We start from the raw sequence: 72,089 nt of genomic DNA on the forward strand, positions 1-72,089 counted from the left end.
ATCAGACTTAAGAGTTAATACCTGCCTCGACATTAATGTCTCCAGCTGTGACACAACACTTTGATGAAAATCCCATCAAGTACACTAGTAATACTGTTAAGAATTTAGAAGCCATATGAACATATTTATGTCTCAAAACTATGATTGAGTGCTTGTTTGTTCTTGATTAGGCCAGAGCGATGGATGTAATCAAAAGGTAAAAGGACTGCATTTATATAGGGATGTTTATACTACAGCACTTTACAATGTGCCTCTCAGTCACCCAAGCACACGTTGTTGGCGTATTTAAAAAAATGCAAATATAGTAACTTTGGAGTATCCCAAAATGAATCAGTTTGAGACTTTGAGACTTGAATATTTGGCCAACAAAACCAAAACCAAGTAGTGCCCCTTTGGCTAATAGACAAGCTTAGCAGACCTCTGGGAACACCGCAGTTACCCCCATAATCCGGCTGGTGTGCTGCAGTGGGCTTCCGGGGTTGGATGGCCTGGAAGTCGGGGGTTTTACTGGTGGAGGTGTTGAGGATGAAGTTGTTGTATGGTAAAACTGCAAACAACAGATTTGTGGCTTGTTGCCAGGCTTTTGCAAGGTAACAACTACCAGGACTGAGGCTCTTCTACTCCATTTGTGCAGCTGCAGGATAAGCAACGCAGTGCCATCTTTGAGGTGTTTTTATTTTATGTTTGTTCGACTTGTGCAAGTAAGAAAGAGAGAAATGAAGGAAGAATCACTGCATCGAAGTCCTATAATAATCAAGAAAACGTCTGCTGTTTATTCTGGCATCATGTAGGCCAAAATGTTGTTGACATGCATGTTAACACCACGGGCAATATTGAGGTCAGCAAAATGATTGAGGCCACGTGCATCTATCACACAATAAGTCTGTAATATTGTTGTGAAAGGTCCAGTGATTGCCACGAGCTGAAAATCAGTGGAAAAATGTGAAACCATGTGCATTCTTGTGCACAAGAGACTACCAAAATGTGGATCTATTTATGAACACACTGCTCCACAGTGCCTCCAGAGGTGGAAAACTTCACAGGGTGCCTTCAGTAACCAATAACATCATAACATCATATTATTTACCAGCTCCACTCTTGGACAGTTGGTCAGCTCACACAATTTCAAAGTTATTTTACAGTAGCTATATGCTTTCCTGGCACTCGACAACTTCTTTACAGTTTGTAACATTCTCGTAGCATCTATATATCTCTTCCCATCACTGTGTAACACTTTCATTGCCTCTGTCAACCTCATTCTCGCAGCTTCCTCTCGCCCACACCTCTGCTCCTCTCTCGCTCTTTGTCATCACCTTTCTATATCTTTATTCTCTCCGTCTATTTGAGCACATCCCCCTGTGACTCCCCCCTCCGGCTTTACGTTAAGGCACCTTTATCTGTGCGATAGAAATTGACGGTGGGAGTTTGCAACCTCTGTAGTTCAGCCTCCATTATTAAACACCCATGACTTCAGGTTACTGCCCTGATGCAAATAGTAATACCTAAAGAGCCTTTTAGTTTTGACCTTGTTGAAAAGAAGCATGGTCAAATTGAAGCCCTTGTTCTGTCTCATGCTGGTCTGTATATGCTTTGAGTGGACCGACTTTAATGGCTTGTTTGACCATCTGAAAGCTTGCAGGGGATTTACAGACAATGACAATGAGATTGTTACGGTTTTCCAGCAAAGAGCCTTTAAAAAGTAGCTTTCAGTTAAAAGTCTGTACATCAGGGTTACTTACGACTCAAACAGAAATAAAAAAAGCAATTACGATGATATTTTTGATGGCCTGCAATGTCAGTCAAGAACATGGTCTGTAGCAGTAACAGTATCCAGATCTTTAGTAATGACTTTGTGTTCCCATCAGCCCTGGACTTTGATAAGCTAGAGAGAGCCAAACACAACAGATGTACTTTAAAGTGCCTTACAGTGCAAACAAGTTCAAAAGAAAATTAAAATGAATAATAAGCATCAGTACTACAGTATTTTCTCAATGCCCCCCACTCTTTTTTTAATACTTAAGTTAAAACACGGTGCTTCCCATTGCTAAATATTATGCCGCTCTCTATGATATTTTGTTGTAGCACCAGGTGGCTGCTTTGTAGAATCATTATTATGGAGCCTTTCTGTGCATGTTTGTATCCCAAAATAGTGCTACAATGCAAAATGTGGCCTTGGGATTGTGGCAGATGTGCTTCTGATCAGTGTATGAGGGACAAAGCACTGAGAGTTTCCTGTTTCCAACCCCACTGCCTTTACTTAAAGGACCTCTTTTTTATATTTGGCTACGCAGCTTGTCAGTTGGCAGTTAGAAGGCAGAGACCACTCTGTTTTGGATGCAGATGGGACAGCTGGTTTGGTAAGGCTGATGAATTTTGGTTGTTACAAATTTTTACAGAAAAGGAGCAGGCTGGTTTGAAAGAAAGCTGAGCAATATTCTCATATATCGATATTGTGATGAAAGACTTATCATTTTGGGTATTTTAATATTGTAAGTGTTTTCTTGGTTTTAAAGGCTGCGTTTCAGTAAAGTGTTGAATTTTTATAAACTTATCAGGCTGTTGTAGCTATTTTATTACTTGCCTTCACCTACTAATGCCTACAAGACTTGGGCGGTATCGATTCTATCATACCTTCATACCTTTGTGGACCTGAACATTCATCACTGTAAAACCACAGTCACCATTGGTTACACTGCAGATGGTAATTCTGCAATGTGGATCTTTAAAAATAATCAAAATAAATATAGAAAATGTACATTCTAAAATGATGAGCCCTGAAGATGCAGCAGACATAGTAGATGCTTTCCGTGTTTTTATGCTTGACTAACAAAAAATCTGCCGTCACTCTTCAGTGCAGGTAGAATTAAGGGAAGCTGGTCGTGGCTTTCTGTGTGTCTAGTGTGTTATCAGTGGTGGAATGTAACTAAGTACATACTTACTCAAGTACTGTACTTCTTGTGTGACTTTAAGTCACTTGTTCTTTACCAAAGTATTTAATTTTCATGCTACTCTATCCTTTTATTCCACTACATTTCAGATGGGAATATTGTGCTTTTTACTTCACCACATTTATCTGTGATGATGTTTGTTACGTTGTCGATGTTAAATTACCACCATTGATAATTACTTTGTTATCAGTCAGTGGATTTACAGAAAATGAATGATTTTGGCCCAGTTTTTTTTTTGTGATTTTTACAGTTTTTTAAATAATTTTAATTTTGTTGGGGGGATTTGTTTTTTCTTTTTTATTATTTTGTGTTTGTTTGTTGAGTTTTTTGTTTTTCTACCTTTTTATATTTGAGGTTTTGCATGTTTTTTAAAATAATTTGGGGGGCAGGTGTTTTTTCTGTTTAAAAAAAATCTTACTTACTTTTGCTGAAGTATCATTTTTAATGCAGGATTACTTACTTGTAACAGAGTATTTTCACAGGGTGGTATTAGTACTTTTACGTAGGTAAATGATCTGAATATTTTTTCCACCAGTGTGTGTTACACATGGTCACCATTCAATAATCACAATAAACCATTAAAGGCAGTCCTCTGGGATGTCTCAGCTGAGCTCCAACGGCAGGATGTGACATGTGGCTACCAAACAGCCTCACTTCCTCCCATTTCCTGCCCGGTTAAATACCTCACTTTGTAATTTTAAGCAGATGGGAATGCCTTCTGTCTGCAGTGTAGTGACTGCATCTGTGAATCGTCCTCCTTTAATAAGTGGGCACGGCTTGCCAGTACACTCCCTGTTCTACCCTCACCAGACTTCTAATAACAGTCTCAGTGACTTCTGGGGATTTCCAGTCTATAAGCCCTCTGCTGAGGAACGGTCTGCATCTGTGATTTGTGATTACACTGCCAATGTCTGTGCCAACTGCTTCTCTGAGTAATATCTGCTGTACAAAGTTGTGAGTCTTGGATTCGTGTACAATGCTGTTTCTACCCAGCTGTAAGAGTCCAAACGGTCCACGTTGAAATACAGACTGTGATCACTCTGCAACATCAGCTGTACTTGATATGCAGACCATATGGACATATTGTTCAGTGGAAACAGAATTGTGCTCCATTCCAAGTTCAGGGCTTTAATATTCTTGGTTTGAACCAGCACCCACTTCGTTGTTGATTTTATTCTAATAATATTAGCAATAGCAATGTAATGACGTATCTTAAAATAACTCACAGTTTACTTGTTTTCACACAGGACACAAACACCGGTCTTTTGGGGGAATGTTCTGTGTTTTTTGACCCATCCACCACCTATCCTGCCTCCTCTGCTGTTTAAATGACTTCCTTCTTTACTCCCATCAGCGCATTGGTCACGCTATTGCACCTTTTCCAATTACGTGGATTATATACAGATTACTGCATCTTTATTTCATTGGTTATGTACAAATTTTGGTGCATTACTTCCTGTAGGTGTGGTGCACCAACATTGCATGAGAACAGCCTGTGTATTGACATTACCAATTTTATAAAAAGTAAATGCTTTGAACCTTTGCTGGTGTATTATGATGGATTATATCTGCTTCCAATCATAAAACTTAGCCACAGAAATACACATTTGAATTTATAACTTGTAAGTTGTTTGATGTATGCAGCAATGTTGACACTAGCTATGTTCTCATGATTATGTAGACCTATTTCTGCAAAGCGTGCCAGATTTACTTTTTTTTAACCAATTTCAGTGAACTGGTCTCTGAGGCTAACCTAAAGATCTTGTGAAAATATTTTTGCTTGATCACAGAATTGCACTTTAATTAGAAGACCTGATGTAAGGGAAATAACATAGGCTGGCATCCTGACTTTCACCAGGTGCATCAAGTGCGCGGTAATTGGATAAAGACAGTGATTCAATGTTCTTGCAGCGGCTCGACTCTGCTTAGCATCTAAGTAGCAGATGGAAATCATAAGTGGATTACACTTTAAATGATTGAAAATCTTTTAAGAATATTTTTGCCAGACTCCAGTCATAGATGTAAGATTTATTGTCATTCAGAAATTAGTTCAAGGAAACTAGCTGAATAGCATGCTTTTTCATTTATTTTTTGGTGTGCACTTAACATGCTTTCTTCACTTTCTACAAGGGTATTTTTTAAAATATTCGACAGAATGTGAGGCTTACAAGGAACTGAAAAGGCTGAATAAAGAGGATGCAACTCAGATAAGAGACAGTGTGAGTTACCAGATCCCCTTATAAAGGATTTAGAGTATTGTGCTGCTGACCTCGTAGACTTCAGACTAGAAGATGATGTTGGTGCTAACGAGCACTCTCACTAATGGAGCCATTTCCTTTTCCCAAGTCTTCCCCTAGTCTCCCTCTGAGTATTTAAGGGTACAAGTGCAGGAGTTTACTTTTTAACCCTTAAGTGAAATACAGGTTTCATGTTTCTCCACCACTAAACTCATCGATCGATATTCCTACTGAGGGAGTCCAGACACAGCAGGCTGCTGGAGTGGTAAATAGAGAGAGATGGACTCATACAGTGAAGAGCTCTTTACTCTCATTCTATTCATATTAATCCAATAAACAGTAAATATATTATATACATATATATAATCACATTTTAAGTCTTGGAATGCTTATGTCATGCTTTTAATTTTACAACATTTTTGTTCAGTGGTGGGTAACATGCATACAAATCTGTAAATTTGTCTTATTTTATACTTCGTTTAAAACCAGATATGTTCTGGTACTAATTCAGATTCTTGAACTTGTGTATTGGCCAATACAGAGCATCAATCTGATACCACTGCATTTAAAAATAAATAAAAATTAAAGTACTAATCCTGCATGGATATGAAATGATTGCTGTCATTGTTTTATGGCATGGCTCAGGTGAAATCTTTGTAAAACACAAACAAATACATGTACAGAATTAGTGCCATGGAACTCTGTTTAAACCAGTGTGAAATATTGCCAAATTGCTGAAATTTTGCTGACAGCCAATGTGACACTATGTACCAGAAATAGATTATTCTCTCTCTTCAGCTCTTGAACAGTAATTGCCGGTGGTGGCACAGCGTAACTTGCTGTGTAGGTCTGCTGTTTTAGTGCAGTGCAGAAGAATTATCCAGGAAAACTTCCATGTTATCCAGGTTTGAAACTACTTTAAAGTTTGTTGTTAAGTTGCATGGTGTTGGATCTGTGCATAGACTCACGTACTCTCCAATACCCATTCAAGAATTTTAGGCAATATCAGTGGCATTTCTGATATTGTCACCAGTATTGGAACAACTCTAACAGCTAGCATTTTAAACATCAGGATTCATAATTATTCTAGAAAGTAAGAAACTGTTTTTTGTAGTAGCCTATACATTTACATTTTTCAGTAACAAAAAACTGTAGCTTTTACTAATAGTATGTCATATTTCCACTTTTTCTACTCAATAGGCTTGGGCGGTGTCTATTTTTCATTCCTTCATGTCTTCCAAGTATTTCACCAGGGCATATGGTAAATGAAGGTATTTCTGTGCTGCTCCTCTGTTATTGTCCTGTGACATCATCCCCACAACTCACAGTCAGCTAGGCTGCCCGTTTGACCCAACGTACCTCTGGTGGCACACGATGTGCCCTTCATGGTCATTACAGCCTCTGCAGTAAGAGGTTGATAGAAAGATGAGAATCTGTAACTTTAAAGGTATTCAAAATCATACTATCAGGACTTCTAAATACTCTGGTATACCATAATACAAGAAAAAAAACATAGAACAAGAAAAAGAAAACATTTTAATCAACAAGTAGTCCATAAAAATTAAAGTAAGAGGATTAACTTGGCCTTGTTGCAGGAAAATACAGGATATATTTTTCGAAACATGCTTTTCCCCCGCATATTGTTTTGAAGTTGCACTAAGATAAGATAGAACTTTATCTATCCCAAGAAAAATGATTGTCTTGGATTAGTCCTCGTCATTCACTCTCTGTGAAATTTCTTTGACAAACAGTATAAAGCCCTTAAACGTTGTTTTCTCTGTGTCCAGGACTTCAGGCAGGGGACCCATGATGGATGAAGAGAAACGACCAGTTGAATGTTGCCACTATGTGTGGTCATGTGACTGAGCTGGGCTCCTCCACATCACATGGGATCTCTGTTCATCCTACTGGCTTGCCGTTGTCGCTCTGTTGCTCTGTTTTCACCATGAGAGGATCTGTCAGGTGCGTGACCTCAGTGCCCTCATACTGGCATCGTTGTTGTGCCGCGTGAGCGCCCCCTCTCCTCCGGCAGTTACTGCACGGAATGGCCTCTCTGGACCTGCCATACCGCTGTCCTCGCTGCGGGGAGCACAAGCGCTTCCGAAGCCTGTCGTCCTTACGTGCCCACCTGGAGTACAACCACACGTACGAAACCCTCTACGTCCTCTCCAAATCCAACAGTGTTTGTGACGCTGCTGCTCTGCTGCCACTAGTCGCTGAGGGAGCTCTCCTCGCACCTGCCAACAACAACGACCCTTTTGAGCCGCTGCGGCCTTCAGCTTTAAAGGAGCGCCGCTTCCCTTGTCGCGAGCTTCCTTGTGCGGACGACCTTAGTTTGACGCCGGCTAACTCCAACACAGCAGCCCGGTATATTCCCAATGTGGAGTTTCCTCTGGGGGAGATTTTCATGAAGAAAGCCATGACATCTGCAGACCCTGGTCCACATGGAAACCCCAGCACAGCTGTAGCAGTTGCAGCTAATGTAGCGGCCAGTGCGGTGGAGGCGGCCTATGAGGAGGGCCTGGCCAGGCTGAAGGCTCGGGCGTTTGAACGGCTGGAGCTGGATGAAAGGCTGGAGAAGCTGTCTGAAGAGGTCGGTGCAATTATTATGATTATCAGAGTTACTCTTTTAGCAAAGTGTTTTGACACATTCAAGTCACTCATGTTCTCAGTAGCCTCAAAATACTTAGAGAACAGACTTACATGATACAGATTATACGTGCCACTAAAATGAAGCTGACAAGCTAATCAAACATAAGCAAACGTAAACACATAGCTATTATAGACAGGCAAGACCTGGACACAGATTATATAGTCACTGCTCAGATTGTTACTTGGTTTACTAATAATTTTAGTGGAGAAAGTTTGATCTTGTTGAGTGGAATTAAAACATTTTTTACTTTAGCGCCTCTTGTAGTTTTATCAAGCAATACATGTCAAGTCATGATCCAAAGATGCAGCCAGGAGACATTAAGAATAAACAGGATAAACACTCATATTTTCATCTTTAGATTAATATGAAAGATGCCGTAATCACATAAAAAATCTACACATTTGCTTTAAAGGTCCAGTGTGGTGGTCTAGTGGTGCAGAACTGACACTTCTCTTGTGTGTCAAGCGTGTAGGAGATTTACTGTAGTTGATGCAGAAACGTGGATCTAGATCTAAAATGAGCATGTTGGTTAGATAGCACTTTGAATGTAACATTATGTATCTTGCTGTCCAGAGGTGGGTTAGTGCACAGTCCAGAGGCCCTGGAGGAAAATACTCAGACGCTACTCTCATCTCAGTCTGTTCTCAGTCTGTGTTGAGAACTTAAAGCTCAGCACCAGAGAGGAAATTATTGATATGATGGGAATAACATGTTGCCTTTAAGGAGCTGCATAATTGTATTCTGGAAGTTCTTTACTGACCAGAATTAGTATTTAATGAATAACATTTATCAAAGAATAAATATGCTAAGACTTAAATAACAGTGTCCATGTTTTTTAGCCAAAAGAAAACCTTAATCTTTATAGTTTTTCTGGGTGAGAAGAGGCATGCATCACTGATTCATCTTCTTTACACTCAAACATGAATCAGAGGATTTTCATACACAGGAGTCACTGAGTCACATTTTGGACAAAATAACAACAACAAAAAGCTATTTTATAATTTAAGCACTTTACTACAGGTCAAGGCCAGTATAACAGTTTCTAATTTGGCTGAATCCATTTTTTAAAACTGTTTTCATTCAATAGGTTTCCATCATGATCTTTGTCCTCATGTGGATGTTGGCAATAGACAATAGAGGACTTTTCATTACAATAATTTCATTATGAATCTAAGCAGACCTCTATCTAATTTTGTATCTAATTTAGGAAAAAGTAATTTCCTTCAAACAAATTTAAGATGTATATGGACATGTGAATATGTTTACGAACAGAAATCTTTGTTGATGAACCTGTTAATTTCTCAATTAATGACCGTATTTGCATCGCCAGTTATGTTAAATACAATGTGGTGGTTATGGTGGGACTTAAGCTTAAGCGGCTCTTGTCTTGTAGGTGGAGCAGAAAATAGCGGCCCGTGTAGGTCGTCTTCAGGCAGAGCTGGAGAGGAAGAGCTCGGAGCTGGAGCGGGCCAAACAGGAGAGCGATCGGCTGAGCCAGGAGAAACAGGACCTGGAGGACAAGGCCTCTGAGCTCTCTCGGCAGGTGGACGTCTCTGTGGAAATGCTAGCCAACCTCAAACAGGACCTGGTGAACAAGGAGCAGGAGCTCAGTCACAAACAACAGTAAGTGATAAATCCATTCTTCAGACTCAGCGTAGGCCCAGAGCTTCAGGTGGCCTGGTGGTTTGCTTTAATCAAAAAACGTGTTTTAGATCATTGACACATAATTTATTGCAACAACTTTGATAACAGATTCAAGTAATTCAATGGTTGTTAGATTGTTGCTTGGACAATACAAGCAAACTGAAGACATCAGGGTTCCTGTGGATCCTTAAAAGTCTTAAAAGGCATTGAATGCATTAATATAAAAAAAGGCCTTAATTTGTATTAAATAGACTTAAATTAAGCGTTTAAAAGTCGTAAATGCTGATTTACGAGAAGTAGGATTTTATTAATGTTTTTTCTGACGTAAAACCTTAGAAATGATTGGTTACATTTATTTTTAATAATAATAAGTATTTTAGTAAATTAATTTTCTTAAACTCATCATGTTCCAAACATGTTCATCCAAACTGTGGCATCTTACGTGCAGATTTAGAAACACAATATCGCCAAGAAAACTGTTCAGAAATGCCAGATATTTCCCCCTTCTAATGGTAAACCGAACAGATACTTTTATGATAATATATGATCATTGTCTTCCATATGTTCCACTCTAACTTTTTCACTGGACAAAAAAAGTAATCTTTTATGTTATAAAAAACATTTGGACAAAATAAGATTGTCATTCTTCAGTTTAAAAAAAATGTCTTTAACTTATTTCCCAGTGGCTTTAAAAAAAAGTCTTGAAAACTCTTAAATGAACTTTGCCTTAAGCTGCAGGAACCTTGTTAATTAATGATGACAATAATCCATACTTACAGCCCTAATTTTCATCATGTTTCCAAAAAACACATGCCATGCTCTACATGCTGCTGTTTTGATGATGGGTGATGTCAGTTTGTTGGTGTACTGGTCTGTCCATCTCTCTCACAAAGGTTAAACTCAACACATCCTCACTTCCATCTCATCAAAGTCAAATACAGATGCTTAGTCAGTGGCCCTAAACGTCAAATTGTGACATCCTAGGCTTCAGCTTCAGTTTTGGATGTTTGCTTTACGCTCTTTACATGACCTGTACCTTTTCAAAATAAACTAGTTGTCTGTGGCAGAATAAAATGGAGCAACAGGAAATCGGTAAAACGAGAGCATCCTTGGATACTAATTCCTTCACCCTTGACATCAATACAGTTGTCTCTTTCACTGCTCCTTCTATAAAACACATTCTCGTGCATAGAAATCCTCACACACTCCCCTCCTCTCCTTCACCTCTACCTCTCTGTTGATGGTGTAATTCTCAGTCGCATCCACCCGCCAGATGTGGCCAGCATCTGTCTCGCTGCTGTCTCAATACACCAGTGCCCTGCAAGGCTAGTTAGCTGCTCACGCTGAGTGGAGAGTTGGACAGGAGCAACTGGGGACGGCAGCAGAGATGTCCCCCCTCCTGCCCGTCCCTCTCTCAGGCTGGTCCCTCAATAAAGTGGCCTCGCTGCTTCATGAACTAGTTAGAAGTACGGCAGCTGTAAATAGAAGGAGCACTTGGATGTAAATCACAGTGTGGTGATGTGAGTTATTGCTGGCTCTGAGTCTGATCAACATGAGTTGGAGCTCTCCCACAGCATGGCACAAAGAGTGAGTGACACGAGGGCTTTATTTTTCTGTTTTTCCAAGCTTTTATTGAAATTAATCCCACAGTCCTTTATTGTGTGCTCCAAAAAATTGATGCTATTTTTAGTTTAAGAGGCTTGAAGCAATGCATAAAATATATTATGTTTACCAAGTCTACGTTAAAATGAAAAGTAAAAAAAAAATGAAAACAATACATTCTTTATTATACTTTACAAAACATTTTCCATCCTCACTAATTAGGTTTTTAAAGATGCATGATATTGAATTTCCATAAAAACATTCTACCAATGTCACATTCTCATTCAGTTTCTTATTTATTATTAATGACAAGCATTTACAAAGGGCAACTATGGGGGACAAAAGCAATGTAATGGGAAAAGAAAGCTCTGGAAACAGAAGAAGTTCAAACCCAATAACGGTGTCAGGAGGAGGTTTTAAAATAGTTTTTTAAAGGCAGTTTTTTTCCACCTGTATTGATTAGGTGTAGTACTTTCATAACCTCAAACACAAGCTCGTTGCTTGTTTGCTCCTGTTTTCTTTGTTAAATTGATCAACGAGTGTTGACAAATGTCATTCAAGGCTCATTTTAATGTCATCTGGTATCTGTACCATGTCTTTATCAGGCGGGACAGCCAGCCTCGTCTCTCTATCTTCCTCTGGGTTTTTTATCACCTTTTCGTTTTCTTTATCTGGCCTGAATGTCAACAGTAGGTCAGAGACAGAGAGGCGCTTTCCAAAGCATCTTATCTCATCACAGACACACAACTGCACATGTGACTGGACTGTATGCATGTATGTGTGAGTGATTGTGCCATTCTTTCTTTACAAAGACTTCAACGAATGACACAAAGTAATAAACAAATCTATATTAAAGGCCTTAATGAGGCATTATGTGTCATGTACGTCTGCAGATACCAGTTTCATTATCCGTTAATCTGATGATTATTTTCAGTGAATAGTTTCATCTTTAAAATGTCCAAAAAAAAATATCCATCATAATTTCGTAGAAAACAAATGACAAAATTCCTGTTACAAGATCCACTTTGTTTTTATTCAGCAACATTTCATGGCCTTCATCAGTGGATGAAGTTGCTCAGTTGTCATGCGGATAGTTTGGTTGTTGTCATGTGACCTAATTGTGGAGCCTCGGTCTACATGGGGAAAGACCATAACTCCTGTCAAGGGTGACTTTGGCAGTGGACGTGAAAGTCCTCTTTCATATACTCCTCTGATGTCTGTGCAAAGACTTTGACTCTTTGCTAGTTGAGGTTTGACTCTGTTTTGGTGTTCACAGAAAGTTTATGTAGTCTGTTTCCAGTGCTCATTCACCCTCTTGTTTGGGGTCCTTGTTGCCTCACAGATGTTGTGTTTCTCACTGTAAAGTGCTTGTTGTGTCTGACAAATGTTCAGTTTCTGATCACAGAAGATATAGAAAAGAGTTAAGTCAACTTTATTCAAATTCCACATTTTATATGACAGGTGTATGCTCAATGTGCTTCGAAATATTAAGAAAAAAAAGACAAAAATCATACATGATAATAACAATAATAATGATTTTTAACTAAAGGTTGTACCCTCTTAATCACTTTGACCCACTTGAAGGGTGTGGCATTTTCTTATTGTCGTCTTATTTGTCTTCAGGATGTTTACAGGCTTGTACCGCCATTGCATTCAGGTGAGGTTGGGACTTAATGTAAAGGAAGCAACGAGGTGCCTGAGCATAGGCAGCATCCAAGAGACGCCGCACAGAAAAAAAACATGAATATAGCAAGGCGAAATGCCAAATGAGCGTGAATCTTGGCTTTTACTTTCACTTTTTCTGGCGAGCAAGTTAACCAGTAACTTACAATCCTTTAACAATGACTGTAGGCACCATAAGCTGATTTAAAATGTATACTAGGTATTGTGAGGAGACCTTTACTTGATTACTAAGTGTGGTGTGTATTCACTAAGCATGATAACTATGTGGGAAGGAACAAAGCCATTTATAGATTTAAAAACCTCTTTGTTTTACTGGCGGTACAATACATATCACAATACAGGGGCTACAGTTCTGTGTATTGCAATAAATTTAGATAGTATAAGTAAGGTGATTTTTTTTTGCATTTTTTAAAATGATTTTAGGAAAACTGTTAGTGGCAGTGGTCTACCTGTTTCATAGACCTGTTTTTTTGTGTGTGTAATGATATTTTGTTGTTACTTTAGAGTGGAAGATTCAAATGGATGATTTATAATACTAATCTAGTGGTCGCAGGTTTAAAAACAACACAAAATGAACCACTGCTACAAATCTTTGTATATATATTAATTAAAATTTGATACAGAGCTTTGAGAATTGATACAACATCACAAACATAAAACTCATGATAATCAAGTTTTTCAATACTTTCTCATAACTCTACTGGGAGCTACTGAAAGTAAGTTTAAACAGGAGAGATGTGTTCAAACCATTCGGTTTTAGTTGATACTGTTTATTTAACTTTGTCAGAACAGCAAAAAGTGCATTACAGTAATTGATTCTACTGGAAATAAATGCACATATCAGCTTTTCAGAATCTGACTAAGACAGAAAACATCAAACTTTAGATATATACTTCCAAGATGACACATGTTAGTCGTGGAAATATTAGATAGGCACTTTTTGAAGTTAAGATCAGCATCTAGAATCGCAGCCAAAGATTTGGCATCATCATCTCACAATGTTTTAGCGACAGGGGAGTAAACAAAGACTGAATCTGGTGCCTCAAAGCCTTGAGAAAGAATCTCAGCTTTTATCTAACAAAAATGTTCGTACAAATGACTCACTTAGTTTGAATTTAAAAGAAAAGTATATATTTTTTTAAATGTTGTTGCTTAACTAACCCCTTAGCTGACATGTTGAAGCAGTCGTCCATTGTGTTCCAGTGCTCCTGTTATAATGTGAATTTTGCAAATGAAAATAAATATACATATGCCGTTTCCTATCCTACAGTCTTATGACAGAGACAGCTGAACCCGTAATAGAAGTTGACTTGTCTGATCTCGTGATAGCGGGATACAAAACAGTGTTTCATCGGGTCGAATGAGCAGAAAACAAGTGTGCTTTTCTTCTACTTAGTCCCTCCCTCCTGTTGTAAAGGTTGCAGTAGCTGTGGTCATGCATCTCAAACCTGGCAGCAACAGACTGGGAAGGTCATACTCTTAAAATCCCTGCCTGGGCTGTGCGACTGCCTCCTAGTTATGCCAGGAGCCCAGTCTCCTTCTCTCTCTCTCTCTCTCTCTCTCTCTCACACTCACACACACACACACACACACACACACACACACACACACACACACACACACACACAAACACATACACACACACACACACATTTTCTGTCTCTGTCTCTCTGAGGAGAAGCTGGCAGCAAAACAGAAAGCTCATTCAGAGGCTAAAATACAGAGTAGGTCTGAGGTGGAAAAAGAGCATCACAGTCGGTGAATGTTCAGCATGGTTGATGACTAAGCAGAAGTTAACAGACACAGAGCAGCTTATGGGCTCAAACATGGCCGTCCAACAACACACACACACACACACACACACACACACAACTGACTCTTTTAAAACCTTTAATATTCTCTAGTGACTTTGGAGAGTCTGTGAAACTCCTTCAAGGAAATATGCATCATGTCAGTGCTGTCAAATGTTAGAAATGCGAGTCACCTCACTGTGAGTTGCTATGCAACCAGAGGAAACTCCCACGTACTGATTTTGCTTCTAGCAGTGCCATGCATAAAAATATGACACGGGCTAATAATTTATTCCCCTCTCAGAGAAACTGTAAATAATTATGAAAAACGCTTCAGGTGCGACTGTTCAGTTCAACTTTATTATCATGTCAGTGTGCAGTTTAGTTTGGAGCAAAATTCATTCACAAACAACAAAACACACAAAACACACTGCATGCCTATAAGAGTCACTGAGAGCACGTAATGATAAACATCAAGCTACAGTGCAGCAGTCAGAACTGAATGAAAAACAGAGTCCCTCAAGCACGGCTGTTAAGTGGTTTGATAGCAGCTGGAATAAATGAGAACAGCTGTAATCAGCAGAAACTGGAGCCTGAGGAGAAATGAAAAATGGTGGGACGGTTATCTCCATCATTTCAGCGTGCTACAGAATCACTCAGAGAAGGAAAACTGCCTCATTTTGTGTCTGTCAGAGAAATATTTCCAATAACGTTGCAATCTTTCCAGACATTACTGATTGCTTGATGACAAACGACAAGCTTTTTTCAGTTGCTGAGGAATTATTACAATCCCTAATGTGCCAATTGTCTTATTATTGTTCGAGTAGATAATTTTAAGAGCCATTTCTAATTAACTTTGATCTTGATCTTCAGTTTGTGATCCGTTTCATACATGGGAGTGATGGCTAGCCTGGCTGAGTGCTCCTGCAGGAGGACATAATACTGAACGCTCCAGTGGCAGCTGGATTATCAGCCACTCTGCTTTTAATACTTAATTGTTTCTCTTCTCGTGGGAAAAATTAGTATGAAATGTGCAGGCATCGTTTAGTACTGTGCAGTGTTTGTAATCCAATACTTCAGCCCTACGTTCTGATGATTCTTAGATTCGTAGATAGATTTATTAATTAGTCAAGAATTTTAATTATTTATTGATCATTTAAGATATATGTCAAGCACAAATGACAAACATTTCCATTTACCAGCTTCTCAGTTGTGATTATTTGCTCTATTTTTTGCTTCTTTTGATAATAAACTGAATATCTTTTTAACTTTGTACTCAGTCAGACAAAGCAAGTTCCACTGTGTAGGATTTAGGGGGATATATTGGCAGGTTTGGAATGTAATATAAGTATGTTTTTCTTGTATACGCCATGTTGCTATGCCATGTTTCTATAGTAGTCCAGAACGCACAAACCAAACACTGGCTCTTTAAGGCCATTTGCTTTTTTTGCATTTGCATGTCGGCAGCCCCTCCACGACATGTTGCATCTAAAAGAAAAATACTGATTCTTTAAAGGGGGATATTGCTTGAACACCTTGTAACAAGTTTTTTTTATCTGTCTCAGACCAGCAGAGGAATTGGAGAAACACTGATTTTTTAAAATGTGAAACTGCTTTATTCAGTGTTCTTACTGGTTTTAATCACCTGGTCCGTTTGTCATGCTCCAGGTAAAAACAACTAAAGGACTCCTTACCTGGAAAAGTTCAGCTGATTGGGATCTGGATTCCTCACCACTGGATAGCACTAAATCCCCCTAAATTGTACACACTGCTCCTTAAACAGGGCCAGTGCACATTAAAGAACATTTGCGCTACAGTTAGACAAGAGGCTATTTTTCATCTAGAGTCCCTGCACAGACGTCACCCTAAAAAAAAGAATAGAAAGATTTAAATTGCAAAGTTACTGAGATCATTTATAAACGTGGAGTTTTAATAGAAAAGAAAGAGGCTGGACCAAAGCAAACTAATTAAGTGAGAATATAATTGACAAAGTAATAGACAATATAAATAATTGCTAGTTGCAGCCCTGCAACAAATGCTTCCTTTGTGAAGCTAATAGTGTTCCTTTGTGTTTGAAACATTATTATTATGGTAATTTTTTTGTAGCTGTACGTTTTGGCATTGTTGTGTTGCATTGTGTTGTATTGTGATTTTGTATTGTACCACCTCATGTGCTGTACAAACAGGGCAGGAACTAAATGTTGCAGTGCTGCAGTTTGTATTAGATTGTGCAGGTGTTCTGTATTGGAGAGGGAGGAAAGCAACTACACAGAAAAGTCCTGTCAGGTTTTCATCTCGCATTCATGCGCGTGCACGCACACAAACACACAGACACACACACACACACACAGAGAATAACTGCAGTAGGCCACAACCCTGAGGCGTGATTTATTCCTACAACCAGCTATGATAAAGCAAGTGTGCTCTGTGCAGCATAAGGAAGCCAGAGGCCGAGTCTGGCTATTTGCTGTCACTGTGTCTCAAAACACAAGCTCGAGCAGCAATCCTGAATGCAAAGTGAAGCTGTCAGGGTAGCGAAAGAACTCGGCTCATTAACGGCAGTGTCTGAGAGAGAGGAGCATGTAGTATTAGCAAGGCACAAAGGCTCTCTAATGAAAAGAAGTCAGTGGAAGAACGTGATCTGCAGTGAAAATGTGGAGGGTTTGGACTTAGTTTGAAACCTTACATAAACATGATGTAATCAAAGGTCTTTGTTTTAATACAAAGATTTAAGTGCAGTGTATTTCAGAGTGTCAAAGTACAAGACAGCAGAGAAATATTTGTTTGAACCCTGGAGGAACAGATGTCATGTAAGCCAGAAAATTGTTTGTATTACAGAAAACATTGTAGCACTGATGGCAAACACAAAAATGCACACATAGAATGCATTGTACATCATTTTTTTATGTTTAAATGTTTTGATGAACTATCAAGATCTCAATATTGATCCAAAAAACGTGATAATTATTTTGGCCACAACCGGGAGACCCTTGTTCCAGGTGGAACCCTCTCAAAGGGTATCAGGAACCAAAGGGGTTCTCCTATTGTGACAGCCAAAGAACCCTATATGGTTCTAATAAGCGTATTTATTTCTGTTTTTACAATGCTGAGCTGAAGGAAGAGTAGCTTAGGGAGAATTATGCTCTGTGTAAATTTGGGCCATGCGATAAGATGAAATATATCGTCTGATGATTTTTAAAAAAAGTCTATCGTTTCATATTATGCTACATCATTTGTTTCGTTTACGTCATCTGATAACGCTTTGCGTCTGTCCCTGTGGCTGAGGGGGCGTCTACACGATGCATAGCACCAAAACAAACAAGCATGAAGCTGGAAAGTTATACTCAACTTTTCATATACACATACTTTATTTAACTTTATACTTACTAGTTTATTTAACATTATAACAGTATTTGATTAGCTTATTATAGCAGTAGTTTATGTAACTTTATTTCATGGCCACAGCAACCTAATTTATAACTGCAGTTAATTTAATAGTTTTTTATTTTAGTAGTTTACATTAGTTTAGAGGAGATTTCAAAATATTGAAATTTATATTGTGTATCACGATATAGCCTAAAAATATAAAAATATTATTCTAAAGCCATATTGCCCAGCCCTAGAGTAAATTTGTAAATTAAAACATATGCAGACGCAGATATCCAGCAGCAATATCAAGTGGCATATAACGAGAGAAGGTTCAGCATGATATTACCCAGTTTGTTTGATTGATCCAGTGGATGTGGAGCCTCAGATAGAGCAGGATTTATGAGCGGAGGGCTGTTCATGTCTGTCATTAGATGGAAGGAACTGACGTGTGTGTCCTTGAGGCTGGATGAAAGGCTTTGAACACAACGAAAACAGGAAGGATGGTGCAGCCAGTCTCTCAGTGGACACGTCTGTCTTCTTTCTCATTTCGTTAAGACTGACATGAAAGGTTGAAGTAACCAGTGCTTGTTACTCTATTCGCAGATGGACTCTGATTATCGGAGTGTAAGATACTTGGAGGATATACTGGAGTTTAGTGTCAGAATGTGTGTGGTTCTTCAGTGGAAAGCCCATATTGAGACAATACTGCGTTTTTTTTCTCTCCTTTGAGCTGTCGAGCTGTCATAGAGCGGACAGAGTGTTGCTGATGTGTATAGATTGAAATGCCTGTATGACTTGCAGAAGTCCACGCTAGAACTGACACATTTATCCAATTTATCCTTAAGACGATGGTCAGAAAATGAATCAGATATTGATTGATGATAATTTAAACTTTCAAGCAAAAATGCCAAAAATGATGTCCGTCCAGCTAGAGATGGGCATTCACTGATAACACTCAATGTATCATGGCTTGTTCAACATGTAATGTATAAAATGGCTATATTCCTAACATTGATTATAAATTGTCCTGTCTTTTTTTTTTTTTAAGCTACCAGCATGAGAATCACGTTTCAGTTCTCCCAGGGCTCTCTTGCTCTAATGGACACAAGAAAAAAGATTCACAAACATGATATATCACACACACTCTCCTGTCAATCCAGACCACTTTCTGTTGGGCGATAGTGTGTGAGCAGACAAGCCGTGTGTTTTTGTATCTGCAGAGCTCCTGACCACGACTACTTAGTTGAATTTTGCGACCATGGAGCACCAGGGCATCAGTGGTTCCACGTTGCTTTATTTCCTAATGGCAATACTTTAACTATATCTTAACAGTAGACAAAGTATTGTTACAATAAAGTTAATTTGGTACTGTTTATACTATATTTAACTTTACTGTAACAATTCTTTGTTTAACTTTATTATAATAGTTCTACTTTTACGGTCCTTTTACTTAATAACAGCATTACATTATTTAATTTTATTTAAACAGTACTTTATTTACTTTTATCATAACAGTTCTTAATATATCTTTATTTTTACAGTACTTTATTCAACTTCATTAAAACAGTAGCATACTTTATTTCACTACATTTTCAAGAATACTTTATTTAACCTAATTGTAAATTGTGTTATTTAATAGTTTAGTATTTTTGTAGTCTACAGTAGTTTAAAGGAGATTTTGAAATATAGAGATATATATTGCATGTCTCGATATATCCTAAATATATTGCAATATTATTTATAGGCAATATATCACCTAGCCCTATATCCAGCCTGTTAGATGTGATGACTTGCTGCTTTTCTCAGTTTATATAACTGTAAAATAAATATCTTGGAGTTTTTGACAAAACTGGCAGTTTGAAGACACCAGTTTTGGCTCGAGGACAGTTTTGGTAGTTTTCAGACACTGAATAATAACAGATTTCATTAAAAAATAATAATTATGATGAGAAGCTGCAGCCCCACTCAACACATTTTCATGCATACTATATCTGTTGTTTTCCCCTACAATTTTGTTCCAGTTACCCCTGTGTTTTTCAGAAGAAGATTTCATCTACAAGTAATTTCACTGCCATCAATGCAATATGCATGTGAGGACTGATTCGTTTTTGCACGTCTGACAGCTGAATTTCAGGTGGCCTTTTCCTCCATCATAAATCCATTTCCGTCATGCCTGTTGAAATGTTAAATCATCATCTTGCCGTTGTATCTCTTGAGTGACTCAGTCGGGTGTGATTTGCACCGGGAATTTAGATTTTGAGAGGACTTCTCGGGCCACAATAAAATATTTACTTTCCTATGATTGATCGGTACTCAGAACTGGATTTGTGGTTTCTTGGGAAACCAATTATGCTTTTTCTTCACCTAAGAGGCTTTTAAAAAAGTACATTTTCTCTTTCATCATCCCCTTTCTCTCACCCTTTCATCCTTGTTCATTTCACATCTCCCTCTCATGTCGACTCTACATATCTCCTCAAGCTGCCTTCCTCTTTGTGTGTTTGTGTGTAACGCATACAAATGTGTGACATTATGACATGATAACACAATGTAGCCTCCCAAATATGACTCACCAAATAAAAAAAAATCACCATTTGATCCAAGTGTCAAAACAGAACGACACACGAGCAGCTGTCCTTTGTTGGAGCGGAGAAAGCTCGTTTTCATGCAACAGCCTCGTCTTCCTCATGCAGGCCTTTCAGTCAATCATCTCCGCTCTTTAATATTAATGAGGCATAATTTTGAATTAATGGCCAGAGATGATGACAATTGTGAAAGGAGGCTGACCAGTGATTGTGATTAACATTTAAACAGAATCCTTCAGAAGATCATGCCTTATTAATCATGCCTGTTACAGCTGGATGTCTTTGCTATATAGACTATATTTGTTATGGCTTTTAAGATTCAGGGAGATGAAACATTGTTGGCTTAGCTTTTCATTATTTCTCCGAGCATATGTAGTAGCAAAGGACATTTGAGGTCTTGAAAGCCATTTGATAAAAAACTGTGGCTTATATTTTTATTAGCAAGATTTCAAGGCCTAAATTTAGTAAGACTGTAGCTTTTTTTTCAAGGAGGCATCAGATTTGAAATGGATATGAGGCAAACAAGCTCCTTATTGTAGTCTCATTGGAGGAAAAGCAGCAGGGAGCAAAGCAGTGTTGTTTGAGCTCTGAGGGGGAACATGTGGTAAAACTGAAATGTAGCACTATGACCTTATTCTTTTAATCAGCAGTATTGATTGTATCTCAACCGCTGTGTTAGTGTTCTTGTTAGGATTAAGTGAGGCACATTGTTTGCACCAGAGCTTAGCTATTATATATAATGTTTAATTCAATACGGACAAATCAATCGGTAGTGTGTAACAATATGAAGATAGAGAACAATGTAAACTCAGGTAGGACTGCAGGTAGCGGTGATGATGTAAAATAGCAGATTTATAAATATTTGATTACTGTATTCAATTATATTTTCTTTCATATCAGACATAATTCCAAGCCAGTAAATCAAAAAACTTTGCCTGTAAAGTTTCAACAAAATCTACTCAGAATGAAAGGGTCTTGATCCTGTGAGTCCATGTTGCAAAATTAAATTTGTTTGGGCATGATTAGGCGAGGGATGGCGCCTGTGTAGAGCGCGCAGGAGGCAAGACATGATGTGAATTACACAACTAGCACATATCTGGTTTGCAGTTTGGTGATAAATAACAGTTTTGTGCCGTTTTCTGACAATTTTAACTTTGACCCTGGCCAACAGAAACTTCTGAATCTTGTCATCTCTCCAACATATTTGTTGCCGTCTTTGTGTAAATGACCTTTAGTCACCCTCAGATGTTTGTTTTCTTCTGGTTTTGCGCACATAATAGAAATGTCGTCAACACACCCACTTGCTCGCTGTGAGTTTTGCAGACAATTACCTGCCCTTTTAACACATGGACTCAATTTGTGATGTACTATAGGAAGCTGGCAGGGTAAAGTCGGGCACATTTTTTGCCACGTTGCTCATTTTCTTTTTCCCCATGTTTTTGAAAGAAGTCACACCAATTTTCTCAGAGTTCAGAGGTTTAAATACTAGAGAAAGGCATCTTAAAGCAGCACAAGATGAGTGATGTTGCTCAAGGTTTCAAAGGGTTAAACGCACAAAATATAGTGTGTTAACTGGTTAACTTTGGAGGTTTTTGTCTGTGGATTTTGTTACCTTTACAGTCAGACTCAAGGCTAGCTGTTTTTGATTGTTTCCAGTCACTACGTTAAGCTAATTGGTTTTAGCTGTATATTTACCACACAAATATGAGAGTGGTGTTCATCTTCTTATTTATCTCTTGGAAAGAAATCAAAATAGGATTGTTTCAGAAAAAAATCATTTGTGTGCTGCTGACTCAGAACAACATCCCAGCAGTGAGTGTGTGTGTGTATCTGGATGCTCAGTGTGTGGGTGAGATTGAGAAGATAAAGAGTAGACAAAAACTCTGCTGCACCGTCAGCAAACCAGGGTCACAAAGATGCATGAATCAATGCTATGAGGACATGTGGAGCCACTGCAGAGTCATCGTGTGAATCACGCCCCAGACTTAACAACCTGCATGTTCGTCACCCAGAAAAGATGGCGGCCTTCCTTTCCAGCTCCCCCAGCGTCCGGGTAAACACGGCGGCATGTTTGTCACCTTGAGGCTTTCTTTCTAAGGTGCTGGAGTGAGTCACGCTTGTTAGAGTGAGGTGTGTGTGTACGTCTGAGTGTGTATTGAAATTAGGATTGACAACAGGAAGCAGCCACATCCCATTTCTCTCCCCTCCTCTGTCAAACCTCCTGTGCTTTCAGCTTCCACATGACTGCAGATTTCTGTTTGCTGTCTGTTGCTTTAGCCTCTGCAGTGTTTTTTCCTCGCAGCCTTTGTGCTTGTTCCCTCCTCTTCATCTGGTTTTTTATCATCTCTGTTTTTCTCTCCTCTTTATTCTGGTCTAACCCCCTTTCTCCTTACATGTCTACCGCAATACACCCAAGATATTTTTTTCCTTCTCTCCCCCTCTGCCCACCCTCCAACATCTTTCTGATCAAATTCCTGATTCCCTTGCTTCTTCTCCATGAGGATTTCCACACTGAGTGAGGTTCCTTCAGCTAAGTGGTTAAGCTGCCGGACAATGTTGTGCATCCGTGCTTTTCTTTCTTTCACAGAGAAAGAGAGGGAATGGCTTTCCTGTGTTGCCTCTAACGCGTTCCTCCTCCTGGGATTGGTGCATCTGTCTCCAGTAACAGCAAAAATCTGATACTGTTGAATAATTAACTGAGACTAATTACAAATGCATCACAATTTGGATGCCAAATCACAATCTGTGGTAAATACAAATCAACCTCAACTACCCTATTAATAGCAGAAATGAGATAACTATATGTCATTATATTGGAGGCTGAACTAAAAACAGTGCTCAGTCATTGTTGTTCTCCGTTTATTAACTTGAATAATGAGAGCACAACTTTTGCTCCAGGCTGCTTAATCATACACCACATTAGGTACAGCTCCAATCATTGAATTAAAATAAATGATACTTGGTCTCATTAATTGTGCACCGTAATGAGATGCATCACATACAGTCGGATGAATCAGTGATATAATCTGCCGAGACAGTCTGCTAATACATGTTATTTTGACATGAGCTCTTCTACTCCCAGCGTCTGCCGTCCCTCATATTCAATGTGTTTTTCTGATGTCCTCACGAGCCTTATGACTACTGTAATTCACTAAGAAGTGCCAAAAAATTGTTGTGCGATTGGATAGTGGGAGGTTCATTTAAAAAAAAAAATCTTTTCAATACTGTGTCAGTTGCAAAATTGAGTTTTGAGTGAATTCTCCATGTAGATCTGATTTATTTATGGGAGCTAACCTTGTGTTTGTATTGCAAAAAGCAAATGGTTTTCTTCCCAGAACACAGTTCAACCATACTTCATTCTTTCCCTCCCTCTAGGCTAGATAAGATTTTTTATTGCACATTTCGTACAGTAGATGAAAGAAATTGTGGTTCACGTATTGCATTAGAAATAAACAGAAAATACTGCACAAACAGTAAAACACAAATTTCAAGGGGAGCATACAAAACTTATTTGAAATAAATTAGATAAGAGAAATTGTGAAATGTAGAAAGTGGATTAGCATGAGCGCTTGAAGAAATACTTCACATGCAAAAAAAGCATTTGTATATCAATTACTCTCTGCATGTTACTTTGAATTCGTGACAAACAATTTTTCTTGCATGCCTCCAAGGCTCATACAAATACGCATGTTCTACTTATGGATTGAAATGTTTTTAATCATAATGTTTCAGCAAAAATGCACGTGTTTGGAAAGTACTGAGCATACAACTGGATAAATAGACTTGGATTTTTCTGTAGGAGTTGTGGGAAAGTTTGTAAGAGGATGTTTTATAGTTTTACTGTTGATAAACATAGTCCCTGTTTACTTCAATTCATAAAGAATATTTGCCTATTTGATAATACAGTATGTCCACTGTGGAGGCATGTGAGAAAAACAAGTTTTTGTTCACAAATTCTACATAAGGCACGGTGAGTATTTAATATGGACATTGCCATTTTGTAGGTGAAATATTTCTTTAAAGCTGCATTATATAAACAAAGCCGCATATATATTAACAATGCATTGTGTATTATGAAATGGGCTGCTAATAGTGATGAACCCACAGAGAATTATCACCAAACTCTGCAGTTCCCCTCAGGTCCATGAAGCATTTTAGCATCTTGCAGTTCATTGTTTTGGTTTTACAGACCAGAACTTAACTGTTCTGTTTCCGTCTCGCTGCTTTTAACAACATCGTTTCCAGACACACTAGCAGCTGTTTTTAGCAATGAAGCTCTTTACAGTACATGCACAGAAGAGCAAACAGACAAAGTCAGCTGGTGAAATAATGAAGCATTAAGGGGTGAATATTGGTCGCTCTGTGTCTGCTTATGTCTGCTTATGTGCCAATATGCTACTATTTGCTAGTAACTTAACCATGTTAACATTATATGATGATATCATCTCAATGTCTTCATCTGTCCCAGTGAATGGAGATCAATCTGTCTAGTTTTTATCAGGATTTAAAGGCAGGCCAAAGCTAGAGTAAAATGTAGGTTCTCTTAGAGTTGTTTTAGCTTTAGTACTTTAACTGATGAAGTCCATCCTGTCCCTTAAAATGGCTGAGAGCAGTCCATGCCTCCTATCTGCATCTTCAGTTTGTCCCTTAGGAACACCTGTTGATACAGTGTTCCTTGTGTGTGAGCTGGAATCAGAGGTGGTGGCTTATAGTTTGATGAGGATGAGATGATTGGAAGAGCTTGGCGCTCAGCCTGTTTATGTCTTGCTCACAAACACTCACATTCTTTACATTTTATCTCCAGCAGTGGAGATAGTGTGTACAGTAAAAGGCCTCTTAATATTACTTTACACCCAGGTGCAAGTGAGCCCAGAGTAGATAAAAATCATAATATCTCACTTTATGAGCAATTACCAGGAGACAAACTATGAACAGGATGAAACACAGAGGAGAGGAAGAGAAGTTATGGCCACTTAATTTTCATATCATTTACTGATTCACTGATTGTTTACTCATACGTTTGATAGCAGGTGTGCTTTTGCTTCTCCCCTGCAGTCAAACACCTAGACTAATTTTGGAGTCATATTTTTACAATCATAGCCCGAGGATAAGAAAAGTTAACTGTGCCAGACGGCAAACTATTTTTATCTCAGAATGCCCCCATTTCAATAAAACTCACTGTAAGTGCCGGTACTGTTGTTTGGATGGATTCTGGATTATATAATGGTTAGTAGTAATGATTGTTTGACATTGCGAACTTAAAAGTATCCATCCTGCTTGGCTTATTTCATGAGCACGAAGCTATTTAAAACCAGAGGGACACAGATTTTTATGTCCTCATTCCCTGTCTACAATCTTTTAATGGTTCCTTTGGCTTTGTCAAGGTCAGATGTCTGAATTGCTTTGTTAAGCTCTCATGACTGCATGCTTAGACTTTAAAGGCCGGGGCTGTTTACAAGGACACAAATAGAGATACATAAGGAAAGCTTTAGGGGATTGCAAAAAGTCTCATATGGAGTTAGTTCTGCATTAACAAGCTTGAAAAGACAAAAGGAAGTTCTGTTGAAGGAGGGATGTGGGATGTTGGGTTGGGTGGTAATTAGATATAAAGAGGTTTGTCTAGATTTGCAAAGTAGTGCTGAGCCAATTCTTATTACTAGATATCCAAACATATAATAGATAACCAGGATAATAGATTTGTTGTCTGTATCAAGCAAAAAACAATGCTTTTTGCAGCTTCTCAGATGTAGAGATTGGTTACTTTCTCTTATTGTATATCATATTGATTGATCATCTTTTTTCCTCGCTGTTTTGGACTGTTGGTCCAGCCAGTCAAGCAACTGAAGACTTCCTCTTGGGCTCTAAGATAATAATGGGATTTTTTCAAGGACATTTAACCAACTAAATGATTCATTAATTAATCCAAAACAACCGACTCATCTGTAATTAAAAAAAAAAGATACTGGCATTATTAGTTTTAGCTAGTGCTGTAGTATCCCAGATCAGTCTTGGCCTCACGACCACTTTTTGAAGGTCTGGGTCTCATCTTTGACTTGACAGCATTTCTGTTTCAGTCTTGGACAAAGAGGACTCTGGATTTTATGTTAAGACTATTCAAGACCACAACTGCAGGGACATCACTATATTGCCAGTACAAAAATGAGTGTTAAATAAAGATAATTAAGTTTTATTTCAGCTTCTTAGTTTTTATATTTTGTTTGCTCAAAGAAAGATAAGGTAAATTCCCACACATAAAATTCAGTTCTGCTTAGCCTTTGATTTTTTTTTTTTAGACATTTCACATGGTGCGTGGTATAGGAATGTGCATCTGTCTTATCAGTTTGAAGAATGCTATTTTATTGTAAATGAATCATGCAGTGTTGGACTTGCACTGGTCTTGACTTCAACGTGTCTAGTCTCAGACTCAATATATTCTTGTCTTGTTAATGACCTGGTCTCGGTTTAGGTGGTCCTGACTACAACGCTGGTTTCAGCCCTTATGAAAAGCATGGTAACTTAATGTGACTGTAATACATCTTTTTATGTTAACAATCTATCAAATGTGAAACAATGTGACAAACATAGTAATGAACCAACGGAGAGTTATTCCACACATTTGCAGCTCTCTTTGGCGTTATGGAGCTTCATTGTAAGTTTTATCTCAGTGTTTAGCTGTCTGGCTTCATTTTGACTGCTCTCATAGTGTTTCTATCAGCAGCAGCAGGCAAAGCTCTGTGAAACCCTCTGTACACTACCTGCTCAGCACCAAACAGCAGACAGACACAGTTAGCGACTAGCTGGTGGAGCATTTAGCAGCTAAAAAGATAGATTTTCCCATTAGCAGTTGTAAGAAACCAAAACTCAAGATGAAAGGAGGGGGAATGTTAACCCTACATTTATGAGGTGGACATAAAACACAATGCAATGTAGATAATAATGATCCTCCATAACTGCTCGATGTGTAAATAACCAAACAAATTCACAGTGTCAACTTGTAAATCAGTGACATTGTAATGTTACTGTCACAACTTGTTTCTGCTGCCGCCAAGTGGCCAAAAAATAATCAATTATTGCAGGTTTAAAGGGTGAACAGAGTTAATTGAGGACAGAGATGGCATTAGTCAGATGAAGTTAATCTTCATGTTAATTTTCATAGTGTCACTATTACTAAAGTAACAAACAATGACATTTTCCATTGACGTTATCATTTGTTTTAACTTTTGCATGTGACCGGTTTCAGCATAACAAGTCAAAGCCAACTCCCATCAATGCAGAGACTGCTCATTCGCGCAGGACTTCAGGGGCTGCTTATATAACTCCCAATCCAAGCTTTAACTAATCACATCTGATCATTTAGGAATGTTTATCACCAAACCGTATCTAACTTTTTCAGATGACTTACAATAAAATCACTGCAGGGAACTCTAGAAATATACAGAGTGTCGATCAGGCTGCAGACAACAACAAACACTGTCTGAGTTCCTGGGTTGTCTGCCTCTGTATGAGTAACACACTGTCCCTTAAAATGACGGGAACTTGGCCCCGCTGTGCCTGCGGCAGTATAAATATCCAGCTGCTCTCTCACCCTCTATTCCTTTTCTGTCTCTCCCTCCCTTTGTGTTGGATTTGTGTATTTATCTCTGTCACCAAGCCTCGGTGTGCATAGTCTCCATGCAGAAAAGGAAGAACAGCAGCTTGTGAATGTGAGAGGTTTTTTTAAAAAGTGTGCTGCAGCAACCATTTAAGCTGAACAAGTACATTTTTCCCTTAAGCAAAGTTCAGCAGATCTGTAATTTGACACCTAATGAGACAGATTTTCAAACAAGCTTTAAGAGAGCACATCACTGTATGTCCCATTAATATTCTCGTTCCCCCCTCTGCCTTCAGGGAAGTCGCCCAGATTGACCAATTCCTTCAAGAGACGGCGGCACGTGAAGCCAATGCAAAGGTGCGGCTGCAGCAGTTCATCGAGGAGCTGCTAGACCGAGCAGACCGCGCTGAAAAACAGCTCCAGATCATCAGCAGCTGTGGCACCACGCCGAACGGCAGCCTGGGACGCTGCAGCCTGCAGGCCACAAAGGGCAATGGACGCCAGGTGAGGATATCCTAACCTGTATCTTTTGTTGCATCGATGGGTTGCTGCTCAAAACACAACAGAACGCAATGTGAGATATTTTGTCTCAAAAGTGTTTTCAAATTTGACTTGACTGTATTGGTTATATTCAGTACATTTCCTGTGTTTCAGGCAACAAAATAAACAATATACATATAAATACTGGTCTCATAATGCAGACAGGAAGATCAAAATGTACTTATCAGATCATATGACCTGTGTAAGATCCAATTAATTGTCATTACAAATGACAATTTGTAATCTCAATAATTCAATATTATTTAATAGCACTGTGATTCTTTTATATTTGTTTATAATTTTTGTTCTCAGTATGCTACTTCCAGCTTTCCGACAGTCCTTGACAGAGCAGCTTTTTGCTTTTGAATAGTGCATAAGCATTGATTATGCTGAGTAATGTCCCTGTAATGCGCCACAGGTCAGAACCATAATAGACTTTAAGATGCTCAAGACAACAAGTCTACTCTTTATGCAGCGGAAGTGCAGTTACTGCTGAGGACTCTCCCATGTTTTCGTACACCTGCAGGTGAAATTAAGTAAACTGAAATAACTTCAAAATCTGAACAGATACAGAGCAAGATGATTCTGCACTAAATTAAACCTACAGGCTCAGGATTTGTTAAAAGGCTGGAAGATCACTCTAGTGTGTACGTAAATGTGATGTGAACGTGTGCATGAGGTCTTTTAAGTCATTTAGCTCATTAGTTATTCCTCCTGTTCCGGGAATCAGTCAGTCATTTCCCTTTTGTTGACAGCATTCGCACGACTGTAATTAAACATCAAAGAAATGTTTCTTATAATATAAAAAGATTTGTAGTCACAAGGTGTGGGTATGAAATGGGTGTTTCTGTTATTTTATATTGAGTATATTTTTTCTAAAGCATTTAAATTTTGTTTGACATGTAGTCAAAGGCTTTCAAGCTTCCTTATTTCATCAAAGAACCTCTGTTTCTGTCATTTAGTTCATCAAACTTTAAATGTTCTACTTACATATTTTGATAAACTTGGCTCAAAGAATGTGGGAACCTAAACATGACACTCATATGTGATGGAAAAGTTTGGGATTTTTTAAGTGGGGCTGCATGAGATACTTATGTATAGTTATTGTTTTACATACAGTAGCTGGCAGTCGGCGCGCTCTCAGTGTAGAAGGGTTGATATTAACATGTATTTTAGCCACTTACAAAAAAAGGCACACTTAAAAAAATGAATATCAGTCTAGGTGGAAGCTGTATTAAGAGTATTTTCACTGCTTTATGTGGCCGTCACACAGCCTTTTCCTTTGGCACTACGTGTTCTCAGCATGTAACTTCTATATTCCTACGCAGGAGTCCAGCTGAGCCATGAATTGAATCAAGCCGCTACTCAGCTGTTTGGGTCAGAAAGTGCTGCTACTGGCTGTAATGTGATCTGACTGAAACAAAACTTCATGTTTCTTAAGATGTCACAAGCTTGTGTTTTTCCAGGCTGTTTAAATAAAGAAATGAAAACTGCTGTTGTAGTTCCACTGAATATGGACATCAACACTTCACCTGACAGACTGTGTTTACAGTGAACATTTCTCTTATGAGGATTGTATAAAACCACTGCCAAATAAATGACAGAGACTCCAGAGAGCACTGCTGTACCCAACCATCAGTTGAAACAACTCACCAAACAACCAGTAGAGTGTAAAGTGCTGACATCTTCTGATCTTCAGAAAGATCCTCAGGTGGTGTTGTAACCAAGTCCAGGCAGCAGCAGCTCTCTGTGTTCACAGTCCGCAGTGAGCTTGTGCTCCCACAGCTTCCACAGGAATTTTCCCTCTGTGTCTCATTTTCAGCCACTTCAGTCTCCCTGCACAAAACTTCTTCTGAGTACTGCGGTTCATTAAGTATCCACAGTGAACGCTATTCTGTCGTCGCTGACATAATCACACTTTCTTTTTCTTGTATTTGTTGTCTCTTCCATAAACTGCTGAGAGTTTGACTCAAACAGCTGACTGGCAGCTTGATTCACTTCATGGCTCAGCTGGGCCTCTTGTAGGAATACGGAAAATATACATTGAAAATATGTAGTGCCAAAGGAAAAGGCGCTGAAAATACCCTTAATACAGCATCTACTTAGATTAATATATTTTTTTTAGGTGTGCCTTTTTTAAAAAGGCTTAAATATGTATTGATCTCACCCCCTTTGGGACACGTTTCTGCAAACCGGGAACTCGCAGACCACCAGCTACTTCATTTAGTACAACAACTATACACAAGTATCTCATACAGCTCCGACTTCAAAAATGCCAAACCATCACCTTAAAAATCTCTTTGCCAAAATGTGGGCATAAGTATGATGATCTAACAGCTTCCACACATCTGGGAAGGCTTTTAAAAAGATTTTGACACCTGACTGCAGGAATTTGCTCCCATTCAGTCACAAGCGCTTCAGTGAGGTGTCACATTGAAGTTGTTTGATGAGATCTAGCTTGCCGTTTCCGTTTCATCCCAAAGGTGTCAATTGGGTTGACATCAATGCTCTGTGCCAGACCAGTCAAGTACCTCAAAATCTGGTCTCCATCTCTTAATGAAAATACTGTGTTTTCTATTACTTGTAGGGCTATTTATGAATCTAGATTGTTTTGGTGTGAGTTGCCGAATGTTGAGATATCAGCCGTAGAGGTGTCTGCCTCAAAATATAATGAAACCAGATGATACTCGGCTTGTGGTGCTCAAAGTGCCAAAAACCTGGCAATCATGATCCAGTTACTAAGATAATCCACAGACCTTGTTATGAGCAGTTTCATGTTGGAACTATTTTTTTTCACTAAACTACACCCATAAACCATATCACAATGCAGAAGTGAGTGTTACATACATTACATTACATTATAGATTACAGCTCAGCCAAGGAGGACACATGAATGTTTACATCTTGTGCTGTCACCAGCAAAAACGTCTTGCCCATGAGTAGATGCACACTTCCTTCAGCACGTTGATTTTGTTGGGTATAGTTTGGTATATAGAAAATACTTCCTTCATGAAACTGCTCACAACAAAGTCTGTGGATTATTGTGAGTGACCAGGTCATGATTTCTGAAAAGAGACACTGTCATCTCTAGACAAGCAAACATCTCTAAAGCTGATATCTTCAACACTGCAACTCACCAAAATAATCTAGATTTATAAAAAAAAAAGCATTACAGGTAAGTGGGAAAATATGTATATTTGATTTTGGGATGACCTGTCCCTTTAAGCACACTTAATCAAACTATTATTAAAATATATCCTAATTTAAATCTTGAAAAACAGCCCTGGACCAAAATTACATAAAATATGTGGACGTGGGTGACTACAGACTTTTGGCCACATAGTATATGTATGTATTTACACAATTTACTTTGTAATAAAGTGATGCTGATCTGCCATAGAATCATAAAGTCAAACTACAGTTGAGACTTTATGTCTGTCTGCTTTGCATTCAGCATCAGTAGTGTAGCTCTGCAGCAGACGACATCCTGACCAGAGAGCGCACTCACATAAAAAGCTTCCTCGTGCTCCGGAAACTGGAGATCGGCCCTTTGACTCCAGGCTCTACACAGCTTCCATTGTGGCGACCCCCCCACCCCCCCTTCTTTCGCTTATTACACAATGATAAAAATGTAAAAGCAGGCACTTTCTGTTCTTAAAAATGTCACTTATTCAAATTATTATCCAACACCTCTTGAAAGAGAGGTGACCTGTTTCATTGCACAAATCTGTGTGCTGCCATGGAAACCAGCATTCGTCTTGCTGGAGGTTCCAGCGTGATTTTGAATCAAATGTAATGTGGTACAGATCTGCCTGAGAGGAACTGGCTGATTCATTTTTGGCTCATTATTTGAGAGATTCTCACTAAAAAATCTTTTCCTCAGATCAATATCCCTGAGCGTTACGATATTATCGCTTATAAGTGATACCCCTTTATACTGCTGAAATGAACCTGTTGCAATGACATCTGCAGACACCTTTCACAAGCTTTTAAACCTATAAAACCAGACAAGATTGGTTTGATTTCTTTCAAAAACAGGCAATCAGCAACTTGGCCAAAAATCTACTGCAAACTGCAAAAAGTTATTAAAAAGTAACAACAAAATTGCTTAAAAATTAGCTAAAAATATATATATAGAAAGAAAATAACTAGAAAATTATCAGAAAGGAAAAACAAAAAGAAACATGTACATGTACACAAAAAAAATGTACAGAAGCTATATTTAAAATGTCATGTTTAAAAGTCATTATATGTTACAGGTTATTTCCTTTTCCTGATACTTTTCTTTTTAGTGCTATTGGTAATTCATTCATTTATTTATTTTTTACTTTTTTAAAAATTAATATTTGGGTCATTTCTCATTGCTCATTGCCTTCCTTCCATGATTTTCAAAGAAATTAAACCAATTTGCTTAGGTTTGCACCAGTTGAATACATTTTTAAATGAAATATACCATATTTTCTCAGCCATTTGACCTGTGATTAACCCTAAATGCTGCTACCTAAATTTAGACGTCCTCTCTTTGGATTTAAACATCAGTCAATTTCACGTAGGACTGTGAATAATCGACATGACAAGTACAAGTGTGGAGTCGCAGACTGGTTGGCACCTTGTTACACTGTCAAGGGAAGCCCGGAGATGTCGTCCTACCAACACCACACCCTCACAACCTCACTCTCCATCTCTCTGTCACGACATCAGCGGGGTCGCCCTTATCTCCTAGGAGACAGGTTTAAGAGCCACAGAGGTATTTTAGGACTGACAGCCAGAGGAGGGATTGATGGCTTGTTTCCTGCTCATTCTCTAGTTCAACTCAGGCTGAATCTAATGCATTTCTTCTCAGGGAGTGCAAAGTGAAAATAGCTTTAATTCGGTGTTTTATAAACTTTTGCCCTTGTAATGGAAGGATGAGTAGCGGGAAAAAACGTTTTAGACTGAACTTGAATCACCAGATTGGAGTTTTACCCTCCGCTGAAGGCATTTTGTTCCATCCATTTCGGGAAGATTTGTCCCTGCTCTGCCTTCACTGCAGGCTGGCCAGGAATGAGAGCCACGGATGGTGTTTGCCTGTTTCCTCCATGGTGCATTTTTGCTGGCACGAGGCCAGAAACAAGCTGTGTGAGTAGAAGCGGAGAAAAAGAACAAGAGAGAAAGAGGGAGGGACTGACAGTGTTTGTGTTTGTGCACATTCTCCCTCTGTGGCACGTCGCCAGTCTGGTACAGCGAGTTCCACCTGGCACTACTTCACACACGTATATATATATACACACACACACACATACAAAACACTACACACAGCATACTTCAATGTACAGGCAGCTTTGAGAGGTGTATGAAAGAGTGACTAGGAGGATGCTGCTCTCAGGCAAATAGAGAGTCAAGCTGCACACCCACCATCAAATGCACTTAAAAAATCTCACGTGCTCTCAGAGCTACAGCCAAATATTTTAGGTTATAGGAGAGATGCTGAGGGCTTTTGTGCTGCTGGAGTGATGGTTGGTCAGTTGGTCTATCTGTCCGTCTAGCACTTTGTTCAAGAGCAAGATGACGGACTCCTGCTGGCTACATGGCCACAAGGTTTGTCTTAGGTATTCATGATCTGAAGTGGATTATTCCTAATGACCCTGGTGACCTCCATTAGCGTCACTATTTGGCAAAAGCTTGTTTGACATTACAAGGGCAGCCCCCTGAAAGTCAAAGATTTGAATCATCAGTCAATCTTGGAGACGCCTCGGTTGACTGAGATTTTTCAAGTCGAGCAGTTGTCTTTTTTTTTTTTAACGTTAGCATGAGTTGTACTTTTGTGGATGTTTCAGTCCACAGTTATAGCAGCACAGAGAGCGCTCTTCGCTTTCAGACCCAGGGTGACTCTGAGTTAGACAGCAGCAGCTGCCTGGAGAAAGAGAGACTTTGTTCTGTCAGGCTCTGGGATAACTCTATCTTCACCCGTCTTTTGTTTAATATCTAGTGTTGGCAAAAAATTTGTTTCCGATCCTTCACCTTACTGTAGTTAAAAACTTTCAAACTTTATATGGAAAAAAGGGAACCAGGAATCAAAAATCCAATTTGCCTCACATGATTTTGAGTCATGTACAGCCCGGCAACACATTTATTGAGCATGTTCTTGCTCCTCAGCCCTTTTACATTTGAGACAGTCCACAGTTCTTACTGTAGTGCCACCTTCAGGGCATATTGCCAGTTTTGGACACAGGATAGTGATGTGTAATAATGACAGTTTTCTATGACATTATTGCTAGCCCCAAATTCTGATTCCTTTTCATATATGTTCAGCATCAACAACATCATCAGCATCAACACTTTAGTCTGATCCTAAAAAGTTACTGAATTTCTATGAAATTTGCTTTCTTGTAGTGCCAAAAGTTTCATTTTATATTAATAATTTTACCATAATTTCACAATGGTGTGTGAACCATCCTTCTCCCCTTACAGCTAAACAGTACACTAAAATATATTTCTGAGAACATTTGAGATTAGAAATAAGCAACACAGTAACAGAATCTTGATTCATATTTGATCAGCGCTGCGTAGTTTGACTCTTTATAAGCAGTGATTGATATGATTGACAGCTGCACTAGAGATTCCTCGGCTCTGATTGGTTGTTTGTTAACAGCTTGAGTGGATTCTAGAAAAACGCCATTAAAAGCACTGCAAGGTGAAGGAACATTACTTTCACATATCACTTGTCTCGTGTGCTGCTGTGTGAATATAGTGACAGTTTCAGCATTTCTGACAAAGCATTTTTTCATCATCAAAGTTGCCAACTGTAGTTTTCATGCTCCAAAGAGACCCCGTCCATTTAACAGTCGCGTCTTTAGCTTTCCTTTTGTGCCACCTTCACAAAAAAAAACACAATTATCCTAACAAGCTTCATCTTGCCTAACTTACCATCTGTGACTGATCATCATTTATTCTTAGTGTGTCTCTGTATCTGTTGTTGTTCTTGGTTTTTGTCCTGAAGCTGTCATCAGTTGTAATGTACATGTGAGATTAAACCACAGAGAAACTCTTCAATTCACTTGAGTTGTTAATTTCAATTTAGATGTTTTGTTGAACTTCTGAGCTGTCACAGCTTTTTGGGAAATAAAGAGAAGCCTCCCACGATAGCAGCAAAATAGGTTACTTTTTGATTTACTTCTATCATAATTTCTATGGGAATTTATAAAGCAGCCCTCTGTACCCATCCCATTTTCATAGCAGTGCCAGCTGCTTTAAAATTAATGATGCATTCGCCATGCTTAAGCTTTGAGTATATTGTTTTTTTATGATATTTTAGGAAATGTGCATGTTCTCATATGGGAAATGAGAAAGTCGTCATTAACACAATTATATGAAAGTCTCCTTCAGTTAATGGTATTTAGCAAAACAAAATCTCACACAACCAAATAGTGTTTGAGCAGAAGTCATGTCTCAGGAAGCTAAATGGGTCCCGAAAAGTTTAACTAATAACACTTTTCTTTCTGCATGTTTGTGTCTCTTCAGAGAAACTCCAGCCTCTCTGGGAGCACAAGAGGCATGTACCAAGTGTCAGAGCGGCGTTCGTCCCCCAGCACAGGGTAAGTCAGCACACTGCTCATATGACACATTTCAGATTCAGATTCAGAAAACTTGTCATGACAGAAAATGGTCTTAGACGTGACTCAACACGCAGTGCAAAATAAACAGGGACAATAAACATACAGCATGTGTTCCTAAAAAAAAAAAAAAAACAAATACCAAACACAAAATACCTAATTCATTTACACATAATTTCACACCTCTGAAATGTACTGCATCTAAACCACCACCATGTAGTCCCCCACTTAACAGTATAGTATAGTCAGTATAACCATCCAGAAGTAAAGAGAGGATGAGCTCCTAACTGCCACTGTACTTGTGGTGTGGTTAGGAATTTTATTTGTCAGGGATACATTCGGTCCATCTGCCTGTTTATTTATCTAGAAATAAAGCTGGTTCTTTGGTTTTCTGGTCCAGCTGGAGATTTTGTGGCTCTTGGCTGACTATTAAATTTGGTGCACCTTCTCTTTATTGCCATTTGAGAGCTGATGTAGTGAAACACAGTTTGTCAGTTGTGTGGAAATAAAACAAAACCCTTGGAGCCACAGAGCTTTTAACCAACATTTACTGTGCTCGCTGCCCCTTTCCTCTGGGGTACAACTTCTCGGCCCCGTGTATAAATGTTTTCAAGCATGGCAGTTGCAGTTAAGTTAACTCAGATAAACAATGAAAACGATGTAAGTGCTATCTTTACAACCTGTTTTACTTTATATTAAATCATGTTCTCACATTAGTTGAAATTGAAAATACAGAGGTTATACTGTACATAAAATATAGGATTAGGATTTTATAACGTTCGTACACCAGTAAACGTGCACGAAAGGTAGGATTACCCTATGGCTCCTCCACAGAAATAAACCAACCCTTTATGCTTAAATAATTATTAGTTTTCTATGTGAATCTATATATCAGTTGTCAGACAAAAAAGTCCCCAGCCATTTTTGTAAAATATTTAAAAATCATTTTTCAAATCATTTTTAACAGTTTTTTAAAATTGTTTTTAAATGTAATATATTATTGAGACTAACAGGTGGATAAAACAAGCAAACTAAAGGTGTTACCTTGGGTTCTGAGGACATTTAATAGGCTTTTTTTTCAATATTTTGTGATACTTTTAGATTAAATGACATGAAAATAATTGTTTTTCAGTCCAGTTATACTTCCACAAAAACAAAATTTATTGTTGAAATGAGCTATAGAGACACCACTGTTTTTTGTACAGGGGTTCTTTTTCGGGAGTTTTTCCCCAGGTGATGTGAGGGTCTAAGGGCGAAGGGATGTTGTATGCTGTAAAGCCCTCTGTGGCAAACTGGGTTTTGTGATATTTTTTTCTGCTTTACAAATAAAATTGACTTGACTTGACTTGTGTCAGACTGTAAACATGGTTATTTAAGTCGAGTCAGCCTCAAGTGGCCATTCAAGGAACTGCAGTTTTTGGCACTTTGCACTGGCTTCATTTTTCAGCCCTGGAGGTTGCCTATTTTAACGCTGTAATATGAAATGGAACAGATCCCAGTTTTAGTCAGACTCTCATTCAGCAGCGCTGTGAGGTGCAGGTTGGACGTCTCTCTACATGTGGTGTGAATGAAGTATTTCTGCGTCCCTGCTGGAGATTTCAGACACATGGCTGCGCCATAATACTCTGACTAACACAACTGTCACTCCCAGTTGGTATGTGAATGTGTTTTCCAAGCGTGACGTCACGCAGAACCTGTCAGGCCTTCCCCATTGAATCATTGATGGCATGACGCGCACTCAGTGTCACAACAACAACTCTCAGCCTTCTGTCTCCTGAGTATTAATAGTTCCTCATCAGGGATGGAGGTCATAATCTCAAGAGTGCAACGATTTCAGTGATTACTGACCTCACTAGATATTTATGCAGTCATGAGTCTGCATGTGTCAACACCAAAATGCCTCACACAGTTTGCTCTTTTTTACATTTTGTGTATCTTTAATGAACACAGATTTGGTATATTATCCATCTGTACATCCATCCATCCATCCATCCATCAATGCAAGCTGAGCAAGGTATTCCAGACATCCCTCTCTCCAGGAATGTTTTCCAGCACTTCCTGGGGATCTCCAGACATCCCCAGACCAGATGAGATAAATATAGTGTTTTGGGTCTACCTCTGTGCCTTCTACTAGTTGGACGAGCCCAGAAAACCTCAAAAGGGAGGAGCCCAGGAGGCAACTAACCAACCATCCAACCACCTCCACTTGCTCCTTTTGACACAAAGGAGAAGCGGCTCTACTCCGACCTCCTTCTGCATGTCTAAGCTCCTCACCTCATCTCTGAGGCTGAGCCCGGCCACCCTACAGAGGAAACTCATTTTGGCCGCTTGTATCTGCGATCTAATTATTTTGGTCTCTACCCAAAGCTCATGACCAAAGGTGAGAGTTGGAACATAGATGGAGCAGTAAATTTGGAGCTTTGCCTTTCTGCTCAGCTCCCTCTTCACCACGACAGTCCGGTGCAACACCTGCATCACTGCTGACACCACGCCAAACCGCCTGTCCATCTCACTCTCTATATTACAAGATCCCGAGATTCTTGAATTTCTTTGCTAGGGGAAGTAACTCACTCTCAACCCCAGAGGGGGCAGCCCACCATTTTCCAATAGAGAACCATGGCCCTTTGGCTAATTTCTGTGTCATATATTTCATATATAATAGTTATTTTAACAGTTTTAACATGCACGGATCTTGATAAAATATATTAGAGGATTTTCGTCTTAAAATGTCTAAATCAGTGTTGTTTTTGACTCCCGTGCTTCTGCTCAAGTGTGCATAAAAAGCCTGTAAAAAAGTTTCTAATTTAAATATAATTAATCTCTGTCAGAATCAGGACATCAAATTTTACTATTCAAGAGTTTAAACTGCCTTTTCATTTTGATTTGCACATTAGAGAGGAGATGAGACGGGGGAGTGCATTTCTTTCACCCATAATTGACTTGTTTTTTATTTACTCTCCGATGCCACTTTGCATTCTGGATACACACTCTGAAATCATTAACTAGCAACTGCTAATCATGAGCTCCCCATGATTGGGATCAGTTCATATCATTACATCTTGGCTATTGATTCAGTGTTGACAAAACATTCAAGCAGTTTTCGTCAGGTTACCACTTTACAACCAGATCATTAAACTGTAATGAATCACAGTTTTGTCATTGACCCAGTTTGGATTGTTGAAACTATAAACATGCCACTCTGTTTTGGTTTGACTTAATCTAAATTCGTATTTGTGGCATGACATGCATCTCATCTTCTGTGCATCCTTTTCCCTTAAAATGCTGATAAGTGCTACCTGCAGATTCATCTGCAATTCCCTTTTATTTTTATTCCTAAAATAATATATGCAGAAGCTTCTTATTATGCTGAGAGAAAGAAGGAAGCACTGAGATGGCAGAAATGGAGAAGAGAAAGAAAAATGTCCTACTTTTTAGAGGCTGATATTTGTAACTGCTCATTACTTGTATTGGCTGGGAGGTTATTTTAAGTACTGTAGCAGCAGTACGTATGTGCAAAAGCTGCCCTCGTTCTACTATAAATCCTCTGAAATGCAGCTGTTCCTTGTCAATCATACAGTACCTGATTGTGGTTCTTTTTGGTTTCAGAAGTGCTTCCACTACTGTCATATTAAATACTTATACTATTGTTGTCCTCAGTGGACCTTTCAGGATTTTACTCTGTGCGAAAGGGACTGAAGTTTCTACAGAAACAAATAATCAGGATGATCAAATGAATAAGTCTCCAGAGGATTTAAAGCAGATTTAATGCCGCTTTATTTTTCTAGTATTTGTGACAGTGCAAATTGTTTTGCTTTTTCTAATTTAAAAATAGTACCAATAATAGACCACTTCAAACACCCACCTTGGGATTGTAATTCTTTGTTTGTTAAAAGAAGGGCTGAGCTACCGACGCTCTGATGCATGTCTCACTCCTGTAATGCGCATTGTTTCGAAATATTGTGTCAGAGCATGAATGAAATCAGGAAGACTTATGACGTCTGATGCTTCAAGCGTCACTGGTGCTTCGGAAAGTGCTTCATTCACGTGTAAAGTTTTGCAGCTTAACTATGTTGCTATGCAATAGAGAAAAACTTAATAATCATAAGCATGAGAACATTTCCACCTGATACCATTAACAAGATAATTGAATGAATATCTCCGATCACATCACTTTGCCAATTATATGAAATGTTACATAGAAATCAACCACGAAGTCAAAGCACATGAACCCAAAGTGACACTGTTCCTAAACTACAGCAGCAGGATACATCAAGCTTTTTGGGAAAATGTATCATTTTACTGTAACATTACACCCAATACCACCCTCATTTAATGCATCACATCAACAGATATTTTGTTTGTTTGTTTGTTAACATATGTTTATTGATGTTAAATATTTACCAAGTTATGCACATATATTCTGTAGGAACTCCCCCCGGGTTGGAGCATACAGTATGTCATCATATAAATAAACTACTACAGATTCAATGATAACATGCAGGCTTGCTGAACTTTCTCACATATGACACTAAAACTTGTAAAATCAGAGAGGTGACATTTAAAATCTTTTTTGGCACAAATGCAAAAAAGACAGCCTCTTGGAGCCTTTCACATGTGGTCAAACTGGTGTCGTCACAAAACTAGTTCTATTACTAAGTTTAAATGTCCTTGTCTGATAATAACTAATGATTAATGCTGATATATAATGAATTATGTTGGATTACTGTTTCTTCATTTATGAGCTTTTTGTGATTTTTAGGTAAATGTGTTGAAAAATAGAGCATTTAATAACTGATTTGGCCAATGATAGCCTTAATGCTCTTTTTATTCTCTTTTGCTGCAGAGCATCAGGGCGGATCAAGTCCGTCTCACAGGGCTCTGGAGGTTATGACAGTGACAGCGTGGAAATGCATCCCATGGAGGACTGTCCTGAGGCTCAGTACTATCACATGCAGTGCCGGCTGGGTGAGGGGGGTTACGAGCGCTCCCCTGGATGCGGTGGCGGTGGATCGAGAAACTGGGGTCTTCGTAAACAGGCTATCCAGAACTGGCAGCGCCGACCGTACAGGAACAGCACTGAAGGCGAAGAAGGAGACGTATCAGACGTGGGCTCCCGAACCACTGAGTCTGAGGTGGAGATGGGAACAAGAGAGGAGAGCTGTGGCTGAAGTCCAGCAGTCGGCGCCTCCCTATCCTCACCACAGCAGGGCAGGATATCGCCCTAACACAGGTAACAGCCCTCTGGGAAGTTCTTCAGACCTGTTATTCTTAGAAACGTACACACTTCCACACACTCTCTCCAATCTAACTCTCGGACACATGGGAACCAGGATTCACAGAATAAAGGCCTTAAAATGACTCCCACAGGAGCAGGGACCGATGTGGATCTAGGTCAGGTGAAGTTGCAGTCACTGTAATGCTGCTGGAGCTGTGTCACTGACCAAAGCTCGCTCTACAAACTGAATGTGGATCAGCCATGAGCATATATGGTAAACATGGGAGGAAAGAGCCCCATATCTGCTGCAGTGTGTTGGCACAACAATGTAAACACTTCATGATAAATGACTTAACAATACCACAGATGGTTTTTGGAGGTTTTGCTTTTCCAAATCATGAAGAGAGAGAGTATAGTATGCTTTACCACCCACTGATTTTGGCCTTTATAAATAACCTTAACTTGACCAGTTAAAATGTCAGTACCACTGTCAGCCATTTCAGCTATTTATGATTTATCAGATTTTTCAGTAACATGAGTCAAATAACTGAAAATGATACATTATGTGTAAATTGCAAGTACATCAGTCAGAATACTGGAAAAAAATAGTATGTCCAGCACTGCACAGACTTAAAAAAAAAAAAAGCAGTTTTCAGCGTATAGTAACCCACAAAAAAGGGAATATAACTCCATCCAGAGTAGGATTAGGTAACGGAACTCAATACCTTTAAGGCATCCCCCAAAATAATCCAGTACCAAGTAGTATCAAAACTTCTGCAGTTTAGTGTTACCTGAATTTGATCCTTTTTGCGCCGGAGGTCTGATCTCTGACCGTCCTGCGGATTAGAAAACTTTCTTTTGCTGCCATCTCCAGAGCCGCTCCCCTCCCAGTGAACGGTCAGTCTAATGTCTGCCTGGTTTGCAGGGGTTAAAAAACAGCAGCAGCAGCTTATATCCAAAACTGAGGCGTTAAACACTCCCAACAAACTCACACTGACAGCTAAACATCTTGACTCCGTTGTGTCACCCATTAATAACCGCAGGTTAATGTTAGCTGTGTGAAGCTAAAACTGTTAACCCTCTCACTGTATGTGTGGTGGGTAGCGCTGTACCCAACTCAGAATTATTTTAGTCCAATCAGATCTGACTGTTCACTACAAATATTTGACGTTTCAGGATTTTGTGTGACAGCAGCATTTATGTAATATAGAAAACGGACTGGCAATGTTCACTCATTCATTTAACCAGCCCAAGTGCTTTTCTCCATGAGGTGTTTACACTACTTTGTTTACCACCAGCATGTTTGTTATAGATGATGAGTAAACCAAGTCATACATTGCTGATACACTTTCTTTGTGTGTCTTTGGTAGAACATATTTGTATTTGCCAGAGCGCTGTTCCTTCTCTCATACTAAGCTTCGCTTCTACGAGCGAGCCAAATCAGTCTGCCAGTCATACCCGCACATTTCTTCAGATCCACCACAGATTGTGCATCTCTCTGTTAACTTCCTGCGCTGCCAAAATCTTTAAACTTACTGCTGCTGCCCTCCATTTTTCTTCACCTGCTGTCAGTTTTTTTTTTTTTAAATGCCAGGTGGACTGAGGCAGTCTGGGAAACTGGGCCTGAGCCCGGTGACAGATTTGCATGAACTGTCCCATGAACTCAAAGGTTTTTCTCACGTAACACTCAACATGTTACTGGCATTCCTCTGCTCTGACGTAGATCTCCTTATTGGGAGAGTCCCTGCCAGGTTTTGTCAGATGGTATGTATCTACAAGCACACAGTTTTTTCTCAGCATGTAACACACAGCTCGGCTTTTTTAGTGCATTTGGCAGTTTTGAGCGTAGGTGGTGTGTGTGAGAGAAAAAGAAAGAAAGAGAGAAAGAGGAAGAGAGAGCGGGAGTGTAAGTAATGGTTCATAGCCCTGATGGTTTCGAGCAGACGCCTTCCAAGGCCAAAGATGAAATGAGTCATCTCGGAGCAATCTGGCTAGGAGGAATAAGAAGGGCTTAGATTGGATGCACGGTATCAGCCAATAGATAGCAATGGAGAGGATGAAAAGATGGAAAGAAGAACAAAAATTATGTAATCTCGTTTACTGTCTTGTTGAAGGTTGGCGCCACCATGTGACAGTATGTCTTTTGAACATTATTTATGTGGCTTTTACTTTTAATGGTTCTTTAGAAAATGGGCCAAACTTATAGAGTAATACAGTTATTCCATCTCCTCTTAAATGTATATTTACATGATTAAGAAGTGACAATCATATTAAAGTTTATTTATGTTTCAGTTGTTAGGGCTTAAAATTGACAATTATAAAGTGATTTACAAAAAGCAACAATTATATCAAGGAATTCATTTTTGGGGCAGTAATCATATAACACTCATGTTTTTTTTATGCCAGTCAAGCCTTTAGTTTTGTATCAGAATATACTGACAAACCTTACAAATATGATAATCCCGAATTCAAAATCCTGGAAAACAGATGTCCAAATTCACCACACAGGACTAATGATCAAAAATGTGTGCTTTGTTTTAACTTTGGAGGACCACCTTAACATTATGTTAAAGGTGTTGCTGTGTCTATACATGGGAGCCGTCTCAAATCAAACATGACCGTTGTGCACTTAACAGAGTTGAGAGATCCAGCAGCTGTTCGTCTTCTGCTCAGCAAATTGCAACCACCCATATTCGCTAACATTAGACAAATGATTGTCAGTCACCAAAAAATATGCTTGCTATATCTGCTTGTTGGCTCACTTGACTTTTTTCTGTATTTATTTATATATTTGTTCATTTATTGAATTTAAATGAACATGCTTTCATGGCACGTTATAAATGTCCGTGGCTAATACTGTCTGGCTCCATTACCAGCTGATCTACTGAGTTAATGATAATTGCTGCATTTTGCAATTATTTACAACTTGTCAAGCGTCTGACCACAAATCTAGCTCTAAAATCTTCTACAGTGAAGATAATAATTTAGCATGCATAAACATCAAAGGTGACTGTTGCCAAAATTGTAGAGCTTACGCCTCAACACATGTAATGTCAGTGCCTGTTATCCAGGTAGCAAACAAATGTTTGTAGCATTTTTGTTATAGCTTGTGGTACCAAATTATTTCAAAATTAACCCAATAAACAAACAGCTGGCTTCTATCCAACAGCAGTGTCAGCCAGCATCCCCAAGTTTTAAATGTGTTTTTGATCATTTTGAGGACATCATCTTCTGGGTACTCATAGTGCACTATTTTGCCATAGTTCTCAGTGTGAAGACACTCATGTACTCAAAATAGCAAGTGCAGATTAATCAGATTTGAAACGCATCATCCGGCTTTTTCCTCCCACAGGTCGGTCCGATGGGGTGTACAATAAGTCATGCCGCCATGAAAAGAGCCCATCTAAATCCAACGAAGTGATCAGTCCAGAGATTCTGAAGATGCGTGCGGCTCTCTTCTGTATCTTCACCTACCTGGATACTAAAACCCTGCTGAGAACCGCTGAGGTCTGCCGTGACTGGAAGTTTGTGGCTCGTCACCCAGCCGTGTGGACCAGAGTGCTGCTAGAGAACGCTCGCATTTCTTCCAAGGTGCATAGCAAACATTTAGACACTGTATGCACTGCATAGTGTAAGTCAATAGCATTATCAAAGCTGTATCATATGATGCATTTACCTGTATCATCTTCAGATTCAGACTCAGACAACTTTATTTATGTGGCCACAGGCGATTTGTTGCTGTGCATACATACAGTAACATGTACACATAAATATTAATAAATGAAAAATAATAATATGCCAAGGAGTTTAGTGGAATAAAGGAATCCATAAATAGAATAACATTAAGTCTAATTATCAGTAAAATTAATAAAAAACAATACAAAAATAATGTTTACAAAGAATTTGACAGACGAATGGCTGAGGGAATAAAAGATTTCGAGTTGCGGTTAGCCTTACAAGCAGGTAAAACGTAACAACACCATTACGGCAACAGAGAAGATTCACCAGCAAGAATGTGTCCAGAAAAAACAAAAGTGTCTTTGCTTTGTATTTTGAAGATTTTCACTGATCTCTGTGTTTTTCTCTTAGTTCCTGAGCACACTGTCTCAGTGGTGCACTCAGACGCACTCCCTCATCCTGCAAAACCTCAAACCAAGACAGCGGGGCAAGAAGGAAACCAAGGAGGAATACCTGAAAAGCACACGGTGAGACACAGAAAGTTACATACACAAGTTACATCTGTATACAGTGTATAAAAACATACCACTTTTTTTACTGCATTGCTTTATGCTGATGTTTTTGTGCTGTTTGCTTACGATCAGCATGTAAAATATCAGGCGTCATTTCCTGCAAGAATACAAGTAGAAATTTGATTTGAGCAGAAGTGAAGTTGTTTGCTTCTAAAGTTTTTGTGTGAACGAGACAGCTGAAATCTGATTCAACAATGCATAGACGTGCGGCTTCCTGCATATATCGCTGCAGACACTGGAGGAACATTTTGTTATGTGCTATAAATGGTAAAAAGTGTTGCTTTGAAGGACAGGACAATTACTTCCCCTGCTCTGTCTCTGCCTGCCTTTTTCTTGTGACCTTCCCTTACCTTTCCATCTAAGTGGCTGTCTGGAGGAAGGTCTGGAGGCGTTGTTAAAGGCCACAGGAAGTAACCTGCTGATACTGAAGATTTCACACTGCCCCAACCTGCTGACCGATCGCTCCCTCTGGCTGGCCAGCTGCTATTGCAGAGCTCTGCAGGCTGTAACCTACAGGTAGACCAGGTCCCATCTCTGTCTGAACACATTTTACAGTTTAACCCCAGTGACATGCTTTCATGAGTCCATAAGACTGCAGTCATCTTTGTGCTGCAGACATAAAAATATGTGTAATATAAACGCATATTGTGTACATTTATCGTTTTCCAGAAGTGCCACAGATCCGGTTGGCCAGGAGGTGATTTGGGCCCTGGGAGCAGGTTGTAGAGACATTATCTCCCTACAGGTGGCGCCACTACACCCATGGTAATAGATCGAGAAATATGCTCTGTAACTTTTGAATAATGTCAAATATTTTATATGTCATTGTGACATCAATGCTCCCTAAATGAATGAACACGGACTGTATTTTGTCTCCTTTAGCCAACAACCGGCTCGTTTCAGTAACCGATGCCTGCAGACAATTGGAAGATGTTGGCCACACCTCCGTGCTCTTGGTGTGGGCGGAGCTGGATGTGGCATTCAGGGGCTGGCCTCTCTAGGTAAATATGGCTTGTAATTCAAAAAACACATTATTTTCCTCATACTGTGCTGAAACACATTTTTATATTGTATTCACCATCTGTCTGAGAGGGCTGTGTTTGGCGCCTGTTCTTTAAGTTCTTTACTGGTCAGCGTTAACTTGTATTGAATATCTCATTGCTGCCGAGAGAATGACTGCAGCGGACATTAGCAGCACTTTTATTTGTGAAAAAGAACCCATAAAAGCCTTTTGTTCCAGCAAGAATATGATCCAAAATTGGGGAGAAATTTCAAACATTGGCAACAAAGATTTCATGTTTCCCTAATGTTAGCATGTAGCTTCATTTAGCTGCGTAGGATATATGATGTAAATGCTTGCAGAAGCACGCCTTGTGCATATGACCATATAAAGAAATCTGACACACTATGACATCATATGGTAGCCAGAGTAAAAGAAACTAATGGAAACGTTGTTCAAAACAGGAGGAAACCTAAGGTTTTTGCTCACAGGGATTACCTTTACAAATATGTTTACCTTATTATTTTAACCTTTGGCCACATTTAATATGAACATCCCCAATGATGACACTATTTATGAGATACAGAATCAGGAAAAGAAAAATAGGTTCTCTTTAAACAATGTCACTGTCACAACATGACAAACTTTTTTTTTAACCAGTGTCTTAATTTTAAGCACTATTGATGTGACCTTAGACAAGCTGTCTTGTACTGCAATAACCCACTGTTGTTCTTATCTCAGCACTGCTCTACTTATCTTCTCCATCTCTGCATTACCTTTCCCTCCTTCACCCCCCTCAACCCACCAGCGAGGAACTGCATGCGCCTGCAGGTACTGGAGTTGGATCATGTTAGTGAGATCAACCAGGAGGTGGCAGCAGAGGTCTGCAGAGAGGGCTTGAAAGGTCTGGAGATGCTGGTGCTCACCTCCACCCCAGTCACCCCAAAAGCCCTGCTGCACTTCAACAGTGAGTTTGTTGTGAAAGTACAATGTGTTGTTAACTGTAATATTGTTGCTGTGATTTTAGCACTTGTGCTGCGAGTGTACCTTTGGTATTTTTTCAACCTGGACCCTATTTTCTGACTCTTTTGTGTAGAATAATTTTTTAAGCTGGTGAAGAATTTAGCCAGAATTTAGAGTGTGGCATGAAACTGGCTGTAATGTAACCAGTATTAGTGTGTTTGCACGGTCAATGTGCGTCCACTTAAAGTGTTTGTTTTTGCCACTGACAGGCTCAGAATATTATTCTAAGTGTCCAATAACATTATTGAAAGGATCTCTAGAGAAAAAGACCTCTTTATTAAAGACTAAGATCATTTTTGTTTAACAAGAAACAATCCCAGAATTACGATTGACAGACGCACCAGACTTAATATAATTAAATGGTCATTTTTATGATCATAAAACTCACTTCATTTAAAGTTGACAGAAATAATATAAAACTATAAAAAAAAGCACTCTTGGTTCATCTTGACACTGATCCAACAATCACCACCTCCGGTTTGGTGACCCTTAATTCACCCGTTTCTGGTTAAACACGAGGGATATTCCTCTTTAACAATAAGGTCTACCTCTGTAGAGATTGTTTCCATAATGCTGCCAGACACTTATAATAACAATCTGAGCCTGTCAGTGGCAAAACAAGCACTTTTAGTGGATATGAATGGATGCTGCACAGTCGCCTGCAGGGATTACGCTAAAGGTAGTTTCCTACCAATTTCAAAAATGTTATTCTTATTAGTCACTTAAGACACAAAAACATGGATAATTGGGTTGAGGTTGGAAAATACCAAAGTTACCATTTAACTGTTCTGAGCAGTGTTATCTCATGCAGTATGTCTGTAATATAAAGGTATTATTAACATCAGGCACTAAAAATATTCTGTTAGACTACTAAAACATTTAGGCAGCAAACTGTTAGTCATTTAAGCAAAGAAGAAAAAGAGAAAAATAAAACTACAATATATTTATTTTCACAGTTATAAGCACAAATGTATCATAAAAACATCCCAAAAGGAAAAAAAATCCATCAAATAACAAATGCTGCCTAAATCCTCCTTCCACTCATGTAGGTGTGTGCCGTAACCTGAAGTCCATCGTGGTTCAGATTGGTATAGAAGACTACTTCGAGGACCCCAACAGCCCTGAAGCGAGGAAATTATTTGATGAGATGGTTAACAAACTGCAGGTAACAGCGCCTCTGTGTCTCACATTTCAAAACAGGGATTATATGCCCTCAGACACTTCTCATACATGTGAACATACAAGTTTCAATGAGGAAAAAAAACCTATTAAAACTGAAAGTTTAGTCTGAAAGTTTCTGATCTGTTGTAAACACATAAATTATATTTTCTGTGCACATTAATACTCTCAACAGAAAAAAAACATGTTGTTTTTGGTTCTCTTACTGTATAACTATTCTGCCATCCATTGAATGTGGTGTTGACTTTATAAAGGTGATGGTTAACATGGAGGTGAGCTTTTTTAACAGACCTCCTTGGAGTTTTGCACCACTGTATGCACATGACTAACAGTTTGGCCGATGCTTGTTCAGAGGATAAGATGCGTCTATTTTTACCACAACTACACACCATTTAAACGGTGACTCAATCCTTGAGGTCCCAGTGATGGTTGGTTGTGGATGCTAACTCACTCGAGCAGAGGCTTACTGTGAGAGGCTCGGGTCATCCCTATAGCTGACCACACACAAACAGAGATATAAAAGCTGTGAAATCCCAGGTTTTATTTATGTTTTGTTTTTATGAGTCAGTTTACAGTGTGTTCCTCTCAGTTATCACACTCAAGATGGTGGGGTTGCTCACAGCAGTTAGGTAACCTCTCCAAACAGCAATGATTTATTTTTATCCCTCCCTCTTTAAGTCTGCTGTGAAGAGGAAGCCAAAGTTCTCCTCTCGTGTTTAATCATCCATTTTTTTGAAGGGGGTTCTGTAGAGGTGAAGCTTAAAAAGCAACACAGTCATCTTTAACCTGCTGCACCTCAATGCGTTACAGTCTTTTAAAGCTTTCTGTCATACATCAGTTACCGTGGGCACTTGCTGCTAATGGAATGAAACAGGAAAGCATGAAGACGAGGGGGAAATAGCAGCCTGGTCGCCAGACGAAAATTATTCTTTAAATCGTATCATATCAAAGTTTCTAAGGTGACGTAGTATGTGAGCTGACTGTGACATCAGAGTGCTGCTTAAGGGATGGTGGATGGCGTGACACCTGTGTTTCTTGCTGGTATAGCGTCTTAAAAAGTGGTTATTTTTTACCAGGGCATCACTGTTTTTCCTGAAAGTGGCACGAAAATTTTATTTTATTTTTTTTATGTACCGAGACATCCCTGCATTTCCTGCCAGGATAGTTGTAAAAAATTGGTTGTTTTTTACTGAGACATTGCTCCGTTTGCTGCCATGATAGTGTCATGATTTTTCTTTTTTGTTTGTTTACTGAGACATTGCTGCATTTCCTGTCAGGGTAGTGGCACAAAAAGTGGTTGTTTTTTACTGAGACATTGCTGCGTTTTCCACAGGATAGTGGCAGGCAAGGCTGTTGTGTTTGATTGAGACATTGCTGTGTTTTCCTTCTGGTTTAAAAAAATTTTAAAAAAGTGATTGTTTTTTACCAAGACATAACTGCGTTTCCTGTGGGGATTGTGCTCCAAAATCCAGGTATTTTATGCTAAAACACGATCTTTTCCTAATCACAACCAAGTGTTTTTTGTGCCTTAACCTAAACATGCATTAACCACAGTGTTGTTGTAACATTAAGTTTCAACATATCCACCACGTAGTAATGTGTAAATGTTATGTGTCTGTTGTTTGCAGAAATGTACAATGCCAACATTTTTCCTGATAATTGGTCTGTAAATGGAGCATTTTTGTCTGTCAGATGTTTAGAAAAAAAGTCGTGCACAAGTTTCCTTTGAGAAAATCAGATTCTGACGTCTCCTCCCGTTCATCCAGGCTCTGAAGAAAAGACCCGGCTTCTCCAAAATCCTTCACGTGAAAGCAGACAGTCTCTGCTAACATCTTTTGTGCAGAATCTTCAAGTCTTTGAGAGGCGCCATCTTGGCTCCAGTCAATCAAAAAGACCCAGCCGTTTTAAAGCCGCTCCACGGGGTTGAATACGTCTGCAGCACTGACAGAAACAACAGAAGATCGCCATGATGAACCAGGACCGAGGCTCAATGTCCATACTCCACTAGTACAAACTTCAAACAGAAAAAAAAAATCTCTGTCACTACTTCAGTAAGGTGAAACCAGTATCTCCTTCATGTTGGTTATGACTGAAAACCAGTCAGGCATGACATCACTTGAAGGGCTTGTCTGAAACCTTACAGACTCAAATAACGCAACAAAGCTGTCAGATTCCTTTTTCTCAGTCGTCTTCTGCTTTCACCATGAAGATGGTGAAAAGAAAAGATCCCTCTTGTAACGCCTGGAGCCAGGTGACAGCGCTGTATTTAACTGTCTGCATCTACGCAATGCTTGACATAAACTACCTTCAACACCATCAGCTCGTTGGAAGGAGCACATTATGAGGCGTTCATACTTTTCAGAGAAGTACATAAAACGGTGGCAGGAGCAAGAAATTATAGAGAAACTGATTTCCTCAAGAGATCTTGAGCTCTCAAGGTAAAGAGTCTTGAGAAAGGAGCTTTATGTTTGTGTGCGTGATCCGAATAAATGCTTTTCCGCCCAGGACAGAGACAAGCTGCACCAGCTCCAGGCACAGCGGAGAGAGCAAGGACAGCCTCCCTATTACACACTTGACAGTCTTCTTAGCCAATTGCATGGCAGCAATGCATTTCCCTTCTTCTACCATCCTCTCTGCTTCCCCATGTGAACATCGTCGTGTCACAAACCTGGACTCTAGTGTTTTTTGACAGTTGTAGAAACTCTGAGAGAGCAGGGCGCGATGTCTGATGCTGCTCAGGCTGGAAGGATGATCCATAATGCATTTCTCTCAAAAACTAGTGCCATTTGTAACAGTGTCTGTCCTCATTCCAGTGAGCGTTTTCTCCAATGTGCCATTAATGAGAGAGGAGGGACCATGTACAGTGAGGCAGGTGTTTAATCCCTTCACATCATCACTTATTGGAGTGTAAGCAGCTCTCACTGAGCATAAGGGTATTTAATGTGGAACATGGTCTGCAGGTGCATACAGGTGTTACAGTGTTTATATATCATGTGACTTTCATACTTCATACTAAACAGTGCCATTCCTATTAATAGTGCTCATCGTGGCTGAGGCCCTGAGCAGTCCTTATCTTCAGCTGACATCCTCTGGCTCCCTCTGCTGGTTTTTTTCAAGCAGTTATGCAGCCAGTGGCCAGCTGTTATGATGGCAGTTTGCACTCTTTGAAGCACGGAACATGTATCACCTTAGCCATTTTGCAGCGCTCAAAACCAAGGGATCAGGTCTTCAGTATCTTTAAAAATTAGGAATATGATTTGGTGCACTTCAGAGTTTAGCCTTTGTTGGAGAAATTCTCAAGAAGTATGCGTAGCAATATTGAGGGTTAGTGTCCGCTCCTCTGTGCTGCAGATAACTTAAAGGGGGGGTTTCAAGAATTTTTCCCTGTAAAATCAGTTTATTATTCACAAGTAATACTAGTCAGTCTGGGAAAACTACAGTACAGTGTCTTTTGGCTTTGGGGGAGCTGTGCCAAGTGTGAGCAGCTTGAGAACTACAAATTAATAGCACAGAAAGTTGCATCAGAAGCTGGAGGGCATGCTGTTTTGGAAAATGTTTAAAGATTTGTCTACAAGAAGGTTTATATAAAGACTATTTATGGGAGTTTTTGGAGTTTGACCCACTCTAGGGACCAAAAGTCAGGATTTTTCCGCCTTTGCTGCATTGATTTTTTTTAAAAATCAGTCTCTTTTGAGTCCCCGAACAATATGAAAGTGCAATACGAAATCACAGAAGCTCCTATTAGATGCTTACAATCACTTTACGTTCAAGATATTGTGAACAGCATGTTAAAACAGGTTGACAAAATGATTCACACATCAGGCAGAACATCGCGTCCTTTCCCTTTGGACACCACAGGTTGCTTAACAAGTTGCTCATTTTACCTTAGAAACCTCATCTGTCTCTGTAAGAACATGCTTGTGGGCAGGGCACACAATGGAGCAAAGTGACAGTTTGCAGAAAAGCTGAGCAGTTGTTTGTCACAGGGGGTTCAGAGGAGAGCCAATGTTTTTTCTGCTTTATCTTCAATCTTGTGTCTATGAGGACTTGTGTAGCTGCATATTGTAGTGACGGTGTTCCAGGTGAATGTGTGAGAACAGTTGTGGGTGTCCAGTTATTCATGTTCTTCCAGTACTGCATATTATTATCCTACACTGGTACTGATTCATTTGAGGGAAGTCGGTTCGTGGACAAAGGTGTTTGCTGACACAATAGAGAAAACACAAAGCACTTGTTGATTTTAAGTTTTAGACAATCCTGCCTTCGCTATCAACTTCTCTGTACATAATGTTTGTAAAAAAGAAACAAAACAGAAACAAAAACAAGAAAAAAAGGACCAACATTTGATGTTATATAATATTAAGGTCTTACTTATGAGTGGAACAAGTTGAAGTTTACAGGTCTTCATTCTGTAAGCATTTTATCTCCAAAGTTGAATGAAAGATAAACATAGAGAATTATATTATGTATAACAGTAGTGTTGAAATTGCAGTTGTGTATTAGATACTTTATATTAAATGTGCATCAGAGTCATATAGAGATGGAAATTATTTAAGAAGAGGATAATTCAGCTATTTATTTCTATAAAAAAAAGAGCGATGTGTATAATGTTAGCATGTTTGTGTTCGAGCATCAATCATTAAGTTGCCTTCTTAACTGTTCTGCTACTGTGACGAGAAAAATTATTAGATGTTTAAAGAGCTTTGATTGCCTGCAGGTTAATTCTCTTTATTTGATCCAGTCTGTTGTTGCACTAGTGAGATAAAAAAAAAAAAGATATTTCAGATGTTTATTATAAGAGTGTTGTTTTTAATGTTCAGCTATTTCTCAGTATTTGACAAAATATGATGCACTTTTTTTCCTGAACACTTTTGTGGTCGTCGGTTAAGTCAAAAAACGACCATGGTTTCTGTCAGCGGGACACTTGGCGGCGTTTTCTGTCGTGGTGTGAAACCGAACGTTTACATGTTTGGTTTCATCGGAGGAAGATTCTGGAATTACAGCGAATACGTATGAACTTCTATGACTGAACAGACGTACAGTTTGCCTCTTTTTTTCTGAAACCATCTCTCATATCTCAAAAGTTAAACTGGTTCAAGAAGATTCAAGTGCTTTTTAGGTTCATTGCCAATATGACCTTATGCTCACCTTCGTTTTTGTTCCTGTCTTTGTTTTAGTTCTGAAGATTTCATGCTCATACCGTTAGATAACGTTTGCTTTATTGTGAAAATGGACCTGCTGAAGATGTAACAGAGCCTGTGTGCTCTGAAACTGCAGATTCGAGGTGCCAAGTACGCCAGAATCCTTTTTTGGCTCCACTCTGCCTCTCCAAATATAAAGCAGAATCATTTCTAATATATTTATTTTGATTCAGAAACTGAAGCATCACTTATAAACCAAGGTGCTTCCTCACTCTCATGTTTATTTCATATTTTAAATTAATCACTCCTGTGTTGCAGTTGTCATACTGTACAATTGAAAAACAGTGTCTGAGTGTTCATGTACCTCTCTGTACATATTTTATGTATGAATGATTGTACTCTGCCCGTTCATCTGAATAGTATTTTACACATTACCTCAACACTTATCTGGGCAATTAAGTGTGCAGTTTGTCTATGTACATTTTTTTTTTCATTTACGACTGCCATCGACAGGTACCACCCATGAACTTCATCCATGTTGCTACAACAAACAAAATGGATTCTGTCGCATAAAAAAATCTCCCAAAATATGATCAGCCTTCTGCGATGACTGCAATAGATGGAAATGTTTTACTACTCATTTTCACTCATTTGTTGTCATCAATAAAATTGCTTTAAATTGTATTTGTGTGTACTCTGCTACTTTTTAAAATAATGTTTAACCCTTTGAAACTTGGAGCAACGTCACTTTTCTTGTGCTGCTACAGCTTTTATAAGTATTTTAACCTTTGAACCCTGAGCACATTGATGCAATTTCTTTCAAAAAAACGTGAAAAAAAAGGCATTATCCAGAACTATGGTATTGTGTCTTGAAAGACACTTTTCTGTTAAATTCCTTAAATGTATTTTTTTTATGCAGAGCCTTTTGAGTACTATTAACACGACCCTAAGAGGGCCACAAACATTGCATATGATAAGCCTAGATACCAATGCAGGTAAGTGAGAAAATATTTCTTTGTAATTTTGGCATATCTTTGTTTAAGCTTGTATCCTGCAGTTAAATTGTATCCATATATTACAGCTTAGACTGCATCATTTGCACTGACAAGATTATCACCCAACTCTGCCACAGTTCCAACAACTTTTAGTTTTGGTTTGATATTTATGTTCCTATAGAGCATTTTTATGTCATACATTGTAACTTGTCTCAGCTAGAAACGCGCAGGTGAAAAGAAACAATGGCTCTGTATCAAGTGCTTAATGTTATTAGTTGATGAACTAGATCAAACATGTAGCAATTAAACAAGATTTTCTTCTCAAGATAGATGGCTTTAAAGGGTAGTCCATATTGAAAATACATTTATCAGGTGACCAGTAACATTACTTAAATTGATATATTCTATAATGGATATTTTGCCAGTTGTAGTTTGTTTGCATGTTAGCCAAATACTGATTACAGCGGCTTTAGCAACATATTAATCGTGGCTTGGGAGAAAAACAATTTACATAATGTTACTTTTTTATTTTTATAAATGGTATGAAGACACATTTTAAAGTGTTATAAAGCAGAAATTGTCTGAACCTATGTATACATTTTTAAATCATTGTCATAGTTTTTCTGAGTTTCCTGCTTGTTTATTTTTCAGTCTCCATCTGAGAGGAAAAAATTATAATTGCGGAAGCAGCGCTAAAATGATGAAGTGTAGTTTTAAAAGATACTAAACAGGCCGGGAGACACAGTGTTGACCAGTTTTCTGTGGGACAACAAAATCTAAAGTATTTACAAATCTTTTGGTCATTACTTATAATGATTAAAAAAATAATTACAAATCATTCATAATATTCAGACATTAAATATCAATATTTTACATGAATAAATGTGATTATTCATCATAAAAGGCTTATAAGTTATAAAATGCCACATGTAAACTGTGTGATGATGGAGGTTACATTAGGTTACATACATTTTTCTGTGGTAAAGTCAGAAATCTGTGTCTTTATTAATAGGCAAGGAGCACCCGAAAGTACCATCAAGTTCTGATTAAAAAAAAAAAAGACACCCAAAATCACCCAAATCAAAATCATGAAAGACATGAGCTGACCCTCTAGTAATTGAATGGTTAAGTCCTCTGTAGCCTCACGTGTTCCCCTGCTGGACTCGGGACTCCTGCCAGAACTTTGTCCCTGTGTTTCCCTCTCCACTTTCCAACTGCCTGAGTGGAAGAGGAGGGGGAGTACACTTCCCACAGAAAACAAGGTTTCAGTTTTAAAGCTTTCTTCACACAATCACAACATGAATGCAAACCCAGAGCAGCTGATTTCATAAAATTTCTCAATGAATATAATGTTTATTTTCACAGGTCTGTCAATCAATCTTTATATCAACAGTGACTCAAACATCAAGGTGTGATTTGATAATATTATGATAGAAAGTCTGGAACTCTGTGCAGATTTAACCTCACTTAGCTCACTGTTTTAATTTTACAGCAAACAAACCTATTTTCTGCAGTAGTTTCAAGCACATAATTTGAGCAAAAAAAGTTATGGCATTATCATAACAATCAATAATTTCAATATTGGGGAGAACACATAAAATGAGGTTTTGGGTCTACTTCAGCAGAATTTTTTTAGGATCTGGAGATTTTTTAATGCATTTAATTGTGCCTTTTCTGCATCAATTTATATTGTAAATGCTTTTTATTTTGTCAAAGTAAAAGTCTTCTGCAACTTTCATGTTTTTATTAGGGGGTGAAAAATACACGTAATAAATATTGAGGGGTACATGTCCCCTGTGTCCCCACCAAAATCTGCACCTATTATCATCACCATAATGGCAACGCCAAGCACCACAAAATAGAAGACAAAGTTAGGAAACCAGCTAGGATCCAGACATTTTTTTTCCGAAGTTAGAGTAGAAAAACACAAGTAAAAGAGTTAATGTTGGACTTACATTTATCAAATGGAAACAGAAACATGAAACCCAAAGTAGACATGTGTAGACAAAGTAGACAAAGTGGATGCTAATGTTGCCTTGTGCCTGCAGGATTTTAAATAAATGTTTATGTGTTACCCAGAACAACTTTTTTATGGAAGTAATGCATCAGCACTTTGTTTTTTTCCTCAAGTTTATCTCTCAAAAAGAACATTTCCTAAAGTAAAATCTGCAAATCCCATGTTGAGGCAGAGCTCTGCCATGAAATGCAACATGAGATCTGATTGGCTGTGAGTGAAAATGTTGGCCGGCTTTCCTTTGTTTGTGCCCTTGAGGTGTCAGGAGGAGAAGAAGCTCTTGTTACATCTTGCAGTGGATTACCAAGGTTTTGCTACTACAAGGCTCCAGAGAGCACCTTAACTGAAGTAAAGTCTTTTTTAATATAAATGTAGATTATTAATTTGTTAATTCAAGTTTTTCCTTTAGCATCTGTCTGTGGAGATTCTCAGTCATGCAGGCCATGGTTGTCTGAATCTGCAGTGTATTTAGAAATACATCTACTTACAATAATTATGTATTCATAAACCCCTGCTGAACCTGATCTATTTAATGCCCCTCTTGTTTTATTGTCCAGTATACTGTTATTGATGAATTGCCTCACAATCTTTTTCAAATATGTTGTCTTGTGTGGTTGCTGATGTCTTTTGTCTGTGTTTTTATATGCTCTCAGTGCAAGATAAATTCCCTCCGGGGTAATCAAGGTTTCATAATAATAAATAATAATAATAAATACTGGAGCTTGTAAAGACAAACCGGTGGCAGCTTCTCTCACATTCTCTGAAAGGTGCTGCAGACCCACACAGGTGTTTTCACTTGTGACTGATTAGACTTCTGCTCACACTGAAGTGTGCAGAGCTATGAAGATAACATGGGTGTTCTGCAGGCAAATCAGATTGTTTCTCAATTCAGAACTTTAAGGCAAACTGTCCACACTGTTACTTAGAATTGATCAGATCAGATTTGTGTGTCCAGATGGCACCAACCTATTTGATTGGATTGTTGTGATAACAACATGGTGTCAGTAGCCACGCTGATGATGTGGATTTCCAATGCAGAAGCATGAGAAATGGAGACTAACAACGTTTGCAGCATGCGAAAATGGATAAAAAACCATAGTGTCAGATTTATCATTATCGATAATCTACAAAAAGACAACACAGTTCAAGGCTGGATTACAAATCTTCTGAAAAGGGACACAATTGCACCAGAGCCGTGGCTGGAACTACACGATGGAAATGTTGACTTCTGGGCAAAATTAAGTAAGTTTCTAAGCTTTTATAATGACAGGAAATGATACAACATGTGTGACATTGGATGTTAAACTGACAATTAACCCTTTGAAACCTAAGCAAATTCCTTTGATTTCTGTCAAAAACACTGAGCACTGACAATGAGCAACTTAACCAGAAATGTAGTAACAGTTACAAGAAAATTACCTGAAAATAAACAAATAAAAACAAAAGTGAAAAACCAAAGGAGACAGGAAAATGACCTCAAAAAAAGTGCAGTAAAAAAAACTATTCGTTTTCTGAAACAGAATTTTAAATATATAAATATAAGAACATTAAATATACTTTTTCTAGACATTTTCTTCCTTTTTTGGAGGGGGGTAATATCTTATAATCTCCCAACAGCAATTTTTCAGGTCATTTTCTTGACACTTTTTTCTTTTCTTTTTTTCCCTTTTTTTGCATATGTCTTGTCATGTTGCTCTTTGTCTTTTCCCCAATGTTTTGTTTTTTGTTTTTTTTTAAATCAAAACAATTTTCTCAGGTTCCATGGGTTTGAATGCTTGGAAAAGGCATCTGAAAACAGCACAACAAAGCTGATGTCAATCCAGGTTCTAAAGGGTTAAAGTTGGTTAAAATGTCTGTTTTCAAACTGTGTGTAGTTTCTCCATTTTATTTGTGCATTGCATCATGGGAGAATGGTGTGCATCGACAGCCTACTCAAAAATCAACTGTACGTTGTGTGGTTTGATATACTTCATTTTGTGACCTTTCTACTTGTGAACACATGGTATACTCAAAAAAACTGCTTAGTAGAGTATACAGTAAAGATTTCTGATGAGGCAAGTGATGTTGTCTTTAGTGAGTGCGGACCCCTTTTTGTTTGATTTATGTCTGTAACGTGGCTGCTCATTAAAGTTGCCTTTAATTCAGTTGCAATTAAGTATCAGGAGAATGACAGAGATTTCAAGCAGGCACGGTCTGCACACACCCACACAGTCCTGAGAGGACAGGTCTCATCAGGCCAAAAAGTGAAAACACTTGTGTGCATGGACCAAGAGTGTGCAACTCTGAACATTTGAAACTGAGCTTGTTTTACAGAACTGAGTGTCTGTTTATCAGCAGACAAATAAACTATGTTGGCACCGTTGCTAATTGCTGGCTTGTTAAATTTTTGGATGCATGTCATGTTCTCACATTGGAACTTTGGTCTTTCTGTTCCTTCTCCTCCTCCAAGTTACCATCTGATGGTCCTTGATATTTATGGCTGGCAACAAGTCGACATCCAGGGAATGTAGTTCTGTCCTTGGCACTTGTTTGGTTTTGAATTGTCGGTCAAAAGACTAAACTTTGTCTGTTTCCCATAAGGACATATATTCTCATTCCTAAAAATATTACTGTCATTGATTTTATGTTCTCATGATCATGAAAATGTCACTTTATGTGCATTTAGAAATATCAGGAAATACCTAAAAATTTGTGTGAATGATGACTCTGGAGAAGCTCCAAAAAGTGAAGCAAAGTTTTTTTGGGATATTTTTGGACACACTGAGATGCCTCAATATGTAATGAAATCATATTGTTGTATTGCATTCATTCCAGAACAAAAAAGTACATCTATTCAATTTTGAGATATTGTCTGCAACTTCTACTTGTTGTGCTCCACAATATTTTGAAATATTGCACTTTTTTACTCCAATACATTTATCTGTAAGCTTGAGTGAATTTGCAGATTAACATTTTGCATCATGCACCACAGATTCCTTTAACTTAAGCGAAGGAAATCTGCTATTGTCATCTGCTTTTGTGAATGTTTTAGTGTAAAATAGTGTAAAAAAACAAGATAAAATAATAGTTCATTTCTAAAGTGATTTTTTAAAAAAAGAAATATAGCTAGTCTGCTAGACTGATTTTCAGCCCACTTTTGCTAGAAGTAAATTCATGATATTCATATAAAAAAGTAAAAAGTCAACCCCACCATGAGAAGTAAAAAGTGCTACTTACATGTTGATCAAGGCAGTTCTCACATTATTTACTGAGCGCATTACTTCTGGTTTTAGTATTGCAGTTAACTGCAGTTTATTGCAGTTCTGCATGTGGTTTGCTCAGAACAATGCTCATGGGTGTATTCAACTACTGTTAATGTCTTTATGATTAAAGTGTCTATCATTTCTGTTGCGCTGCTTGTCTAATTTGTGTAGACAGTAGCAGTTTTCATTTACTGCATATTCATATAGTATACCGTAAAACTGAATTTTCTTATGACAAATAAAATCATATAGTAGAAATTAGTTTTAATATACAGTTTTTAAAATCATATCTGGTCTATGATAAGAAAATAGTTTTATTATTCTTTATTCTTTATTTGGTCTCTATTAGCTTCCACAAAGAGGTTGGAAAATACAAATTTAGTCTTTTAAAATCTGTCTGTCTGTCTGTCTGTTGCAAGTTATCCAACTTTAGAGAATACATTTCTTAAGAGCCCCTTTTTCATGGTATGGAGGGGTTTGTCATGCTATTTGCTTATAAGTAGGGTGGATGTACAGGGTTTAGAAACTATTTTTCCTGTTGACTATTGCAAAATAAAACTTTCCCAGTTCTTCTCAGCCTCTGATTGTGTTTATCACTGCAGAAGAGGATTAACACTGTTGTCCAACAGAAGTGAGGACTGGGTTAAGGTCTGTTCTGACACCATCTGTCCCTTTGGCTCAGCGTGATGGCTTTGGAGCCTTTTCTTTTCTTTCCATGTGCACTCACTCTCTGCCTCACTCTCACAGATTTAAAAGGGTGATAGTATGGAAACAGCTCCAGCCTGTGGTTGTACTTTTCCTGGAAAAATATTCATGAGGACAGAAGTGGATGAAGAGGAGATATGTGACAGCTACAGCAGCGGGTTTAAAACGTTGATGAATTAAGAAGACTGGTCTTTTTAGATCACGATAGAACTTTAATTTTGTTAAACCTTTTATCCATCATTTATTATTTTTGAAATAACATAACATTACGTACAGAAGGCACTTACAAAAACAAGTTAAATTACAGATGCTGTTATTATAAACATTATATTAATGATTTAAAAAACATAACAGAATGATAAAGACATGAATGACAGCACCATTGGCAAATTTTTAACAGTACATCTCAAATAAAATTTAGCATGATTCGAATCTACAGTACAATAAAAAACATTACTCATTTGTTATCAATGTAATAATGCCCGAGCTATGCTTGCAAGTATAACTTAAGCATCAAGATAAAAAGCGTAAAACTCAACAGTTTTTGTTTTTTTTCACTAGTCAGAGGTTTGTTTTATTTTACATATTAGGCTTTGTGGTTTCTGCTCTGTGCAAGTCCTGGTACATCTCTATTAGACGAGTGGCCTCTCTCTGTCCTGACAGCAAAGCACCATGGGTAGTGGAATAGTATTTTCTGTGGGTGGCCTCTCCAGCGAACAGGACCTGTAGAGGCTGAGGAGGGAGGACAGGAGAAAGATTTTGAGAGAAGAAAACCAGATTCAAAACAAGAGCTGTCAGTGTCATCTTGACATATTTTTGGCCTCTTGCGCAGCTGCATTTTCTATTTCCATCGCTGATTCCTCCGTTAGCGCTCCACATGTAGGAGGCTGCAGTAACTTTGCTTCAGGGCTTAAGATTTCAGGTTGACAGGGTTGAAGGACTTCAGCAGAGAGGTCATGCTATTCCTTCAACAGTGTCAAGTGAGCACACAAACCCCCGCCTCCAGCCCCCTTCACCCAGAACGCATCAGGTTTCATGGTCTAGACTGCTGGCCAGGAAACAGCCTGCTAACCCCCCCCCCCCCCCCCAAACACCAGCTGTATTTGCTCTGCATGTGCTGCGATGTGACATGGTAGTGATGACACGGCCGCATTAGCCAGATGCTCTCACAGTTCGACCAGGGAGTGTAAACAAGAGTGAAAATACTGCTGTAAAGGCTCTCACAGCTCAGTTTTTCTACAGCGTGCAATGAATAGCTTCCATTATGACGGATTTATCTTAAATATGTAGCCTACACTTTGTTTTACAAGTTCCTTAGTTTCCTATAATTTATGAGCAGTAAATTCACCTGACATTTTCTATAAAGATATATATCATTTGGTGATATGTAAATAGAAAACTGGGGCTCAGCTTGCCTTTGTTTAATTCCATTTAACTGATACCACAACATAGAGGCTCTTTTTATCAGTGCACAGCAGGTCAGCTAAACATACAACAAACATCCAATTTAACATATGTGAGGAATAAAGTTTCCAATAATAAGTCAATATTGGATCATTGTTAGACTGGGTTTATATCAGGCCCGTGCACAGAAATGACTGGGCCCCTGAAAAGGTCCACTGATCTTTTTTTTTTAGTTGCCAACATGTCAAATTCTACCGTTCTGTCATTTATCTCAGTGTCAGACGCACCGGGCAGTGAAAATTGTTGACGTGCCAACAACCCAACTCATCAAAAATCTGAACTTTGTCAGTGGACGTTGATGTTAGACACCAGCGCACGGAGGCACTCTTTGTGGCAGTATGATACACAGTGTGCAGCGGCGTTACCTAAAGAGCGAGAAATTCTGTATAGGGGTGTGGGAGGGGTTGTTGATAAGTTAAGAAAACTCTGGTCTTTCAATTTATAGCTGTTTGTTTGCTGTGTAAAGCCAAAATTCAATGGAGTTACTTTAATAACAACATATTGTACTAGTTTGTGATGTATGTTGACCTGATTAGTAAGAACTGTGCTCATTTTAAGCCAAACCAGATGATTTTTTTCTACACCTTAACTTGTGCTAACCCAGTGTTTGACCTACATTGTAAATTTATTTGGAAAAACACTGTGTGTACGTAATGAGCAGAAACTGTAAATTTCCCTTTGAAAACCAAATCATTGCGAAAAGACACAATGACGCCTTTCTGACCCAATCTTACAGTATAAAATCTGACATATTTATAAATTATTTTTAAAATTTAGGTTTACTTTATATCTAATTGTTAAATGAACCCAAACTTAAAAATGAGAAGTGAAATTACCCTGTTACCCTGTTCTGTTAGCAACTTCAGTAAACCAAGCTGGTCTGATTGAATGTAGCTATTGATAAATTTAGGAGATCTTCAAGTTCAGTTTTCCAAACATGTCTAAAAAAAAATAAAAATATGATTGGCTAGTTTGCAATGAACAGAACACATATATTTAGCACAGTAAACTTGGTTTACTGAAATTTATCAAATCTATATAGAATGATTTAAGTTGCAACAACTTCACAAAATTAAGTAAAAATAAGAGATTAATAGTTATATAAACTCAAAATTCTCAGGGCAATTGGGTTCCTAGATTTATTTTTTTGTTTATTTATTTTTTTGGTAAAATCTAATTTTACACTGTATATTGTAAACTTCACACAGGGATCTAATTTCAGTTACATTAAATCTTAGCAGTGTTCGTATTTTGTTGTTATTGTCTTACTGCAGCCTTGGTGGTGTTGGCATAAGGTAGTGGCATGGCCAGCCTCTCACAGTCTCCACCGCTTGATCCCACCCTGGTGAAGGAGTAGGAGCCTCGGATGAAGGGGTTACTGCCCCACGAAGAGCGCAGGACACGCCAGGGCTTAGGAATGTCAGGGTTCCCTGCGGACAGGAGGACAGAGACGGAATTAGTGCACAAATTTAATGATGATTATGGATATTCTGGTGTCCAATGCATCACACAAACCAGTTCAAACTAAGAAAGTAGCGGGTGTGAGTTTACTGGGACATCCAGTCTGCCATCTCTAATCAAATGGTGACCCTCTTTGAGCAGAAAGGCACCAGCAAGTCTATATGTAATTAAACAACAGCTGAGGGGATTAAAGCACTTTGACCTACATGAGGAATGCATGCGATTTACACTCTGCAATCTATGGGAAGTCCACCAACCTCATCATGACGGGACAGTCACTGTTTCCATATTCACTCTGTGACCTATTTCTGAGGCAATCACTTTACAGGCAATAATCTGAGTCATTCCTACAGTGCAGGATGTGCACATTTCTAATCTATTCCCAAGAAGTGAGTCAACTGATGGTCATACCATCAGTACCACCACTTTTTATTACATTTTCTGTTGCAGCCACCTTGAAGCAGCTTCTTTTATTTATCCAGGAAAATTCCTCAGTTGCGCAACAAGTGATGTGTTTAGGTAACTAGTAGCCGCAACACTAGATAAGACTTGGATAAAATAAAGCACACATGACTTTTTTGTGTATCTGTGTCACACAAAAATGAAGTAGGACAGATCAAATGTCAAGGCCTCTTCACCTTATCTAACATATGATCAGTGTTTCTGCTCTGTGTCGCTTTTGTGGTGCTGACACCGGACCAGTTAGCTGATGCTCACTTGAAACAAAACACCCGAGTCTTTCAGCTGTATTATCTGTCCACCTATTGTCATGAGAAAGCTTCTCACGTCATAGTTGAAGCTTATGTCATTTCCTATATACAACCCAACGAAGTAACTTTTTGTATGAGTCACTGAGCTCAATCTCAGACTCCCAGGGCTGAGGTTGAGCTGTTAGTTTTACATCACTGATTGTTGGTGAAAACTTAACTAGAATAGAGCCGGAAGACAGGAAGACAAGTTGATCTGTTTTTTGTCAAACACAAAGCATTTGTATCTTTTATAAAGAATATATTTTTCTTTAAAGATACAGTCCATAACCTTTTTGAGAAGAACTTTTTGTCATATTTGCTGAAACTGTCACTATATTCCCAAAGAAGTACACTTGAGAGATAGTCACTGGAAAAAAAGTATGTTCCTCTTCCTGTACTGCCTGTAATGGCATTCGCTAGGAATCTATCACACAACCAATCACAGCTGAGGAGTATCTATAACAGCTGTCAAGCATTTTAATCACTGCTCATAAACTACTGTCAAGCTAGGCAGTGCTTATCAAATAAATATAATATATATAATAAATATCTGATCAGCACTGCCTACTTTGATATTGTGAGTGAAGTTCACAAGCAGTGTATGATATAACTGACAGCTGTGCTCGAGACTGCTTGGCTTTGGTTGATTTTGTTCATGTGTAGTAAGGGCAACGAAAGTGCTATAGATGGATATAAACTAGGTAGAGGAATATTTTTTTCACAGATTATCTATTTATTTAGCGCTATGTAAAATTTTTTCATAAGCTGTCAACTGCAGGTTTAAGAGATGATCTTTGATTAGATAAGGATTTAAAATATCAGAGTGGGGATAAGTGAAACACAGAAATGACTCCTGTGTAGAGATCAGTCTAGAAAACCCGAGGAAGCGTCTTTGGTGTAAACAGGATGTATGACAGGTAACATCTGCCCACAATACACAGTTCTGTTTCCTGTGCGTTCGTCCTGACCTGTAAAGCGCCTCAGCAGCTCAGTGCAGGTCTCAGCCACTGTTTCGTCATCGCAGCGCTCCATATACAGCGCCTCCTGTCCGCAGATCCAGCCGCTCAGCATGTAGCCGTAGCGCTCGGGCGGGTAGAGGACGTCAAAGCTGCAGATCTTCTTGTACCACAGCTCCTCGGGGTAGGTCAGCTGCTCTAGCTGAGCCTCGTCCTCCCACACAAACTGGATGCTGTTGCACTCAGGGCTCCAAAAGGGCTCTTTGTACTCTAAGAATATCTTATCGGTGGTACTGATGCCCAGCTTCTCGATGGCGAGCACTTTGTCCTCAGGCAGTGAGGGGGAGAACATGACCTCGTGGTTCTGTTTCAGGACGCCCAAAGATGCTGTCACGATCACATGGTCAGCTGTGATCCACTCCTCGTCTTCGCACTCCACGTAAATTGGGTGCCCCAAGATCAGGGGGTCCTCGTGAGGTTGGCAGCTATGGTTGTTTTTGTTGTGGTTGTTGTCCTGGTGGGTGTCGCTGTTCTGGGCAATGACCTCCCGATGCTGGGCTGAGAAGTTCCAGTGGATGCAGCGGATTGGTTTGCTAAGGCAGATGGTGCGGGAGGGGATGTCCTGGGCCAGGAGCTCCACGACCTTCATGAAACCTTCAGGAATGACATAATGTGCACCAGGGATCTCCGTCCACTCGCCAAACTCACTCAGAGACACCTCATCCATACTGGGAGAGCTGCTTTCACAGCTCTCCACCTGAAAATGAAAACACAGAAAATCAGATCAATTAAGTTTCCACAGCGGTGGAAGAAGTATGCAGATCTTTTACTTAAGTAAAAGTAGTAATACCACCATGTGAAAATACTCTGTTACAAGTAAAAGTCCTGCATTGAAAATGTTACTTAAGTAAGAGTATAAGTGAAATTACGAAAATATACTTAAAGTATTAAAAGTAAAAGTACCAAATGCAGAAAGATATTTAAAAAACAAACAAACACCAAATAAATCAAATTTATATACAAAAATAGAAAATATTTTTTTTAAAAAAAACAATAACTCAAGTATTTTAAAAAAACAGAATTACCCAAAAAACTAAATGATGAAAAAATGAAGAAAGACACCAAATAACCTAAAATTAATATAAAAATAACACTAACAAAAGCACCCTAAAAAAGTCAAAAATATTTTTGACAAATGAGAAAAACCAACAGTCAAACACAAAATTATTGCACAAAAACATCGAAAACTTGATATTATAAATAATGAAAAGAAAAAAACTAAACTCTAAATCATTGTTTTTTTTGAAGAAGAAAAACTCAATTACAGAAAAATAAGTAAAAATACCCCTAAAACACTCAAAAAAAAAAAATTTAGAAATAAAAACTTAAATATTTATCAAAGAGAATTAATTTTCTGTCAGTTGACTTATTGATTAATCAACTAATAATTGCAACGGTACATGTGCTGTATGTGTATTTTTTTTTCATTAAAATATGCATTTAACCTGAGAATGTCTTATTTAAAGAATAAAAATCTACTTTACAAAAATGTGCGGGCCAACACAGCCAGCAGCAGATTTAAAAGAAAAGTTGCAGACATCCAACATATGACAGGTAATTTTATTCTGAAAAAAACTGAGGCAAAAAGTCTACACCCTGATGCACCTTTCTGCAGCTTCTTCAGCTCCTCTAGACCCAAACCAGTCTGCAGCAGACTCTAAGATGCAGGGGTTGCATATCTAAACGTTTTTTTTTTTTTCAGTTTCAAGAAGAACATTGAAGACAGATCATTAGCTAATTATTGTCTCATTAACCCTTGCTGTTGGAGTCAGGAGGCACACAGTTTAGATGAATATTTGCTATCTCATCCCCAGGGAGACTGTAGACCAGTAAACCAACTCTGTTTTCATATAGTTTCTCACATTCCTTAATTGTAGATTCATGAATGCATGGGACACACACACACACACACACACACACACACACACACACACACACACACACACACACACCTTGAGGTACTGTTGAAGCATGGACAGTTTGAGCTTCTTGGTGCTCTCAGAATCATCAGGATCCAACATGATCCTCTTGCGCACCACGTCCCGCGTAAAGACGCCAACGCTGTTCTGGCTCTCGGCGCAAACTGGCTTCCCATTCTGGAAGAACTCCTGAGTCAGCTCGTACACCTAAAGCAGGGGGATCAGGAGGAAGAAGAAAGAGGAAGGAGGTAAAGAAAGCGGAGAAGTGTGAGAAAGAAACCAGCTGAGTTCAGTTCAGGGAGGTCAGGTCAGATTGTCTCACATGGTGAAACTGCAGCATGATGGAGAGACACCACAGGCAGCACAAATCACTGCACATTAAAAATAAATGCTGCCAGCAGCTACAAAAGCATCACTTTGTTAATGAGTAGAAAATAGAAGAAAGCAGGAAAAGAAGACTTGTTGCTACGTTGATAAGATGCTACACAATGGCTGTGTTCTGTCTATGTTAACACCAGATACATCAGAGGTGATAATGCATCATTTCTTTGAAAGTAACACCAGTGACGTATCAACATGTATCAAGTCAAAATATTAACACTAAGAATCTGGACCCTGTTTACTTTAAAAGACCAGAAAGAATAAGCATTGGGTGGATTTATTGTCAGAAATTGAATCTAACATTACTACATAATTTCATTAGTGTATAATCACCAGAATGAGACCTTGATGGCTATATTGGGAGTAAGTCCTCTTCCACAGAGCCTGTCATGTTTCTACAGTAGCTCTGAATGGACACACCAAACACTGCCTCTAGAGAGGGCCATTTGCATTTTTACTGACTCTGAAGGCCACTGTAGGTTTTCTACATGCTTGGAAAGGAAGGGGCATTCAAATGGTTGCAATCTCAAAATTGACCGACAAATGCCACTAAATTCTACACACTGGAATTTGAAGTTAATGAAGTTGGATTTTAATATATAAAAGTGTTTATATATATGTATGTATGTATATATTCAATATGCAGAACACGATGCCCAGCTGTAAGTGCATGTGTCGTCTGGTAAAGTTTAGCATTTGCTGAAGACAAAGGCTTTGGCATTATAATTCAATAATTAAATATAACTTTGAAGTTTAATTCATTATGGTGTTGGACTGTACAGGCTGTTGTCATGAACTCTTATGTTTTTTCTACAAAATACATTTTGCTAAACCTACGTTAAGTATGTTACATCATTCATGGGACACTAAGTCATACGATATCATACAAACTGTTGTATTAGGATATGTTGGATTGTGTGTTGACATAGTGCTGGCACAATTAGTTAATTTGTCAATTAGATGATGTGATGTCAGACTGTTAGCTTTGCATATTTTCACAGGATTCAGGATCTCAGATGTGAATAGTATATATTTACTTAATTCTTTGACTTCTGTGGTAGTAAACTGTATGTTTTGGGTTTTGGGGTTGTTGGTTGGTCAAAGAAGCAATTTGAATTTGAGTAATTTTGGCTGTTGTTTTTTCTGCATACCAAGTGATTAAAGAAAAAATACATTAATTAAACATATTAAAATAAAAATAGGTGTTATAAAGAACAGTTGTGATTCTGGAGGTCTGGAGAAACTCGCTCAACAAAAAGATGAAAACCATAAAGAGTAGAGCCCTTAGCATAATGAGTCATCTTCACATGATGTTGACCATGACCCTGGTCCTCATCACTCTACAAAGTGACAGACAGCGCTAAATGGCATCACAAAGAGTGATAAGAGTGCGTTGACCCTTACGGATGGTTGGTTATTGAAAAACACATCCTGGAGAAGGCAGCTTAGCGGCTTTACTTGTCTGGTCAACATACACAGAAAGTATGATGAAGATTTTCAAAGGCTGAGGATGACTTCACAATGCTGCTAAATCTAAAATAGGCAACCAAATCCTCAGTCTTTAGGATGCTGAAACTGTGCCTGTGAAGGTAGGGTAGGGTTTGCAGATGTGAACTTTCAGTATGAATATTTTTCACAAGGAGGCAGATTGGTTGATTTATTTTGGACCCAAGATCACACACAAAACACAGACGTACAAAGGGTTAATAAAATAATAAAAATCCCTTCTTTGTGTCCATACCTTCTCTCTCTAACTGCTTTTCCAGACGTGACCTACTTAAGCTATAATAATCATTCTCTGACGGGGGCTGCTGCACAGCACGGAGCAGAGAACCGAGCCAACGGAAATGGTCATTTCTTGTTAAATTCAGCCTGCTTTTGTGGACATTTTATTGGTTTTCCTTTAAGATAGCTGAAGCTTTATTTAATAATGTTGTGATGGATGTTAGTAGTGGCCTTTATTTCCCTTTGAATAGCTTTAAGATTGTTAAAATCATCTTTATCATCACTGTCTGACAGTATCTGACACGCACTACATAATCAGTCTGTTCCAGCTCTGCAATAAAGCAGCATGATGTTTGTTCAAACTCAGTTCTCCATGTTTTTATGCCTCTGTGCCGACCATAGCCGTGGCCTGAGGTATTATGTTTTTGTGAATGTAATATCTCACAAATAGCTTGAGAGAATTTCTTTAAATTTGGCACAAACATTCACTTGGACTCAAGTGTGAACTGATTAGATTTTGAGGGTCATAGGTCAAAGGTCAAGATCGTTGTGACATCATCTATTTGTTTTCTCATGAACGCAATATCCCAAGAATACCTAGAAGGAATATCTTCAAATTTGGCACAAAAATCTACTTGGACTCAAGGATGAACTGATTTTATTTTGGTGGTCAAAGGTCACTGTGACCTCGTATGCATTTTAATTCACGAACGTGATTTCTCAAAAAGAAATTACCTCAAATTTGACACAAATGACAACTTGGGATCAAGAATAAACTGATTAGAATCAGATGGTCAAAGGGTAAAGGTCAAGGTCACTTGAAGCTCACAAAAGAATATTTGGCTATAATTCAGAAATGTATATGCTAATTTTTTAGAACATTTCACACAAATGTCTAAAAGGACATAATGCTGATGAAATCAGTGACGACATTTGATTGTCCTAGAGGTTAAAGGCCAACTGTAGCATAGTAATAATTAGCACTTTTCTGGCCATTACCCCGTATCATATCTCAAGAGCAGAACGGCATCATTTGCTCAGATACTGAACTGGTGACAGAAATCTTGAAATCCTGCTGAGTGTACAGATCTGCTGTGCTGCTGGGGGGGAGATGTATGTGAAGCATTCAAGTTTCACAGACATGAATGTAAACTGTACATATAACTTGACTGGTGCGCAGACAGATACAACTGCAAAGTGGTAATTTTAGTTATGGCTGCACCGTTTTGTCAAGAGGAAATATTCCAGATGTCTTAGTGTATCATTTTATACTCATTTCCTCAAACATACATAATATCATATTTTGTATTTTGAATCAGTAGAGACTTTAAAGTTTTGAAGGTTTCAACAATATTTGGCTGCATTGCATTTGCGGCCCTGTGATAGTCTGGCGACCTGTACAGGGTGTATCCCGCCTTCCACCCGATGACAGCTGGGACTGGCTCCAGCCCCCCCACGACCCTTACAAGGACAAGCGGTTACAGAAAATGACTGACTGGCATTATTTTTTAAGGTAGATACCACTGGTTAATGTGCTGCATAAATTAAATTACATAACATTTTTATATGCTAGGCAGGCTTAACAGTGAGTATCTGTGCTCTCCTCCATGCATGCATCCATTTGTGCATTCAAGTGTGAATTCCACATGTGACCACAGCACGCATATCTGTGTGCATATGTGTCCCCTCACCTCGTTGTACAGGTCACTGAACTCCTCCACCAGGTCCTTGGGGATCCTCTTTCCAACATTAGTCTGGTAGTGAGCCACACCATTTTTGGTGTACAGGCTGATGCGTCCCACGCTCCTCTCCGCGTCCGCGGTGTGCTCCAGCAGCCCGTTGTCCTTTGCCAGGTGGTACACTGGGTTCCCATTGGCACCATGGATCCAGGTGGCTCCAAGCTCCAAAGTTGCTTTTCCTATAAAAATTAAAGCAACACAGATCAGTGTGAGTTTGAAAAAAAAAAAAAAAGATGTGTTTGAACTCTGCAATTGACTTTGTTGAAGCACAGTCGCACTTGAGTGTTAGATAACTGGACAGTTCAACAAGGAGGTCAACTCAATTAGCATTCTGCAGTTACTTAAGCCCACTGGAATACCGTGTCTTTAACATTTTTCCTGAGGATGTTGGCATCACACACTGTTTTTCTTTACAATCATTTATATAACAGAAACACTGGCCAACAGAAAAATGCTTCTATGATTACATAATGTCTAAGCACATTAAGAGGCATTTATATAACGGATGCAATCATCCGTGTACCTGACATACAGGTTTATGTTTGACAGCATAATATGCTTTTTTTTCCCTCTTTCATGTGCATACAGCAGTAGCACTAAGAGCAGATGCTGTTCCCTTTTTGTTTGTTCTTGTGAGTTA

At 38.7% G+C, this 72,089-nt stretch overlaps 2 protein-coding genes across 2 annotated transcripts in view; one reads left to right on the plus strand and one right to left on the minus strand.

The window, feature by feature from the left end:
- The first annotated feature begins 7,009 nt into the window (after nucleotides 1-7,009).
- On the plus strand, nucleotides 7,010-53,229 carry fbxo41 (F-box protein 41). The gene is given in 14 exon segments (XM_042485985.1): nucleotides 7,010-7,778; nucleotides 9,232-9,461; nucleotides 28,396-28,603; nucleotides 36,140-36,213; nucleotides 41,075-41,368; nucleotides 41,370-41,461; nucleotides 44,799-45,037; nucleotides 45,536-45,651; nucleotides 46,060-46,212; nucleotides 46,366-46,461; nucleotides 46,579-46,697; nucleotides 47,505-47,663; nucleotides 48,769-48,884; nucleotides 50,665-53,229. Coding segments are annotated over 14 exon segments (2,508 nt in total). The 5' UTR covers nucleotides 7,010-7,229; the 3' UTR covers nucleotides 50,728-53,229.
- Nucleotides 53,230-61,279: 8,050 nt separating this feature from the next.
- Nucleotides 61,280-72,089, minus strand: part of smox (spermine oxidase) — a 21,955-nt gene continuing 11,145 nt past the window's right edge. Inside the window, exons 3-7 of the mRNA XM_042485882.1 lie at nucleotides 71,402-71,628; nucleotides 67,638-67,811; nucleotides 65,638-66,382; nucleotides 63,729-63,889; nucleotides 61,280-61,727 (exon numbers count right to left, since the gene is read on the minus strand). Coding sequence (XP_042341816.1) covers nucleotides 61,575-61,727; nucleotides 63,729-63,889; nucleotides 65,638-66,382; nucleotides 67,638-67,811; nucleotides 71,402-71,628 — 1,460 coding nt within the window. The 3' untranslated portion in view covers nucleotides 61,280-61,574. The remainder of the gene's footprint in view (nucleotides 61,728-63,728; nucleotides 63,890-65,637; nucleotides 66,383-67,637; nucleotides 67,812-71,401; nucleotides 71,629-72,089) is intronic.

The sequence above is a fragment of the Plectropomus leopardus genome, chromosome 4 (genome assembly GCF_008729295.1).
Source record: "Plectropomus leopardus isolate mb chromosome 4, YSFRI_Pleo_2.0, whole genome shotgun sequence".
Taxonomy (NCBI): domain Eukaryota; kingdom Metazoa; phylum Chordata; class Actinopteri; order Perciformes; family Serranidae; genus Plectropomus; species Plectropomus leopardus.